The sequence below is a fragment of the Solanum verrucosum genome, unplaced genomic scaffold (assembly GCF_900185275.1).
Source record: "Solanum verrucosum unplaced genomic scaffold, falcon-dt-bn FXZP01000151.1, whole genome shotgun sequence".
NCBI lineage: Eukaryota > Viridiplantae > Streptophyta > Magnoliopsida > Solanales > Solanaceae > Solanum > Solanum verrucosum.
In genome coordinates this window covers 2775433-2847521 of record NW_026020202.1, presented here as the reverse complement: position 1 = coordinate 2847521, position 72089 = coordinate 2775433, and the positions used below count along the sequence as shown (strand labels likewise).

The following is a 72089-nucleotide window of genomic DNA, read 5'->3' as shown; positions in this document are numbered from 1 at the left end:
GGTACCTTGGTGACAGTGAGAAGGTGTCTGTTGTGTGTTAGTTGGTTGGTCTGTGTCATGATGTGATCCACATGAGTTGGCTTGTCGAGTCTAAGAGAACGAATGTGCACCCGAACAATGAGGAGGTAGAGAGCCATGTGATTGCTTGAGTTTAGAAATGCTTGCTTTTATACAAGTGTCGTTTAGAGTTGTAGTGCGTCGCTTGAGGACAAACAACGAATTTAAATTGAGGGTGTTGATATACCGTGAGTTTACCGTATTTCTAATACATTTCACTTACAAGTTGTGTGTGTCTAGGGCCTTTTTATGTGTTTTTATCATGTTTTGCAGGAAAGGTGTTCAAGTGCGGAAGTATAGAGACAGCTAAAAGAAATGCAGAAACAAGGCATTCACGGAGGTGATCTACGGACCGTAGGTCCATTCACGGTCCGTAGGTGATGACCGTAGATCAGCAGGCATGGTATTGAGGACAAATCAGGGAAATCTGACCAAGTGTGGAACCACGGTGCCCATTGACGGTCCGTAGATTGATCTACGGATCGTACTGTTGATCCGTAGAGTGATACTGCGAGGGTTCCAGTACCTGATTTTTGAAGATTCTAAGTATGGAGCTACGGAGGGGATTGACAGACCGTAGGTCGATCTATGGTCCGTACTGCTGGTCCGTCGTTTGCTTCAGAGAAGCTGATTTTTGGAAGTTGAAATATTTTCTAAGTCCCGATTGACGGAAGGGACTTACGGACCGTAGATCCATCGACGGTCCGTAAGTTGGTTTCGTGGATTGAAGACGCGTACCTGAACAAAACTTTCCTTAATTTGTTTTCTTTTTTATTTAGGATTTGTTTTCTATAAATAGGACATGTAAACCTCGTTTTTGGGGGTTAGACACTATTATTCTAGTTTTACTTTGTAACTTTGGAGATTAATTTGCAACTCTAGCAATTATTGATTTCCCAAGTTCATTTTGAAAAGTTTGGCTTTGCAATTCAAGTTAAATTTCTGGGTTTATTATTCTCTTTACGTAAGTTCATGATTTCTTCATCTACAATTATGAATTGTGTTCTTGCCAATATGAGAACTAAATCCACAACTAGGGTTGTGGGAACCATGATCGATTAACAAAGTATGAATAGTACATAAGCAATTCTTGAATAGTGTGTTGCATGTATTGATAATTCTTTCGTTTAGAAGTCTTTTTAACGGTGGCCAACGTTAGAACTCGCCTTGTTACTACTTGCCGGACCAAGGAGGTAATTAACAAGAAAAGAATTATCAACATAGATTTAGTGTGATACTATCTAATAGGCTAGTGTCGATTGGTGCGAAGTAATAACTAAGCCAAACATCGATTATGATGTCTAATATGAGGTAAAGGTAAGGGTTAGTAAATTATACACACGTAGCCGGACCAAGGTGCAGGGTGAAATTCTCTAGATGCCGGACCAAGGATTTAGAGATACCTAACTTATCATTTTGCATGTAATACACTAGAAAAGGATTGATATTACTAGGATTACTACGTTATGAGATTGTGGGAACACGTATACCCTAGTTATTTCTCTTATCTTGATAACAACCAAAGTTGAGTTTGATTATTGACTACTTATTAAGTTCTTACTATTTGTTTCACACAAGCACAACCCCCCTTTTATTACCTGTTTCTGGAGATAATTTGACTAATTGAATATAATTGTTAGTTAAAGTAAATTCTAAACCATTTTCCTCGTGGGATCGATCCCAACCTACAAGTTGGGTTCTTTACTTGATAACGATCGCTTATACTTCTGTAAGGAGGTGTAATTTGAGCGTATCAAATTGATCAACCACAGTAATCGCAGACAACTCTTCATAAATAAGAGGCAATTTTAGAGCGCGATAAACATCAAATGCCTCTACCTTATCATGTGCCCTCAAGGTTAATTGACCAGCTACTACATCAATCAATGCCCTACCCGTGGCTAAGAAAGGACGTCCCAAAATGAATGGAACTTCAGGATCGGGTTCAAAGTCTAAGACCACAAAATCTACTAAAAAAATCAATGAACTTACTTGCACTAACACATCTTCTACAAACCCCTCTGGCTTAGCAATGGATCTATCAACAAGTTGGAGAATAACAGTTGTTCGTTTGGACTTCCCAACCCAAGCTTTAGATACAAAGATAAGGGCATCAAATTTATACTTGCTCCCAAATCACACAACCCCCGGTCATGAACACTTTGCCCAATTGTAATTTGCACAGTAAAACTACCTGGATCTTTTAACTTTTTGGGCAGTCTGTTTTGAATCCTTGAGCTACACTCCTCATTAAGTGCTACGATTTCATATTCTGTGAACCTATTCTTGCTAGCCACAATGTCCTTTACGTTTTTGTCATACTTTGGGATACCCTGCAAAATGTCAACCAAAGGTAGATTAATGTGAACCTATTTAAGGAGAGAGAGAAACTTACCGAAGCATTCATTTTCATTCTGCTTTTTGAGCCTTTGTGGAAATTGAGGTGGTAATTTCTTTTGAGGAACGGGTACCTCAACATTGGAGTTTTTTACTACCTCTTCCACCTTCTTTTCTTTGTTACTTACCTCAGTGTCTCTCTTCTTTGGAGCTAGTTCCTCTAATTGCAGCCCACTTCTAGTACTTACCGCATGCAATTGCTTTGGGTTGGGCTCAGTATCACCGGGCAGCTCACCTTGGGGACGCAAGTTCAAATAATTAGCCACTTGTGCAACTTGTTTCTCTAAACTCATTTGGGACATCTGGATGTTTCTAACGTTCTCATCCTGCTTATCTATTCTAGCATTTAATTTGGTCCCTATTTTAGTCATGAACTTTTGGAGTAGCTCTTCATTGGTCATCCCCCCTTTTGGTGCACTAGAATTTGAGCCTTGGTTAGGATTGTAGTATTGTTGCCCAGCCCCTTGAGAACGGTATTGGTTAACCCCTTGCGCCTGATTTTTATTTTGGTTCCCACCCCATGAGAAGTTAGGATGGTTCTTCCAACTAGGGTTGTAAGTGTTACCATAATTTTGTTGCACATTACCCACATAGTTTATGGAATCTGGGTTTGCCTCACATTGCTCAGTTTCATGAGTTCCACTACCACATACCTCACACCAATTTGCTTTCTGTTGTACTACGTTTATCGGAGCCTGATTTAGAGCCATTTGTTTAAATTGCAATGTAATGTTATGTTGCATTGCATCTAATTTGGCATTTATGGCAGTAGATTGGTCTATATCTAAGATCCCTGCGGCCTTTTGAGTTGGGGTTCTAGACATTTCCCCCTCATACCCTTGGTTCCCTTCAAAAAGTTTATCGAGTAAAGCGAAGAACTCTTCACTTGTTATGGATAGAGCCTGTCCACCTGCTGCACTATTAAGAAGAGCACGAGCATTATAGTCTAAACCCTCAAAGAAAGTGTGAGCAAGTACCTCATTGGTTTGCATATGGTGTGGGCAAGCATTCGACATTTGTTTGAAACGTTCCCATGCTTGGTACATGTCCTCCCACCGGCGCCAAAAACTTGTTGCTCCCCTTGCTTTGGAACAAAGTTTATTATCTCACCCCTCAGCTTGGCGGTTTTCTTGGATGGGAAAAATCGACTCAAGAACTTCTTTGCTAGATCATCCCAAGTAGTGATGGAGTTTGGTGGCTCAGAGTCTAACCAACTCCTTGCAGCTCCTAACAATGAGTATGGGAACAAAGTCAACCTTACATAGTCTGATGAGACTCCAATTGGGATATATGTATTGTAATGTCTATGAAAGCCCTAAGATGGATTTGAGGATCCTCATGGGGGAGACCAGTGAATTGCCCATTAGAATGGAGGATCTGTACCATGCTCTGTTTTAGTTCAAATCTACCCCCCGGTGGAGGTTTCCTAATGCTAGATGCCAAATTGGCTGTGAGCGGAACTTCCACATCACGGACTGGTCTTACGGGTACGATAGGCGGTGGTCCTTGTTTATTCAGTTCCCTTTGGTTATTCACGTTTTCCAGGTTATTCAAGTTGTCTTGATTCTCATCCTCAATGTTTTCCAGAATACCTAAACCCAATTCTCCTCGTCCTAGATTCATTTTTCTGCATTGTCGTAGAACTCTTCCAGGTTCGTTGTAAGGTTCGACAAGATCTTCTTTCCGAGCCAGACCTAAAAATCAAGTGCCTGCAATACACAAGCTAAGATCAAGTAATTAATACCTGAATATTCTAATTGTAGACTTAAGAAGATTGAATATAAATCAATTTTTAAGTCTCCGGCAGCGGCGCCAAAAACTTGTTGCTCCCCAGTATAAACGCAAGTGTACGTGGTCGTGCAAGTAATATAGATTCTTTAAGAAATGAGTTATCGTTCCCAAGGTACTTGTGATCAATTTATATTCACTTAATTCTACAACTAAAAGTAAAAAGTAATATTTTCAAGAGTTGATGATTTATTGTTTTTCTACTAATAGTTATGCACTAATTGAAAATAACTAATTGTGAATGACTTTGATATAATGCTTCAAGCAAGTTAAAAGCAATTCCAGGGCTGCAGCATATCCTGAATATCATGTATCATATTATTGGCATAAAACTAACTTCAGTTGTCAAGTTACTGGTTTATAGGGTTAATTATATGAGTCGGGCTATACACCTCTCGTCGCCTACCCCAATTAGCTACCTAACTACATCGTTGAGCAAGGATAAATAGACTAATTGGCGAGCATTTATATTTCATCCTATTTCCTAACCAAGCGAGTTGTTCGTCCGGGCGTCACCCATGAACACAAATCACCTCGACTTAACGGGTCGATCAAGCTCTCTATAAACTCTGGTCTATCTAACCTTTCCTCTCCCGATTTTAATGTTAAACAATAGATTTATCTCTAGATGGCCAGTCAAGAAATACTAAAACAAGAATATAGAAGTAAATTATAATGACAACCAAGAATTAATTCATAAAGCCTTTAATAATAAACAATCTATTCGTAGCTATAGCCCCAGAACTAGGGCGTTTATCCACTCATGCTATTCGAAAACCACAAAATACAATTGTTCATGAGATTTTCGAAAAATAGAAAAGTTAGAAGATCAAAACCTATTACAAACGTAGTTACTTGCTCTTGCACACAAAATAAAATTCCAACACCTATAATAGAACCCAAGGGGTCTATTTATAAGTTTAGGAAAATTTGAGACAAAATCTACTTCAACTAGGAATCCCTTTTTAACACTTTTAAGCTGGAAAAGTCGGGATCCCACTAGCGTATCGCGCCTATCATCGCGCCCAAAACTCGCCTCTGAATTTTACACCCTGGCGCATCGCACCTCTCAGAGCGCCTGAGAAAGGCCTCTGAATTTTGGGCCTTGCAGAGCTCTTAAGAGGCCTCTCTGAATTTTGGCCGTTGGCGCCTCGCGCCTAGCAGTGCGCCGGCCCTGGGGCCTTCATCCTTAGCTACTTTTTATGCTCTTTTACATCTCTTTTCTTCAAGTTGACTCCAATTCCCTTGAGAATTCCTAAAACAACTAATCATGTGTATAAGTACACAATCATCACAAGTTACACCAAAAATTAAGCTAATGACTAGAGATCATCCTTCAATCTAATCGACTCATGGGAAAATATTGACAACTTAGGCATACAAATATGCCTAAGATCAGTAAGTATGTTTCTTTTTATCAAGTTCAAGCTTATGTTATGCTTGAGAATTTCCCTTACATGCTCGTACATTTCACGTACTGAGCCATTTGGCATGCATCATTTCATGATGCAGATACAGGTATTCAAGGTCATCAACAGGAGCTTCGTTGATACCACATGGAGTTTGAGTTAGCTATGGTGAGCCTTCTTGCTTCCGGAGGATTTCATTTACCTTTAAGTTATATCAGTTGTTAGGTTGTCGTGGGTCTTGTCCCGACTTCCATTTTTGTCATTTAGAGGCTTCATAGATAGACAATAGAGTTTGAGAAGTCTGTATCATTTTTTTTTAATGTTTTAAAGACTTAAGTTGCCTATTTTATGGTGAGTTGAATATATTATTTTATTCAGAGTTTTTCATTTGAGTTAAAGCTTTGTATTTTAGTTTCACGAATTTTATTAAATTTTTAAGCTTTGTATGCTTGAGTTAGTCTTCCTCTTGTAGTCAGCCAGGATGAGGGTTTGCTTGGGGACCAATAATGGTTCTTGAGTGTCGGCCACGTCTAGGGTGTAGGCTTGGGTCGTGACAAACTTGTTATCAGAGCCTAGAGTTCAAGTGTCCTAGTGTGTCTATGAAGCCGTGTCAGTAGGATCTTATTTATGGTTGTGAGGGCCCCACTTCTATAATTGAGGGACTACAGACAATTAAGAAAAGTGTCCCTTCTTTCATACTCTTAATCGTGCAATAGAGCTATGACATAGAGATTTATTCTAACTCGTGTGTTTCTCATATTCATTCATTCGACTGCCCATCATACTAGAGGTGGTTGAATAGAATCCTGAGGAAGTCATGAGACTCCAGAGGGGCTTGAGAGAAGCCCAAGAGTAAGTTAAGTGTTCAGTTTCAAAGGAATACACCCATAATTATATGAATCTTGTGTTTGAGCTAAAAAGCGAGTTGTAATATTTTCCTGAAGCCTTGTTTCACCTGAGATCCTTATGAGGAGGAATGTTTAGAGGTTGGGTAAGATTTTCACCTGAAAAGGAAGCATGAGTTACAAGATCATGAGCAGCAGTAGTGAAAGCGCCCAGAGTTAGAGGAAAGTATGTAGAGGTTTAGTTATCTAAGTAAGGGAGATGGTGTTTTGGCAAGCTATGTTATTATAGTCATGCACCTAGTAAGTTACTAATGAAGAGTTTTCCCTTATGGGTAGACTAAGAAGTGATGAGTAGTGAAGATTCCATCATAGGAGGTTGAGTGTGTTGTAGCTAGAAAGAAGTTAGTGATGAAGTGTCATTGTGTAGGAAATGACCAAGTGTAAGTGTTGAATAGAAGAGCATGAGTATTCATGAGGTGATAGATCTAAGCTAGGCTTATGATTTTGAAGGAGAGCCCATAATATTCAAAATGTTATAGAACTAATTAGGCATTGATGAATAGTGAATGAGTGAATGAGTGAATAGTACTCAAGTTGTGAAGGGAAATGTGATAGTAAATTGTAAGCATGAATACTAAGAGGTGAGGATTAACTACTTGTCATAAGGTCCTAGTGGACGAGTGTATCTAAACTTTGTGCATAGTAGTGGTGAGTTTGTATAGTAGACGAGCAATCATATTGATATTTGGGTTTAGTAATAAACATTAAGCTTGAATTTGAGATGAGTGTCATGATCAAAAATATGGAAACATAAGGGTGACGATGTTAGTCTAGATATTTGATCTAGAAGACTTGACATAGAGTAGGTGAGGAATTGAGGCGATAAGTTGCAATAAATATGAGTGGTACAAGTGAAAGACCCTAACGTTTAGATAAGGGAAGTGAAGTGTGGATAACTCACAAGAGTAACAAGAGCATTAAGAGGTGTGCTAAGATGGTATGTTACCAGATGAGGTTCCAATTAAGTTATAATTTTCCATGTGTGCCTGGATAGCATAATTGAGTTGTTAATGTGGAATAGGTCCATAGCTTTCAAGTGCTAGTTTTAGACCTAAGGGGGAGATGATAAGATGAGAAATCAAGTTAAGTGTTGATAATTTCTTAAGGAGTTGGTTATTAGGAGTCCATGGAGTTGTTAGAGTACTAAGCTTGAATGTAGTGTTGTTAAACATTAGGTGGTTCTTGATATGAGCCCAATGTGGTGGTAAAGAGAAATAGTTTTGGGATGAGATTCCTTATAGAGAGTTATAGAACATAAACCTAAGGATTTGGTTTAATCTTGAATAAGGTAAGAGCAGACCATTAGACTCAGACCCTAGTAAGAGTAACCCGTTCCATACCCATTCCAGTCGTCATTTGAGGATGAATTATCCCAAGGGGGAGATATTGTAACACCCCAGAAAATATTCGAACTCAGACTCGAACTGTTCTTTGTAGTGAGTGAGATTTTACCAAGCCATTAAAATTTCTTAAGTGTTGAGGTCACTATATGTAACCCCTTGAGTTCCAAAAAAGAACTAAATTGGAAATAGCAAAATCTGAAATTTTGCAAGTTTTGCTTAAGTTATGAATTTTGGATCAACTTCAAAAGACCATAACTTTTAACACAGGATGATTTAGATAGTCTACAAAATATAATGAAAGGTCTTTGAATTATCTTTCAAACGCCATCGAGTTTGCTAAATTTCGAGTTCGGATGAGTGAGATATCCCCTTTTGAAGTTGAGTTGTCCAGTTAAGGAAAGTTACCCGAAATTAGTAAGGGGTATTTTGGTCTTTTCCTTACCAAATCAGATTTAATTCATTTTTAGTAAGGTTTTAAGGGTCAAATCCTATTAGGTTCAGTTTTATAATCCTAATATACACCTAGGGTTTTAGTTGAGAGTTCAAGAAGAGAAAAAAAGAGAAAAAAGGAGAAAAAAGGAGAGGATCAAAGCGTTCGTCGAGATTCTTGCGTTTTGTTGCGGATTTTTGCCATGGGTTTAATCCCTAAGAGGTATGTAAGCTTCCATAGTGTTGGGTTACTTCACCCACATTCCAATCATGTTATTTTCAATGAAATGTCGTTCTTGAAGTAGAAAGATTATAGTTCTTGATGAGTTCTTGATAGGTGTTCTTGAAGTTCATTCTAAATCTTATTGTGTTGGGATTTTGATGATTTGTTGAGATGAAATTTAGTGATTTGAGTGTTATTTTGAGTAGATTAGAGTGTAATTATGTTAACTAATTGAATCCAAGTGATTGGGGAAGAAACCATTATATTTTAGGCGAGTTAGGGTGAGAGAAAGAGCAAAGAAAATCGTCGAAGTTTTCTGGGTTGGGGCCTGGCGTACGGCAGCCAGAGCGCCCCAACAACTTCTCTAAAGTTTAGGGGCTGGCTCCCCGCGCCACTCAGAGAGCCAAGGTCGCCTTCCCGTACCCGTTCTTCATCGTTTCTTCTGTTTGAGTTCTTTCAAAGGGTACCTTTACTCCCATTTCATTCTAAACATTCTAAACTACTTCTAAACACCTAAAAATCATTCATAACATGAATCATAACCTTGAATTCATAATTCAAATTCAAGGTAGAGTTAAGAGTTAGGTTTTGAGAATTCTTTCGAACATTCTAAGAAAGTCCCTTGAGTCCTTTTGTGGAGTCTTCTACAACTTCTAGTAACTTGTTTCAAGACTCGAGCAAGTGAGTATGAGAATGATGAGAATGTATTCACGAGTTTACTTTGTCATCATGAGATCCTTCATAACATAAACCGTAACTCTTGAATTCATATATCACATTCAGAAGAGAGTTAAGAGTAGAGTTCAAGGAAGCCTTTGAATTCAATTGTGAATTCTTTAAGATTCATAATCGATTTGAGTTTAGTTTTGAGTAAGTAAGTAAGAGAATGAGAAGAGTCGTATACATGATCTCCATAATGTTCTTTAGACCCTCGAGTTGAGTCGTCCATGCATATAAATTTCGCATGAACTCCATCAGTCGAGTACCTTTGAGAGGAGTAGTATCTTCAAGTTCTAAGTCTTGAGTATCGAGTTCCTAACCTTTTTGAGATTATATTCCTAATCATGGGACTATTACATGTTACCCATAAAGTCCTTGAGTTGACTAGTTCATGCCTATAATTTTGCATGAACCCTATAAGTTGAACAGTCTTGAGATGAGAAGTATCTTTGAGTCCTTGAGTTGAGTAGTTCATGCTCATCATTCCACATGAACCCTCTGAGTTGAGTATCCTTGAAATGAGTAGTATCATTAAAGTTCTTGAGTTCCAAGTATTGAGTTCTATCTATGGTTATTGAAAACCATGCATTGCGTTGTTCACGTACATAATTCGGCATGAACCATATTTTAAGAAGTCTTTTACAAACGTTTTAACTTTGTTTTAAGACTTATGTTTTGAGTAGAGTAAAGAGTAAGAGTAAAGTTCATTTTCTTTTAAATGATAAATGGGAATTAAGTATTTACAAGAGTAAATGTTTTCACATTTAAGATGAGAGGAAACTGAAATATCCAAAAGAGTTTTGAGCAATTTGAGTACCATCTCTTTTAAGAGAAAGATTTTTGAGTAATTATCTCAAATCAAAGAAAAAGTTATGTTTTTAAACATATGAGTTGAGTATTTTGTGAGTAATATTAAGCACCGTTATGGGGACGAGTTTGAGTTCAGATAACTCACGTCTCCATAAACCATGTAGCCATCATGGGTAGAAAGGATCATACTTTTTAGATGATTCATAAGTGCTTTTTAGCATAGACTAGTGGATCCACTTAGTTAAGGCGTTATATATGACGGCAAAGTATACGACAGTTCTGGCAGCGTAGGTAAGACATTACATCATCACTTAGGCTCATAGTGGTGGTTGTCAGTTAGAGAAACTCCCATAGAAATTATATTACTTTATTATATGAGTAAAGTTGAGTTTGTTATTACATATTCTTTAATGAACTAAGTTGTTTTCCACTGTTTTAAATGCTTTCATTATATTGCATGTGTATTGTTGCTTTATATTGAGTTGAGTATCCAAAGTTAAAAGTATCCAGTATTGATTACCCAGAGTTGAGTATCTAATCTTTGAGTTGAGTTAAGTTGAGTGAGTTGAGAAGAGGTAAGTATGTGTTGTATTTATCTAGTTCAAGGTTATGTTATCCTTAGAATTCTCCTTACATGCTCGTACATTCCACATACTGATCCATTTATCCTGCATCCTTTCATGATGCAGATATAGGTATTCAGGGTCATCAACAGGAGCTTTGTTGATACCACATGGAGTTCGAGTTAGCTATAGTGAGCCTTCTTGCTTTCTGAGGATTTCATTTACCTTTCAGTTATATCAGTTGTTAGGATGTCGTGGGTCTTGTCCCGACTTCCATCTTTGTCATTTAGAGGCTTCATAGATAGACAGTAGAGTTTGAGAAGTCTATATCATATATTTTGTTAAATTTTTTAAAGACTTAAGTTGTCTATTTTACGGTGAGTTGAATATTATTTTATTCAGAGTTTTTAATTTGAGTTAAAGATTTGTATTCAGTTTCATGAATTTTATTCAGTTTTTAAGCATTGTATGTTTGAGTTAGTATTCGGCTTGTACTCAGCCAGGATGAGGGTTCGCTTAGGGGCCAATAATGGTTCTTGAGTGCCGGCCACGTCCAGGGTGTAGGCTCGGGTCGTGACAACACTTGACTTTTAAAAGTGATGTCGAGGTATGTCATTTGAATATGATAAATTTCAAAGCATGACAATGAACTTCTAATGAAAGGAATAATTATGAAGCACGTATATATGTTTATGGTCAATTCGTTGAAGAGAATGTGACTTGTAGTAAGTATCATGAAAAGTGGGTCATTCTTGAAAATGAATGTGTCAAGAGATAATGAAAATTATAAATGACATACTCATGTATGATTTAATAAATACCACAACTCACCCCTATGGGGGTTAGAGAGAAATAAAGAAATATATTTTGGTATAAATGATCATTGGGTAAGTACTTTTAGTACATCACAACTATTATGGTATGTTTTAGTATGAATTATCGAAAGGGCAAAAGAATGAAATAATTTCTTGCCATAAAATTGTCATTGGTTATGTATCTTTGTTCATCAAAAAAAAAATCCAGCTATTAAATAAAAGGGAGGAGATACTAATGAGAAAAGCAAATCAAGAAACAAGTTTTGCGTGTAATGATTTTGACCATGACAATAATGATATAAATTTCTCTTTGAAAGAGATGTCAGCACACAAACAGTGATTTGAAATATGTGGTAGTATCCAATATTAAATGTGAGATTTGGTGAGCTAATGTGCTACTACCCAAAGATATAAAATTGCTCATGATATTGGAATTGTAGTAAGTCTCGAAAGCAACTTTTTAAGTTTCGAAGAAATAGTCAAAGAAATAAATATTGAGACTACAAAATATGGAAAGATTTAAGATCTTCATATTAATACAATCAAAGTGGGTTATAAATATTTACGTGAAAGATTACCCATATTTGCATCTTGTTTGTGGTGAATAAATATGGGCATGATGATGGAATCACATGCAAAATAAACTACAAGTTTATTGAAATAAGAGAAAAGACATAAAGTGACTCCTGAAGTTGTTCCGAATTTTTAAAAAGACAAATAAACTATGCAAGTGTCCTATTACCCCCTTAAACAATCCTAAACAGATATTATTACATCATTTTTTGTCCACTTGACATGGAGAGTGTATGCACTCTCTTAAAGAGCGTGAACAAACTAAAAAACGAATATAATCTTATTTTTACAAGTATTTTGCTATAAAATATATTTTCTTGTTTTTCTTATTATTTTAACTTTTTCTCCTTATTATTTTTTTCTTTTTATTTCTTCCTTCTTCTTCAAAAATTTATTGTCATCTTCATTGTAGATTCTCACTTCCAATGTCACTTTTTACCACAACTCCACCTCCCTTTTTTACTACTATTAGTTTAACTCTCTTCAATTTTAAAATTATATCTAAATATTTTATTACATTTCGAACAATTTGAAAAACCCATTAGATTTCAAGATAATTAGTAGGTATTATTTAGTTTTTTTATCCAAATTTCAATTAAACTTTATCAATTTCAGAGAATTCTGATTCTTTCAAAATTATTATTTCTAGTTTTGAAGTTATATGAAAATGACATACATTAATTGATGATACCTTCAAAATTTTGATTTTTCTTAGAAAAATAATTAGTTTTGTTATCAATGACTCAAAAAGTCTAGAAAATAGCATAATTTTGGAAAGAAAGGAATTTGACCAAAGAAGAAGAAGAAGAAAAAAGAAAAAAAATGGAGGGGCTCAACTTGACGTGGGGGTGGGGTGAGGTGAGGTGAGGTGAGGTGAGGGTGGGAGGTGAAGAAGAAAGAAAGAAAGAAAATAGAGGGAGGGGTAGCTTGAAAGTAGGGGTGAAGATGAAGTAGAATTTAAAATGGAATTAAAGCTAAAGTAATAAAATTAAAATAAGTCAAAAAATAAGAGAGAGAAATAAAGAAAAACTTAAAATGAAAAAAAAAACTATATTTCAAATTAAATTAACAGGTGTCACATAATGATTGGTGTGTGATTAACACTTGCCATTTAAAATCTGGAATTGATCGAAAAATGATGTAATAATATATGTTCGGAATTTTTTAGGGGGGTAATAGGACGCCCACATAGTTAAGGTGTCTTTTTAAAAATTCAGGACAACTTCAGGTGTCACTTATGTCTTTTCTCTTGAAATAAATATCAGTTGGCATGACCGGTTGATGACCATTCCAGTTCAAATATGATACGAAAATAAATGAGAATTCATGTGGTTATATATATTGAAGAAATATTTAATTCTTCAAGAATTCTCTTGTGTTGTTTGTTCTCATGATAAAATTAGTATTGTACCAGCTAAGGTTGAGATTGTACCTCCTGAAATTTTGAGATGTATTAAAAGGTGAATATGGGCCTGTTCACCCGCCATGTGGACCATTTACTATTATATAAATGCATCTATGTATGGTCACATGTGCTTCATTATAAACTTGCAATTTGATTTTTGCAAAGGTTGTTTGCTCGAATTGATAAATCAAGAGCACATTTCAAATTATAAAACTATATTGATAATGCTGGTATATATCCAAGTGGTTTAAGCAGAAATTATATGCCTCCAATTATAGCTAAACCATTGGTTATGAGAACAAAATCCCAAAAGAAATTTGGTATGAAATGTTTTATTTAAAAGTGTAGAAACACTTGTACGTATCAAGCCAACAAGGTTCCCCTATCACAATTGATTCAGGGCCAGGAACCAAATAATTCTCATCTAGAAATTTAAATGTGCGATATATTATTCCATTGCTCCACCGTTACGCAATGCACAAAGATGAGTCCCCAAATAAGGTTGGGTGAATGTTAGATTCTCTAACATTAGGGGGAAATAAGCAACTAGAAAATAGGTTATACATAATGAATTATATGATCCTCGTTGAACATATAATTTAAGTCAATTATCAGACGCATTCGCTGACCCTATGTTATAATCCAGTTATAAATGCTCCAATGAAAAGTCCATGAAGGACATAATTTATGGCACGCCTGCAGCGTGATAAATTAATTGATTCGAAAGATAAAGCTTCTTAAAGAAGAAAAGCAGCAAATGATCACGATGGTCATAATAATGAGGCAAGTGCTTTAGAAAGAGCACCATGACATAACACTATATAAAAACCTTGGCAACGGTTCAGGTACCTGGAAATGATGAAAAATAAAGTGAGCTTGATAAGTTATGTCACATCAGAATCGATATCAAATAATCGTCGTCGATATCTTGAATATAATGTAGCGCTCAAAATTATAAATGGTGATGAGGATCTTGATGTTAAATCTGTCAAGAATTGATAGATAAATGATTGGCAAAAAAAATACAATTCAAGTATATTTTATTTCACTTGTAAATTGATGTTCTGGACTTATCTTGTCCATATACCAATATATAGTCAGTGGGGTACAAATGAATTATTGTGCAATAAGTAAAATTGTAAAATGTAAAGTACGGGTTGTGCATTGAAAAATAAAGATTTTTCACAAAAGTTCTAACATTATTGTATAGAGATGTATACTCCTAAGGTGGATGCAACGAGGTTTCTATCAGTCTGACAATATATGAAAAACTTAAATACGCATAATGAATGATTATCATGTCTAGCTAGACAGTAAATATTATCTAAAAATCCTTGAAGGATTTAAAAGGTTATAAGGTGATTCCATTGAATAGTACCCCAATGGTTGTAAGATCGCATAACATAAAGATCGATTTTGATCTTATTAAAATAGTACCCCAGTATATAACATCACTCTTATCGGTGGAGATATTTGAGTGAATCAAATATCGATATAAATTATTTATTCTGATCAATTGTGTCAAGATTTATTGATCATGAAATTGCAGGAAATTCTGAAGTTTGAACTCATGAAAGTTATATATTTTCATTTGGAAATACTATCATTTCAAATCATTCCACAAGACAGTCAATTTTACTGAAAGTGTTTGTTAGTGCTTGATTGTTGCTACTAACAAATCGAACGAATAATTTGTCTAAGTCGACAAGATCACGAATTGAGTGATTGTCAAAAATATATTTGGTTGAGATCAATAAACATACCCAGATAATATGTGATCTTCCTTCGAAAAGAGATATTCCAACAACATTATATGAAGACAATGCCTTGTGTGCTTAACTAAGAGGAGGATACATCAAAGAAGACTGAGCAAAATATATTTCATCAAAGTTCTTCTTTTTATTCATGACCTTCAAAAAAGGATGTAGCAGATGTTCAACACTCATATTCTTATCAACTTCAACCTTTGAGAAGTCGATATATAATATTGAAATGTGTCATCTCTGAATTGTTAAGTGATGTCTTAATCAGGGGGAGTATAATACATGTTGCACTGTTTTTTCCTTAACCAAGGTTTTCTCCCATTGGGTTTTCCTGGTAAGGTTTTTAATGAGGCAGCTCTTAATGTGTATTATAAGATATGTGTACTCTTTTACCTTCACTAAGATTATTTCCATTGAGTTTTTCTTGGTAAGGTTTTAACGAGGCATACTATCTATTAAGACATGGACATCCAAGGGGGAGTGTTGTAAAATGGATGTCCACATATATATATTTTGTGGTAACATATATGTACACACTATACACTATCTATAAGATGAATATACACACAACAAACAAAGTGTTGTAACCTAACCATCCATATGATATACTTGATGCCAGGGGAAGATGTACAGTGTTTCCAGGGGTTCATCTGAACACCCTCGGTAAAAAAATTACATTATATATATAAGATCGATTTTTTTATGTACGTGTATATATATAAAATTGAACCACCTGAATATATATCAAAGGAGTAGCCCAACGGTTGATGGGGTTCAAGATTTTTGCATAAGTGAGCTTTGGGTCGCAATATCGATTCCAGGCAACAACATTTATTTTTTTTGTAATTTTTAGCGATTTTGCAGGCTTTAGGCTTCAGTTTTAAGTGTTTGTTTATTAAATATAGATAGACCAAACGACCCCGTTTTTAAAGTCATAACTAATTAAAAAAATTATATTTTAAATCTCTAATTGAAAAGTCAACAAATAAAAAAATCCCTCTTTTCTATGGATTGCAATATTATATTTTTCCTAGTCTTTCTCGTTCAACTTCACGTTTTGTTGTTGCTCGCTGGCCGCTGCTGCAGTCCCGACGTTGTTGCCGCATGATGCTGCTGCTGCTTGGTGTCGCTGGTGGAGGAGTGGTGGTCCTCCGTGGATTAATTTCATTCTCTCCTTCAGGCTCCATTTGTGAAGACAACCTCTAAAAGTTTTCTTTTTTGTTTTTTATATTTATTTTTATTTTCAGAATTCTATGCTTTGATTTTTGTATTTGTTGATGTGCTATTTTATTTAGCTGATTGAACTCGAATATTCACTTCTCTTAACAATTTTTTTATTTTTCATATGAAAATTTCAATTCTATTCACTGATTATGAAAGTTATAATTTTATTTGTTTGGGCTTATTTGTTGATTTTATATGTTTATTATGGACATTCAACATTTGTTCAGTGGATATTAACTTTTATTTATGACATTCAAACTTTTGTTCATTGTCTATAATTTTGTTTTGGTCCTTATTGAATATTTAATTTTTGTAAGTTCTGACTAAATTTTTATTTTACGATTCAGTCTCAATATTCAGTGAAGAAGTATTTTACACAAGTACCAAAATCAACTTTAGCCTCTCAAAGTCATAGTCAATCTAATCAAAAGAAAATACTAATCATTTAGAAGTGTCATTAGATTCTTCTCAAGAATTTGATTTGAGTTCTTTAAAGTTTGATCCTGGTGAAAGAACATCAATATTGAACTATCATTCAAACCACCGTGATGTTATTAGAAGAGCATACCTTTTGAATGGTCCTTGTCAACCTCATTTGGCGGTGCAAGAGTTTCCTCAAACAGATATTTTTGGATAAATGCGTCATTTTAATCATGATTAGTTTGATGATATATATCATGATTGGTTAGAGTGTAGTGTTAGTAAAGATGCAGTCGATTGTTTGTATTGCTATCTTTTTAAAGATCATAACACTAATCAAGGAGGAGGGGAGACATTTTCAACTATAGGATTTAACAGTTGGAACAAAAAGGGTGGTCTTGACAAACATATTGGTCTACCAAATAGCATACATAATCAGTCAAAAAAGAAATGTCAAGATTTACTACGACAACGGCGGTCTATTCAATTTACATTTGAGAGGCAATCTAATCAACTAAAGAATGGATATTATATGCACTTAAGTGCGTCGGTTGATGTAGTAAGATTTCTCATAAGTCAGGGATTTGCACTTCGAGGTCATGATGAATCTAAATCATCACTTAGTAGGGGTAACTTTCTTGAAATTCTCTCATGGTATGCAAAAAAAAGTGATAAAATTCGTGATTATGTTTTGAAACATGCTCCTTTAAATGATCAAATGACTTCTCCAATGATTCAAAAAGATATTGTGAGTGCATGTAAGATAGAGACCGTTAAAGCTATTCTTGAGGAATTAAATGGTGACTACTTTGCTTTACTAGTTGATGAATCTTTTGATGTGTCACGCAAGGAGAAAATGTCTATCGTATTTTGATATATTGATAGAATGGAATTTGTAATGGAGCGACTTATTGACATTGTTCATGTTGAAGATACTAGTGCTTCATATTTAAAGGGGACAATTTTTAATTTACTTGATCAACATTCTTTGAGTCCATCAAGTGTGCATGGACAATGTTACGATGGGGCAAGTAATATGCAAGGTGAGATCAATGGCCTTAAAATGTTGATTAGACAAGAAAGTAAATCAGCTCATTCAATCCATTGATTTGCTCATCAACTTCAACTAACTCTTGTTGGGGTCTCTAAAAAGTGTGTTGAAGTGGAAAAACTTGTAGTATTGATCTCAAATATTTTTAATGTATTGGAATATTATTTTAAGCGTATGGATAATTTACGAGATTCTCAAAAATGAACAATTCAAGTGGCATTATATATGGGTGAACTTACAACCGATAGGGGCTTGAATCAACAACTTGGTCTTTCAAGAACTTGTGATACTCGTTGGGGATCTCATTATAAATCCTTTAACAATTTTATTGTTATGTTTGGCTCTATTTTTGAGGTTCTTGAATCACTTGCTCTTGATGCAAGGAGTATGGATGAAAGAGCCAAGGCAATGGGACATCTTGAAGCTTGTCAAACATTTGAGATTGTGTTTATGCTGCATTTGATGAGAGATGTCTTAGCAATCACAAATGAGCTTAATAAATGCTTACAAAAAAAAGAGCAAGATATTGCAAATGTCATGCTACTTGTTGAAGTAGCAAAGAGAAGGTTGCAAGTCTTAAGAGATGATTAATGAGATTCTCTTATTGCCAAGGTATCTACATTTTGTATCAAACATGATGTTTTGATACCTCACTTTGAGGAGACATATGTTATCTCTTTAAGATCACGGCAGAAACTTTCTAACTATACAATCTTACATCATTATCGTGTTGAAGTGTTTTACAATATCATTGATTGGCAACTTCAAGAACTTAATGATCGTTTTGATGAGGTGACTACCGATTTGCTCCATGGAATTGCTTGCTTGAATCCAATTAACTCATTTTCAAGTTTTGACATAAGAAAAGTAATGAGAATGGTTGAATTATATCCAGATGACTTTGATGAATGCAATTTGAGTATTCTTGAGAATCAACTTGCAAGTTACATTGTTGATGAAAGGTTCTCCGATCTAAATGGGCTTTGTGATCTTTCCAAAAGATTAGTTCAGACAAAGAAACATTCAAATTATCCTCTAAAACTTGCTCTACTTTTACCAGTTGCCATTGCCTCCGTTGAAAGAGCTTTTTCGGCAATGAAGTTTATCAAGAATGACTTGCGGAGTCAAATGAGTGATGATTTTTTTAGTGGTTATTTGGTACCTTATTTATAAAAAGATGTATTTGATAAGATTTCTAATGATGTTATTATTAAGACATTTCAAGATATGAAACCTCGTAGAAAACAATTGTAAAAATGTATGTAGTTGTATTTTCAAATGTAAAACTCTGTTTTGATAGGTTTATCCGCATGTTTGGTTTCTTAACCTCCCTTCAAGGTTGTGTAGTTTTGTAATGTAATGAAATCATTTTATGCCAAAAAGAATTTTTGTGAAGAAATAGTATTTTCGCTTTGATTTGTGTTCTTTGTTAGTCTTTCTAATGTTAAATTTGTGCTTGCTCTCCATTTGCATTTTCAGGAGCCGAAGAGAATTCTAAAGGAATTGAAGAACTTATAGAACTTTTTGAATGAGTTGTGCTACTTTATTATCATTTTATAGATATGTACTTTAAATTTGTTTCTTAAGATAAGTTGTAATTGTAAGAAATTATTTGAATTAAGGATTTTTTTTTGTCAACCCGTTTGTTAATCAATCCGTTCATATATGACCCGACCCATTTATTTATGGATAATATTAGCGTGTTTAATTTTTTTTTTGAACCTCTTTGATAAAATTCCTGCCTCCACCACTGCTTGGTGCCCTAAGTGCATACATGGCAAGAAGATATCCATGTATCACACTTGGTGCCCAAGTATATACAACTATATATACCCCTCTTCTTGTAACAAAAGAAAAGAAAAAGGAGAAAAGACATAAAGACACCATCAAAGTTGTCCCGTATTTGCATAAAAACATCTTAACTTTCAAAGTGTCCTATCACCCCACAGAACTATTTAATATCATTGTAAATGGGTCATTTTGACCCATTCCCTCGTCTATGTAGTCGCACGTGTTTCTCACTCCCTATGATGGGATTCAACCCGACCCGACCCTATTCTTTAAAGAAAAGTCGTCTTCTCTTTTCCTTTTCTTCTCTGTTTGGCCTGTGCCTCCACTATTACTATCATCATTCTCTCCTGAAAAGGAAATTTCCATTAATTTTTCTTCATTCAGGATTTTTTATTCAGTTATGGAGTTAGGTGAGAACAAGATTTTGAATGTGGGGTTGCTTTTAGTTGCAACCCTTTTGGTAGCAAAGCTCATATCTGCACTAATTATGCCCAGATCTAAGAAGTGTTTGCCTCCAGTGATTAAGGCATGGCCTATTGTTGGTGGGTTAATTTGTTTTCTTAAAGGGCCAGTTGTGATGCTTAGACAGGAGTATCCAAAGCTTGGGAGTGTTTTTACTATGAATTTGTTGAACAAGAACATCACATTCTTCATTGATCTAGAAGTTTCTGCACATTTTTTCAAAGCTCCAGAAACAGATCTTAGATCTTAGCCAACAGTGGTATCTTATTTTCTTGGGGAAGATGATGAAGTCGTCAAACAGAGAGCACCAACGTTGATCTTGCTATGGAAAAAACCATGAAATCGAAAAATTAGGGCTACCAACGGCTATTTTGGGTTTAAATTTGGAGAAGATGACATAAATTAATTAAATAATTAATAATAAAGAAAGAAAATGACACGTGGCACTTTTAAACTGGTCCATTGCAGTGAAAACACTGCATGACACGCCTCATGTGCGTGGTAACAACCTAGACGAGGGAATGGGTCAAAATGACCCATTTACAAAGATATTAAATAGTTATGTGGAGTGATAGGACACTTTGAAAGTTAAGGTGTCTTTGATGGTGTCTTTATGTCTTTTCTCAAGAAAAAATAAGGAAAGAGTAAGTGAAAGAAAAACATTCAATAATAGAGAAAAGCTACTACCACTACCACTTTGTGCATCTCTCTTTCTCTCTTTTTCTTCTTTTCATTTTATGTTACTACACATGCTTTAATTTATAATATATATATATATATATATATTGTATTAGTTATTAAGTTAGAAGCCCAAAATTATTATTTTTTAAAGGAAAAGACCAAATAAGTGCAGCCCAAAAATACATTTGATCAGCCTAAATCCCACCAAAGGAGACCATAAAACTTACATAAATATACTATAATAACAAAAAGGCAAAATTTTCAAAATGTCAATATTTTGACATTTAATAGGACTCCTTAGCCACACTTTCAATATTTATTTAAAATGTCAATATTTTAGTTTGTTATGTATCTGATTTATGTATTTTTATTTGTTTGATTTAAAAGAATATAATTATTTAATAACAGAAAAGAGAAAATTTTAATTATGTTTTTTTCATAATTTTATGCCAATAACTTTTACATTTTATGTGCTCACTTTACCATCCAAATTAAAATTAGTATATTGCTTTCATAATGAAAACTAAAATTGTATTACATGATTGCAAAATATATATTTTTTCTTTTGTTTGTATTACAAAAATATTATTGATTGTATCCCAATATAATAAAATCATTACATATGAATATGATATATGAAAGGATACAAGAGTATCGAAAAAAATAGCATACATGGTGGAAATAATACAATCATTGAGGAAGGATGCAATATTTCAAAAAAAAACACAAATTAACTATGAAAGAACAGGATACAAGATTCTCGAAAAAAATAGCATACATAGCGAAAATAATACAATCTGTTGAGGAAGAATACAATATTCTAAAAAAATACAAATTAACTATGGAAAAAAAAGGATACATCTATGCTTAAGAAATACATATCTTGGAATGACTACAAACTAAAAAAGAAATACAATATTTTTAATAAAAATACAAATGATGAGTAAAAGAAAAATAATTGACAACAAAATTAATATGAATACAATTCTGATATGAATACAATTTTTGCAACCTTCTTCTCGGACTCTCTATTTCTTCTTCTTCTGTATTTTTGCAACCTTCTTCTCGGACTCTCTATTTCTTCTTCTTCTTCGTCTACTATCTTTCTTTTTTCTGATTTTTCATTCACCAAATCCTAATTCAAAAATCTGTATTCACTTGTGCATAAGTAACCCTATAAGCAAATTTCAAAATTATCATGTATAAAAAATCAAACAATAAATGATGTATGAATGCCAGTGTAAATTTCCACAATCTACTAAATATCAAATATGAAAACAAAAATACAAAAAAAAATGAACAATAGTACTTAAAAGATGAAAAATCTGTAATAGATAAAAGAGAAAAATCTCACAAAATACTTGGTGAATATGAAAACAAACTCACAAAAGAATCAAACAATATAATATTGCTTAAAAGACGGAAAATCCAAAATACAAAATACTTAGTGAATATGAAAACAAAATCACAAGAAACTTCACAAAATACTTTTTGAGTACGAATTTACTTTATCAATGGGGGAAGAATCTTTTGAATTAATTGTGAGATTTCTTAAACAAAGTATAGAAAATTCGAAGAGTTGATTTTGTTGAACAAAGAAAGGAGATAACAATGATGAAAAGGGGAAGAAAGAGAGAGGGAATGATTTTGGGTAAAACCTAAAAAGAGGCATAAGTGGGTAATGAGTTTTTTTTTTTATCGGATAGTGGAATAAATAATGGTCTAATATGGGCATGATTTGAGAAATAAAAGGAAAGAAGATTAATTATATTAGGATTCAATTTATTTTCTAAAACATTGACATATTGACATTTTTAATAATTATTTTAAGTACAGATATTTTTAATAATTATGTTAAGGATTGTGACTTGTTTGATAATTTTGCCATAAAAAAATATTTACCATTTATAGTAATAACATTTTTTTTCACTTGATCATTTTTAATACATTTATAATACATATTACAAAGAATAATTTATTATTCACATATAATACAAATTTTATTGATGGATAATACATTTATCACACATTTTAATACACTTATAATACAATGTGTCAAATTCTTACCAAAAAAACATAATATATTTTAAGAAACATTTATAATACATATATATTGCATACATAATTCACTTTTCATACATGTTGCAGATTTAACATAGTATTGTTATGTATTGCTAAAAATGGTAATAAATAAAAAGTATCGCTAAAATTCGTAATTATTTTTTAAAAGGCGGGTCCCATCCAAGTAATTTTTCCTAAAAATAAATCTTCAGCCCCGAACTAAAACTTAACCTATTTCAATCCTAAATCTATATTTTCGGTTTTCATTATTTCCCTTCTTATCTTTCAGAGAAGACGACATTTGAGCTTTAGTAATGGACAAAGCTCACCATATCCATTTTTGTGCAACCTCCACCTCATCTTATGAAAAATGCCAGACTCTCTCTTCTATAATTCAGTCAAGAAAATGCCAAAGAACTTTTGATATTTCCTATAACGACCGGGTTCCGTCGTTATAGAAAAGCCAATGAGAAAAAATTTTGGGTCGGAAAACTTTTTCGTAGTAACTTGAAATTTTCCAACCTAGTCCAAATTTGGACGAAATCAGAGTCATTAAGGTGTAGGGAAATCTAGTAACAATCAGGTCAATTATTTATGATATTGATTACATGAGTAGTTATATAACTTGTTAAGGAATCCGTACAACTTTACGGAATTGAATTCGGGTGAGTAGAACTCCTGGAATCGATCTTAGCGTGAAGGGTATTTTCTAAGCATCGTGGGTTAGAGGTGTGTTGTGAAATGGGGATTTTGAAATTATTAAAATAGTTCATTGTTTCATGCAAGCCTCTCTGGCGGGGCCACTACAGCGGGATGAGGGTCACTGTGGCGGGTTCAACGCGACTTAAAGTCGTAAATAAACCCCTAAACGACCTTATTTTACACTTTTCAATTTTTAGAGCTAAGGAACGAATCTGAGGAGACTCCTAACAGTTTTCCACCATTCTTGAGGCTAAAGGTAAGCTTTCCACTCCCCGAATCCGTTTTTCAATCCGTAGAACGTAATAGAATGGGTAATTATCTATGGGAAAGGGTTTTGATATAGATTTTATGGTGAAGACAACCCTAATTTGAATACTTGGGATCATGGGTTTGATCTACGGTTCATAATATTGTTAGTAATTCAGGTAATTAGTGATTGTTTATTGATTCCCGTATTGTATTGATTGTTTGTAGACCAAGAACAAGCAGAACAAATCCAGAAAGGGAAGGATCAAGTTTCTTAGGGTTTCAAGCTTGTTTCGAGGTAGGTGATGGTTGTGATTCTATGATTGTGTGATGTATGTTTGTTCTTGCTTCATTATAATACATGTATGTATATGAATGTTGCATTATTGATCACACTTGTTGTTAATGTGATAGATGAATGATGATTGCCATGAAATCATGACTTAAATGTATGATCTTGAGGATGTACTTGTGATTGTGATTATGGTGTGTTGAATGGATCGGATACCACGTTCCGGCATAACTAACTTGGATCGGTTGTCACGTTCTGGCATAATCATTGGATCGGGTACCACATTCCGGTATGCTAACTATTTGGGTTTGGGTTCCATGAGAGGATCAATGATTTGATATAATTGTGTATCTTGAGTAATGTGAAGTTGTTCATTGTTCGTTGTTCGTAAATGTGTTAATATTGTATATATATGCATGTGATTATATTGTTGTATTGACTTATGTATGTTACACTTAGTGGGATAGCCATGTGATCCTACCATTACACTGTGGTTGTGTACTGATACTGCATTTGCTCTTATTTTTGTTGAGTACAGGGCATCTTCAAACGGCTACTGACAGACCTCGCTTAGGAGATCAGTGATCGTTTGAATTCAAGGGTGAGCCAATTCTTCCGGGCTGCCATGGGTTCTCTTTCGTCTATGTCCATCATTTCCGAACCTAGACTATGTTCTAGCTAGTTGATTAGTTCATTAGATTGGGGTTGCATCCCTTCATGTTTAGACTTGTTGAACTTTAGATGTTTTGGTACATTGACTTTCAGGTTCTAGGTTGTTTTTTTCCGCATTGTTTAGTTCGTTGTTAGACTTTTGTTGGAGTTTATGGGAACTCCCTACTTATTTCCTTAGTACTTAACTGCTTTCATATACTTAAATGCTTTGGTTTTTAGATTAGTTGCTTGGTTTGGGTTGTAGTAGTGGTTCTCCCACCGGAGGGTTAGTATGGGTGTCAATCACGACGGTCTGGGTCTTGACATTTCCGAGGAAGAATCATCAAGCAGAGATTTCAAAATTCAAACGCTCATTTTTCATTAAAATCCCACCCAAACACGAACCCTAGCCCCACATCACCTATAAATACTCGCATTCAACCCCATTTTTGGAGGAGAACATTTAGCCACCACACCTTGCACTAAGCCACATTTTCTTTACTGTATTTTTGTTTGATACAGATTATATGTTGTTCCTAATTAAAATGTGAGGTGTTATGGTTGTAGCATATTGGCAGTAAACTCACATCATACATTTGTGTAAATAAATACAATTTTAAGCTTGTTTCTCATTCGGGTGGTAGATTTATGTGTATAAATTTTATTCAAACAATTTAAACAATGGCATGTGTAAAATCTCAAAAAATCTTGTTTGAATTCTTTCATATCTTGTTCTTTTCTTTGTTAGCTTTGTATTGTAAAAAAAAATAAAAATTGTTGACATATTGTTTGAAGCCTTTCCCTTGATTCAAGTTTTTAGTTTTAAGTCTCTGCCCTTTCTAGCTAGTTGAATTAAGTGTAGAATTTTCTTATTCCCATTTTGAGTGATCATATATATAATATCTTGCTTAAATATGAGGGTATTTACCTATTTTTTATGCTTTAAAGTTGTTGTAATAGTGACTTTGGGCTTTGTTCGGCATTTGCGTGTTTTCATACTTTGAATGGTATACTCATTGTACTATGTAAGGCAATCCAATCTAGAATAATAGGAGTCAAGTAGAAAAAAGAGGAATTTGCAACTATAATGAATATTCAGGAGCGAAGGCCAAGTCAGATGCACGCATACCATAGCCAATCACTTCAAAGCCCACATAGCCAAAAAATTTCACCTATTTCTTATCTTTTTATAACACCCAATCAACATACTACCAGAAACCGCCCACATATCAAAATCACCACATTACCAACAACCATCCCGTTACCAACCTCCAAACAATTCAGCAACTCCACCAATCGTCAAAATTTTGACAAAAGGAAGACTTACACACCTCTAGATGAGCCTTATGCCCAACTCTTTGAAAGGATGAAAACAGTAGGAGTGATCCAACCAATTTCTTGGAGAGCTATCAAACCTCATCCTAAGTGGTTTGATGAGTCTAAGCATTATGCATATCATTTAGGGGCTTCTGGACATGATGCAAAAAGTTGTTTGGCTCTCAAAGATATGTTTGAGATTTTGATCAAAGAAAATATAATTCAGCTTAAAGGAGCCTCTCTAAATGTGAACAATAACCATTTGCCTAACCATGGGAATGTGGGTGTGAATAGATTCTGGAGCTGAAAGGACAAAAAATTGAGTGAAATTTCCAAAAGGGCGACAAGAATAAGTTTGAAACCAAAAGGGTAATATTTAAACAGGAGGGAGATGGCGTTAATTGGGGTAGCAAAGCGCAGGTCCCTATGTGCCTTACAAGGCGCAAGGAGACAGAGACTTACAAGTCACAGTTTGTCTGCGCCTTGTAAGGCGCATTGGTTCCTATGCCTTTTTCTAAATAATAAAAGAAAAAAATTGGCCCCTAAAATTTTCCATGCAAATTTTTCTGTTTGCACCAATTTTGCAGTACAAAAAAGAAGTTTTTATGAGTTGATTTTGCCAGATTCAATTTTTCCAGCATAAACACATATACGTATTAGTTGATTGGCATGGTCTAATTGTTAGAACTTTAGAAGTGGGTATTCAAATATATAGTATGCTTATTGTTTTCTCAACTAAAATCGATATTTTGAAACTAACAAAACCATCAGAATTACATTCTGGGATAGTTTACCAAGTTTTGACCAAAGTCAAACATCTAACCTTCAAAAATTCCAAAACATAAAAATTGCATAAAAACCAAACGAACTTCCCAGTGACCATTTGGTCAGTCCTAGCAAGTGATAAATGACTTGGGGCAGCTACAAGAAAGCTCTAAAGGCTAAAAATACGGGAAAACAATGAAAATGACCTAGAGGATCATTACACAGTGTTTGCAAAAAAGCATAAATACATGATACTCCCTCCATCCCATTTTATGTGGCAACATTTGACCGGGCACGGAGTTTAAGAAATAAATGAAGACTTTGAAATGTTTACCAAATTGCTATTTAAAAAGTAGACTCTTTTTTCTCTCTCCTCATAAATGTATTGGAGTATTATTTTAAGATTAAGTGGGACCAATAAGGATAAAAGAGGAATTGTACTTTCATAAACTTACCATATAAGGAAATGTGACATTCTTTTTGGGACTGACCAAAAAGGAAATGTTGCCACATAAAATGGGACGGAGGGAGTATATGTTTATTGACTCTAAATGGGGATCCTCGATCCAGAGGTGGAAATCTCGAAGGACTTGCAACTATCTCACTAGACATATCACTAAGAAAATGGAATCTGCACATGATCATGTTAATACATTGCTTAAACAAGCTACAAATCCAAAATTAAAGACACGATATTTTTCGTGTTCAGAGAATTACAATGATGTCATTGATGATCTAAAGGATTGCCATCTATTTTGAAGTTTAAAGACTATACTGGTTAGAATATTCATGCCTCTGCTGCTTTTGATGATCCATCTATTGTGTGATGATAATTTTTCTAATCTACCCATCAGAGTGCCCCAATTGAAAGTTTCTAGTGACAAGCTTCAAGAGCTCATTGCTAATAATTTTGGTTATTAGCAATATATTGAAAGGGTAATGATACATAGAAATTTATAAATTTATATAGTGCATTGTAATGACTCGAAAGTTATGATATCAATTAGCTTTCCTTTTCGATTTTAGCTCAAGCGCTTAATCAAATATTTTTAAATTGTTTTCATGAGTAAATATATGTCTTGTTTTTCATTTCTTTTTCTATGGTGACTTTTTTTTACTATATGTAAATATAATGATGTAAATAAAATGTAAGAATACATCTATACATAATCTAAATTAATGATAACTAAAACAAAATACGCTTAATTAAAATAGAAAAGTAATATTGAAAAAGATGGATCCTTAACTTCACAATCTTAAGAATCAATTGTACTAGAGTAATTGTCACGATTCGAGCCTACACCCTAGACGTGGCCGGCACTCGAGAACCATTTCTGGTCCCCAAGAGAACCCTCATCATGGCTAACTACAAGCGAAAGACTAACTCAAGCATACAAAGCTTAAAACTAAATAAAATTCATTGAACCCAATTACAATATATTTAACTCAAAAGATTAACTCTAAATAAAATAGTATATTCAATTCGCAAGAAATAGGCAACTCAAGCCTTTAAAACATGTAATAAGATAAATGAAACAGACTTCTCAAACTCTACTGTCTATCTATGAAGCCTCTAAATGACAAAGATGGAAGTCGGGACAAGACCCACAATATCCTGATGAAACTGAAAAGTAAATGAAATCCTCCGAAACCAAGGAGGCTCACTAGAGCTATCTAGAACTGCAGGTGGTATCAACGAAGCGTCTGTTGATGATCCTGAATACATGTATCTGCATCATGAAATGATGCAGGCCAACTGGCTCAGTACATTGAATGTACGAGCATGTAAGGAGAATTCTAAAGCATAAATATAAGCTTGAAACTGGTGGAAAAGAAACATACTTACTTCTTCTTAACTCACTCAACTTAACCCAACTCAAAGAAACATAGTTCAACTCAAGGAAACATAGTTCAACTTAACTCAGAGAAACATAGTTCAACTCAACTCAGAGAAAATAGGACTCAACTCAATGATAAGATATTCAACTCAGTGAAATAAGACTCAACTCAATAATAAGATACTCGGCACTAGGTACTCGACTCTGGATATTCAACTCTGGATACTCAACTCAATATAAAGCAACAATAAAAGATGCAATATATGGAAAGCTTTTAAAATAGTAGATAGCAACTCAATGTATTAGAAAATGCAACGTAACTCTATTTGTATGCAAGAACACAAAATATCTCTGTGTATATAAGAATACAAAATATCTCTGTGTATATGAGAATACAAAATATCTCTGTGTATATGAGAATACAAAATATCTCTGTGGGAGTTTCTCTAATCGACAATCATCAATATGAGTTATGTGATGATGTAGCGTCTTGCCTCACACTGCCATGGCCGTCCTATACTTTGCCGGGGTATAGAACCTACTACTAAGTGGATCCAGTACTATTTTATGCTAAAAAGCATTAAGGAATCATCTAAAAAATATGACCCTTTCTACCCACATTGGCTACATGGTTTATGGGGGCTGTGAGTTATCTGAACTCTCCCCAATATCGGTGTTCAATACTACTCCCAAAATATACTTGCTCATATGTTTTTAAAAACATAAATCTTTATGTGGTTTGGGATTATTACTCAAAAAAAAATCTCTTAATTGAGATGGTACTCTAAACTGCTCATGAAAACTCTTTTGGAAATCGGTGTTTCATCTATGCTTAAATGTAAAAACATTTACTCTTGGGATTACTTAGTTCTCATATATCATTTTAAATAAAATGAACTCAGTTCTACTCTTCCTTAAACTCATGTGCTCAAGTCTTAAACAAAGTTAAAAAGATTTGTCATGCGGAATTATGGGCATGAACAACTCAACGCAAACACTTCATGGGTAACATGTAATAGTTCCATGATTAGGAATATAATCTCAAACGGGTTAGGAACTCAATACTTAAGACTTAGAACTTGAAAATACTACTCCTCTCAAAGATTCTCAAATTATGAAGTTCATGCAGAATTATGCGGATGAACGACTCGACTCGAGGGTCTACTTAATAATATGGAACTCGTGTATACGACTCTTCTCATTCTCATACTTACTTCATCAAAACTTAGCTTAAATCAATAGTTGATCTCAAAGGATTCACAATTGAACTCAAAGACTTTATTGAACTCTACTCTTAACTCTCTCTTGAATTTGAATTATGAACTCACGAGTTGGATCTCGTGATGATAAATTAGACTCATGAATACATTCTCCTCATTCTCATACTCATTTGTACGAGTCGTGAAACAAGTTATTAGAAGTGTAGAAGACTTGGATTCTATTGCTCAACATAATTACACTCTTATCTACTCAATACATCCCTCAAAACACTCACTTTCATCTCAAGAATTCATCAAAACCCCAACAAAACAAGATTTAGAATGAAACTTCAAGAACGCTTATAAAGAACTTAAATCTTGCAATCTTTATGGACGAATTCGAATATGAAAATCATGTTTGGTGTGTGGGTGAACGAACCCAACACTATGAAAACTTACATACCTCTTAGGGATCAAACCCATGGAGAAAATCCGCAACAAAACTCAAGAACCTCGACGAACGTCTTGATCCTTTCATCTTTTCTCTTCTTTTCTCTTCTTGAACTCTCAACTAAAACGCTAGGCGTATATTAGGATTATAAAACTGAACCTAATTAGATTAGACCCCTAAAACCTTACTAAAAACAAATTAAATTTGATTGGGTAAGGAAAAGATCAAAATATCCCTTACTATTTTTGGGTAACTTTCCTTATTTGGACAGCCCGACTTCAAACGGGCATATCTCCCTCATAGGAGCTCGAAATTTAGCAAACTCGGTGGCGTTGGAAGATAATTCAAAGACCTTTCATTTGATATCTTATGAGGCACCTAACTCATCTTGTACTGAAAATTAAGGTCGTTGAAGTTGACCCAAAACTGAAAGGAAGTTAGGAATGACTTGAATGAACTCTCTTTAGTTCTTCTTGGAACTCAAGGTGATACATCTAGTGACCTTAACACTCAAGAATTTTAAATTCCTCGGTAAAATCCTTCTTACAACGAAGGATGGTTCGAGTTTTAGTTCAAAAAAATTCTGGGTGTTACAGTAATTTCTTACGGATGTCATACAAACTCTTTCTTCCAAAATGAAAAGAAATGAACCAATTAACCTAAGTTTACATCATTAATAATGGGAACCTTATGATTCACACAAGTAATTTTAACAATTTAGTCTACAACAAAACAATATATAATTATCTTAATTAAGAACCTTCAGAGTTTAAACTAGTTAATTGTAATTAAAAATTTATCAAACATGAAATATAACTTATAGTCTGGTTGGTCAAATTTTTTATTTGTCAAAAATGCTTATTTAAAAAAAAAAATTGAGATGTTTGGTCAAACTTTTGAAAGAGAATAAATATTTTTGGAGAGTAGTAAAATTAAATTTGTTTTTTAAAGCTAAAAAGTACTCTTTTTGTTTGAAAAATGCTTTTGAAAACATATATTTAGAAGCAATTTGGAAAAGTTTGACCGAACACTAATTATTGTTCAAAGGTGTTTTTTTTTAATTTGACTAGTCAAACATGAATGATTCTCATCAAAAGTATTTTTGTTAAATACTTTTTTCTTTAAAAAAAAACATTTTTAAAAATTTGATCCAAACTGACTATTAATTTAGTTTTGGAAGGTATATAAAATCGACTAATTAATATATTATTCGTGAATTTTGCTCTATTAAAATAATATCTAATCAGCCAAACATCACTATAACAATATTGTTACATAAGTGACATTCCAAATTTATTATCCTCCCTACCCACCCAAAACCCCAAACCAGCGGCGGCTCTATGCTTTGTAAAATAAGGCTTATGCCTTAGGGCCCCAAATTTTGGGGGCCTAAATTTTTATCAAGAATAAATTATGTCTTAAATTTTTATAAAAATATTTGATTATTTATGATAAAAAGTATAATATTTTTAAGAAATATATTATTTCACCCACTTTAACATCTTTTGTACATTATTAAAAATAAGAATTAATAGTGAAAAGTGTTGAACAAAGTGAATTACAAATTATTTTTATTTGTTTTTAAATTTTTGTTTCAAGCATTACAACATAGCATATTAAAATGGGGTATACCAAGTCATCAACTCTTGAAATTCTATGATTCTACTCTTATCTTTATTTAATATTTGTCAACTTATTACTTATAGAATTATGTTGACAATTCATATAATAATTGTCTCACTGAAATGATGTTTTTCAATGTTGAGCTAATAAAATCTTAACTAAAACTAATAACTGAAAAAACAATATTAAATACTAATAATTTCCATCTAAATAGTGTAAGAAAAATAAAAATTAAATAAATATGTATACGAAGTTTGTTTATATTTTAGGCTTCGAATTGAAATTTCGCTTTAGGCCCCCAATTACGCTGAGCCGCTCCTGCCCCAAACCCGCACCCCTTGACCATCACACCCCGTACCATCCATGAACCCCCACCCCTACCTGCCTCCTTAACGATTTGCTAGATAACATATAAATGATCTTGGGATAATATTTTCTTGCTTACCTACCAAACACTAAAAAATAAGTAAGAGATTGCTTGCTTTTCAAGAAAACACTTTCTTTCATACTAAAAACACGTCAAGTATGAATGACAATGAATTAATCAGACTTGTAACAAAGTCTTGACACAATTTCCTTCTCCAACTATTTTTTTTCCCCACTTAAACCTATAGGATTCTAAAATCTTTAGAGAGTGTAACAAAATATTTGATTTACGTGAATTTGGTTGTCATAACGAGATTATAATCATGCTTTGACTTCAAGCAATCAATCATTCAAGGTTCGTTTTGTATCTAGTAAAGAAGCAAGTTATTCATATAGTATTAATTAATACATAAGTTATACGACGTTTGATAGCTAGGAAGATAGGTCTATGCTATCTATACTAATAATAATAATAAGCAGCCCAATACTGACTAGACAAGTAGAAAAGTATGCTATTGGTTGATGGTATCTGGCATGAATTTGAGAATAGCAAGATAGAAAGCAGGCTCATCTACAAATTTGACTACTTCAAATGAATGGTGTGCAGCAACATTTTGCAGCAGCATCTTCTCTGGTAAGTTTGAGACAACCACATCAGGATATTGTTTCTGTTGCTCTTCAACCATTTGTCTGCCTTGTGGATGACTAATCACAACTCTTGCACCTGAACATATAAAACCGACTTTCAGTCTTGACGAAAACATAAGATCAAATGAAGTAGTAATCTGACAGAATTTCACCTGGCGAACAACGTTTTCTTAGTGCATCCAGAATTTGATCAAGTTCAAACGGCAATGCAGGAAGGAAGTAGAGAAAAACAACATCAAAAGGTGTCCACTTATCTGGTATGTATATCAATTCCCCTTGCCAACACTTAACCTTGTCGTATTTTTCCTTGATGCATGCTAACATGAAAAGAGAGTCATGAACGACAAGTAGTTGCTTGCAATTCGATGAATCAACTACTCTATCAACAAATTCATCAGAACTAATTGCTATCACAACCTTGGAAGTCTCCGTGATCTCTCCTGCTGATATGATCTCATCAATTTTTTGCTTATGTTCTTCACTGGAATCTGGATACTCAAGAAATGACCAGTCCTTTTCCATTACATCTTCAAAATTAATCATAGATACTGTTCCGTCATTTGATGAAGCAATAGCACTACAACAGGATTTCAAATTACTGGACGGAAATGGATGAGGGGATGCTAATTGGACATGGATTGAAAGGGTAATGTTACCATGACTATTGAAAGCATATTGTTGGTAGCAACTATGAGCTTGCTGTAAACTAAGACGTTGTCTTGATACGTGAAGAGGTGATGTAAGTGCGAGGAAAGACAAGGATGATGACATAGAGCTCATTGGTCCAATACTCTCTACAAATGCCGACAATTGATATTTGGGGAGAGACGAGATAAAATTCCTGGTTATAAATATGTCTTTAGCCTACAATTTGCATATTCTTCTGTGTGTCACCCCTTCAGAATTGTGTTTTCATCTGCACTGAAGCAAATACTTCTGAGCTTTTGTGCACTGCCATTAGATTGAAAAAAATGTTTTATGGAGATGAAAGAGGCCAAACAATCTCCATATTTAAAAAGAAAGAAAAGCTTAAAGTAGTTCAATAAGACATGTAATAAAATCTAATGCGGTCTTCTCAATAAGCAAGTACTTAATGATTGTTGCTTGGACTCTTCAAAAATGTCAACGGGTGTGTATCAGATTCGCCAAAAGTAGTGTATTTTTGGAGAATCCGACACGGGTATGGCATCAAAAGTGAAGAGTCCGCGCAACTTAGCTTAATGATGGTGTCTAGCAGTGTGATCAATGTGCAAGAGCTCCATAACCCATTAAGAGAGGTATAGATTACTTCAAAGATAACAACAATGTTAATTAGCAGACAGAATCTTAGAATCGGTCAGTTGCCCTGGCTTTAAAAGATGTAGGGTGACATGTTAAGGTAATGGAGAAGGCTTGACAGGAAGAGGAGGAAATGCAGATCAATTGTGAAATCCACTAGTACCAATGAAACCCGAAAACACAACCTCTTTTCGACCTCGAGTCTTAACAACAAGTGAACTCTTGCTTTAGGGCCTATCTCTTGTACTAAAGAAAAAGTATGATGATTCTTTAACATACAAACGGAAAAGAATCTCTTATGATTGTTTGGTGTGAGGTATAAGGTATAATTGTTCCAGGATAAAATGTAGGATTATTTTATACCATGTTTGGTTGAAGGTATTAGATAGTCATTGGATTAGTTATCCCATCATATTTTCCATAGTGATGGGATAAGTTATCTTAGTTAACTTGTTCCCAACCAAACGACCCCTTAGTCTCTATCCTTAATTGAATGAAGAAACATTGCTTAAACACACAGGGAAAGGAGGAAAGATTAAATCTTGTCAATTACTAATTCATTCATCAGTAATGTACCACATACACTATATTAATTACATCTTGACTACCAAAAGCTTGTTAAACCAACTACCTCAATATTCTTTCCACTATAGGCCATAACCCAAATTGGGAAAATTATTCATAATCCAAAAAAAATACAGAAACCCTTCAAATCTCTACTGTATTCAAGAACATAGCCCAAAACAATATTAAACTTCATCTATACATAAGAAAGAAATGAACAAACTTCAAATATATTTATCTGAGTGAACAAACTTTCATAGCCCAAAACAATATTAAACTTCATCGAAAGAAATGAACAAACTTCAAATATATTTATATGAGTGAACAAACTTTCAAGTAACAAATAGATAGAAAAGAAAGAGCGGAGCTAACCTGGAAATGGTTTGAAAATGGGAGTTGCGAAGCTGAAATTCTATCCATTTGCATACGGAAGAAACAGGCAGAAAAGTTGAGAATGGAAAGGAATAATTGGGCATCGTTAGAAGTAACCAAAGCCCAGCTAAAAGGTCAGGCCCATATACGGATGGCACAACATGTGCATAAATACCCAAAATTGGTGTCCCATCTATGTTATACATAAATAACCAAGTTTATAAATTTTTATGACACATTTCGAATTTCAAAATTCAAATAAATCTATTTTTTTATTATATATTTTTTATATATTTTTTAGATTGTTAATTATTGTGACTTATAGTACTTTTGACGCATTTTATAAATATATAAATTTCATTTAAAAAATAATTGATATCATGTGCGAATTCCCAATCAAACTTAAATTGATTGACTCTTGAAAAAAGAAATGTGTTGCATAAATTGAGATAGAGGAAAAATATAAGTTTAGCTACTTTTCAAATAACTTTCACATGCGTAATCAAACTGCAACATTTCACTAAGGATGACAATAGGACGGGTGTAGGGCAAACTCACTTAAAGCTCAACCCTGCTCAAATAGCAGAATTTTTTATTTTTGCATCCCATACACCTCCTGCACTTTGAGAAGGAGACAGTAGTATTGTGTGTTACTTTGTTGATATGTAAAAAAAAAATTTGTTAATGTGAACATTTGAAAATTATTTTTATTATTATTAAAAACATTAGTGTGAATATTTTAATATTAACTTATTATTATAATTTGTGATTGAGTTGTTGTATTCACGAGCAGGTCAACAAGATTACTGCTGGACAGGTGAAAGATTTGTTGCAATAGGCTTAAATCTCTTTAACAAAAGCGAGATATTTGTGCCTCAGCCTGAAGATAATTTATGTTCTTCTCAACTATAATTTGTAATCTGTAATTTTACAAACAATTTTAAGGAGAATCAATGGCTACAATTGAAAAATTCGCGAATGTCAAGATGAGAGATCTTACCAAGTCATTTCGATTCAATGGTAATCACTTCAAGAAGTGGAATGGTAAAGTACTTCTCTACTTAATTTTTTTCAATGTTTCTATGCTTAACTGAGAAGAATCCTAATAAAGTTGACAACATCTCCATCCATGAATGATGATGAACTTATTTATCTTCAAGAAAAAGTAGAAAAGTCCGATTGTGAAAATGTCAGTATTATATTATTAATTGTTTATCTAATTTTATGATTATTATAATAAAACTTACTCTAGTACAAAGAAATTTTGAAAAGCATTGCAGTGTAAGTATGTTATTGAAGAATCAAGAGCGAAAAAATATTTTGCTAACCCATTTGTGTTTCAAATGATGGACAAAAAATTAATGGTAGATCAAGCTCAAGACTTTATAATGTATGTTGGAGAGCTCAAATCCGAAGAGATCAGAATTGGAGAGAATATTATTGTTTGTAGCATAGTAGATAAACTTCCACCTTCTTGGAGGGAATTTCAAAAAACTATGCGCCACAAACAAAAGGAAATTTCTCTTGAGACGTTGATAATGAAAATCTGCATGGAAGAAGAGGTTAGGGGCCAAGATGACTTTTACAATTAGAAGCGAGCAACATCACAGTAAAGATAAATTTAATTAATTCAAATAATGATACTCTTGATTCTCGCAAAAATATTTCTATGAAGCCTAAGAAGAAAATTTTAAAGAAAAATGATGGTAGACCTCACAAAAAAAAAAAATAGTAAAAATAACCAAACACAAAATCAACAAGTTTAAAATAAGGGAATGTGCTTTGGATGTGACAAAAATGGTCATATTGCTCAATTTTGCGAATTTTAGAATTATGGCCCTACACCTCATGCAAACGTTACTGAAAAGCATGATTGAAAATGTTAATGAATAGAGAGAGGACTAGCTCTGGTACAAATTGTCATGTTTGTTATGACAAAGATTGATTTGAAAAATATACTCCTTTTGAGAAGTCCAAAATCATCATGCTTGGTGATTTTTACACCACTTAAGTGCTTGGAAAGGGAGATGTCAAATTTTGTTTACCTATGGAAGGGTATTAAATGTGAAAGATGTACTTTATACTCCTTCCATGAGAAAAAAAAATCAATATCTAGTTTTCTTCTTACCAAAGCAGGCTTCAAACAAATTATAGAATCTGATCAATATGTAATTGTGAAAATGATATTTTTTGTGGGAAAGGAGTATGTTTGTGATGGGATGTTCAAGTTGAATATTGAAATGAATAAAGTTTCTACTTCTATTTACATGCTCTCTTCTACTAATTTTTTACATGCTCATTTTGTGTCATATTAATTATCATTATGTGAGAATCATGAGTAGTTTAAGATTAATCCCAGTGATTATTTATTTTTTTGAAAAGTGTGAGACTTGTCGTAAAGTCAAAATCACTAAAAGGTCTCATTTTCAAGTTAAAAGAAAAATAGCTTTACTATAATTGATTGACAATGATATTTGTGAACTTGGAGAAATTATAACTAGTAGAGAAAATAGATATTTTATCACTTTCATTAATGATTTTTCTAAATTTACATATGTTTACCGAATAAAAATAAAAGTGATGTTCTTGGAATTTTTGAATTTTTAAAGTTTATTTCCAAAGGTTGAAAATCGATTTAGAAGAAAAATAATAAGAACTAGATATGATATATGCCGTGAATAAAAATTAAAATGAGTTTAATTCCTTTGTTAGATCGTTGGAAATGATTCATGAAACTACTCCTCCTTATTCTCCTTCTTCTAATTGTGTAACGGAAAGGAAAAATAAAATTTTAATTAATTTGACTAATGTCATGCTTATTGAGTCAAATGCACTTTTAAATTTGTGAGGTAAAACTATTTTGACAGCTTATTGTGTGTTAAATTACATGCCTAAAAAAAAGACTAAATTGATACCTTTTGAGTTGTGGAAAGATCACTAGTCAAATTTGAAATATCTAAGAGTTTGGAGCTATGTAGCCTTTGTGGGGCTAATTGATCCCAAAATTACAAATGGAATAAAAAAATTACTTGTACTTTCCTTGATTATGTTTTAAATAATACAACCTATAGATTTTTTAATCTTGAAGATAATATTATAATAACATCACGTGATGCTATTTCTCATGAAAATAAATTCTCTTTTGATTCTAAAAATAGTGAGAGTCAACGGATTGAAAACAATATTTTATCACTACTTAATTCTTCTACTTCTATTTTGAAAAATAATGAAAATGATGATTTTGAGTTAATAAGAAGTAAAAGAGGTAGAAAAAGATTTTGGTCCACCTCCAAAGTTTTTTTTTTTTTTAAAAAAAAAAAGGAATATGATCACCAGGAAAATGGAGTATGATAATTACATCCATCTTACTAGTCCTCAGCATTTCAAAAACTAATTTCTGTAATACATGTTACAAGTCCCATCCAAAAAACTGAAGCTTATTATTAATGCCTGTTTTTACAAGTTACCCCCAGTATCTGGTTCTTACTGTGCTTGCATGAAGCCATAAAGCCATCTTTCAGAACTTTGACATTCAACAACAAACTGAATCATTGATCTTCAAGGGGGAACAAAGTGATCCAACTTCTTCATTTATGTCAAGGTGCCTCAAGCAGTAACCATTGTATTCATCTCGGCAAGTGATCCAACTTCTTCATTTATGTCAAGGTGCCTCAAGCAGTAACCATTGTATTCATCTCGGCAAGATAACGACTATAAGTTTGGTGATCAGTAGTGCTCTTGAACCTAGGAATGAAGTCTGAGAAAAATCTTAGAACTGCAGCCAGGTGTTGCGAGTCATTAGAAGCATAAGCTGCCTCAAGAAACAATGAAGGCTGAACAGTATTCACCTGAATAACATCCACTTAATGTCAGAATCCTCAGTCAAACAAGAAATTTTTTCTCAAGTTTGTCTTGAGTGCAATCAACAACAACTGAAGATAAAACCCAACTCCTCACATTCTCTCAGATAAAGGAATGCCAGACACCAAGTTATATGGCACATTATTGCAATACTGTAATCAAGAGATGTTAAAGTACAGTTGAAGCTATCAGGCAGGTTTAGGCCTAATCTCAACTCATGTCCAACAATGGAATCCAGTTAAAGCATGAAAATGAAACCTTCAGATTTTCACACATCTAAACTTAGCGCACTGATATAAAAGTGGTCAACTCAAGGTTTTTTCCTTTGCTTTTTTTCCTGACAGTAAGGTTTTCAAATATCGGATCCAGGGAAAGTTTAAGAATACCTTAGTTTTCCTGGCAAAACGTAAAGCTTCAAGATAATATCCATCTTGAACAAGTAGCAAGACATAGTCATGGTGCAATGCAAGTTCTCTGAGCATATCTAGGCCCAACTTCCTTGTTTGAAAATTATGCCTGCCTGATGCTAGTAATTGCATTGCAACTTCTTTTGAGGGCTCAATTATCTGAAACACAATGAACACAAGTTTAGGGCTCATATTAGGTGTTTGTCGAGGAAATAAACAGCACTCTTGTTGTTGTTGTAGCACTCTTGGTACTTATGCTATAATAATTAGCTAACCTTATTCATGATGAACAATCCAAGTTCTGCATAATTTTCGTTCCGTGCTAGCAGTTGTATCATCAATACATAAATATTCAGAGGCACTTTCAACCTTTCCAGGTTAGCACTGAAAGAATGGATACAGGATCTATAAGATACATAAAGGACAGTTCATGCATCAAAAGTAAAAAACATGTCAGAAAGAAGAGCAGGCAAAAAAAATTCCCTTTTACAAGATGTGTGAACATGGTAAAACTGAAGCAGTTCAGACTGATGAGGATTTAGTTATAGAAAAGGTGAGTCCTATATTTAAGGAGAGCTTTGGATGGGTTTGAACAGTTTGATGGAAATGTTTTCTGAATTAAGTTTTTAGGAACAAATAGAATTGGATCTTTTAATCAAACTAAAAACTAATTGGCAACTATTTAGTTTTAAAACTATCAATCAAACATGCACATTATTAGTTCATCCAGATCATGCTAACTGTTGATAACAATAGTCCTGAAGTAACAAGCATTAGACTAGTAAATTTGTAATATAAAACAGCATAAAAAAGAAAATAAGAAGAAAAAAAATTAGTAACTCCTCCTTTAAACAAACTCGTAAAATGGTATAAACTATTAAACGCATAATAATATGACACAAAGTAGGTAAAATTTAAAAAGGAAAAATAACTTACGGGAGGGGGGAATAACATGTAAAAACTTGTGACCTACTGTTGAGATAAGTTTGGTGTGGTTTGGTTTTGGTTAGACTCAAAACAAAAACAACCTTCCGTTGAGAAAATCTTGTATATTTCTTTTAGGGTCAAAAAATGGATATTTACAGACGAACTGCCTTGTATAATTAATAACAGCTGAAGTACTGCTCCTATATACGTTGATATAACATTCAATGTTTTTTTCTAAATGTGATTAGATAGTGATGGCACTACGGGAATTACCTATTTATGAGATAGCTCGGAGAGAAATTGTATACCTGCGTAGGAACTCAACAATGATTGCAACCAAGTAAGAAGAATCCCCAGCCATTTCCTCCTCTACAGGAGCAAACACAAAGCTGCACAGATCATCTGGAGATATTGCAGCAGAAGTTACGAGAGACTCCTGCTGTTCATCAGTCCTTAGGGAAGTGCTACCTGATCCAGGAGCTTGAGGTCGTACAACAGAAGGCTGAGCTTCATCACCAGATACATCTGTCCCAATCAAGTTACCTCCATTTTGTTCACTACTAGATAAATCGACATTTATAGATTTGCCTCTATTTTTTGCAAAACTAACATTGTCTTCAGACTCTGAAGTAACGGAAGACGATTTGACAATAGACTTGTCATGCGTGCCACTACCACTTTCTTGTTTTGGTGACTTCTCAGAGGTATCTGCTTGACTGATGGATTCATCAATAGCACTATTAACATTAGAACCACTGGTTGAACTTCTCTCCACTTTTGATCCCATATGATGTTTTCCAGTTTTTATTGAAAGAGAGAAACAGTTGACTAGGACATCTATCGCCCTTGCAACCATGGGCACAGGCCGTCGTTCGAGAATAATTGTCCGAGCCATTGCCAAACACAACTGTTTAGCCTGAAACAGACAATGTCAGATGGTGAAAATATTAACTCACTGCATAATATTCAACGAAGACATTTTTGGACAGGCATTGATTGGTAGTTTGGTACAACAGTACCCAATTAATGTCTCATTGGGGTCAATCAGTCAAGGTGAAACTGCTTCTATTCTAACAAATAAATTAGGGCAAACTGCCCAATATTTTTTGTAATAACTCAACATGTTCACGCACCAAACAGAGAAAATTACATTTCTACATGAGCAAGCAGCATCTGCATTAAAGAAAGCAGACCTTATTTGCTTCTAATTTCCTCCTCTGCAAAAATTCGAGGACTGTTTGCACTTCTGAGCTGCTAGAAGAAATGGCCTGCAAAAGATCAAGGTAATAGTAACTAAGACAGTAACTTCCAAATCATGATATTTACTAGCAATCAGAATCTTACCTCCAGATCTAAATGGATCTTCCACAAAACTCCATTGGCAATATCACATATAAGGTCTGGAACGAGGAATAGCCACTCATCTGCATAAATGACTGTTTCACCATGATTTGAGTCCTTTCCCTCCAGACCTTCAACATTTTGACCCATCAATTGAGAGGCTGCAGCATTTGCTCTAGAAAAACCTCTAACCAATAATGGAAGTGGAGCAGATACAGGCACTTGAGAATCTGCAAATATATCATATATGATAACCACCTTCGCATCCACTTGGTGAACAAGCAGTACATTGTCGACTACACTGACAGCTATCTTGGTGGAATAAACTGGCAAAGAACCCTGGAAGTACATTTTAGTAGTCATCAGAGAAGAAAAGTTATTTCAGACAAATATCAAATAAAAATTGGTATCTGCCAGTGCAAATGCAAGCAGAGTAGAGCCCGTTTGGATTGGCTTAAAAAAGTAGCTTTTAAGTCAAAAATAAAAAGTCAAACTTAAATGACTTTTAAGACTATAAATAAAAAGTAGGGGGAGGCCTACTTTTGGGTTAACTTATTTTAAGTCATTTTAAACTTATTTAAGCTATTTTTAACCTTGTCAAACACTTCTTAACTTATTTTAAGTTATTTTTTATATATTGTCAAACACTTCCAGAAGTCAAAAACTGAGTTAAAAGTAGGTTTGACCAACTTTTAAGTCCATCCAAACACCCTCTAAGTACCACATAAAATCCTCCAAAAGTATAACTTTAAGATTTCATTAAGTTGATGCATTTATTTTCCCACAAGTTGTAGGAGGAAACAACTTTTTTGTAATACAAACTCAAACAATCAAACGGCAGACCAATTTATGTTTTAAGGACAAGAAGATCCATTTAGAAGTAAGAGTAACCAAACACAAGGCAACATATCCATTAGACAAAACCCAAAAAACAAAAGAGGAAGAAAATAGAATGTCATATGAATATCCGATACACCATATTCCTCTCCGAAGTTTAACAAAAGATATCTCTTCTTTCACTTAGTCATAAAAGACATTCTGATGCCCTTGAACACCCGAATATCGTTCACTCCTAAGAACTAACTCAGCACTAGTAAAAAATCAATGCTACCAAACGCTACCAATCCTATTTTGAGATTGGTAAGAAACTGTGCTAGTTGACATGTTAAGGAATTGGATTTGGTTCTTCAGTAGTTCTTCATCAGAAACGCTACCAATCCTATTTTGAGACGATGTTTAATATCTGGTTCTTGCATATGTCAGTTATGTTTGTTAATCATCAAAACTTCATATTGTTAGCCTAACACATAACTCTCTTCTAATGGCTCTCCCTAGCTCATAGCTCTCTAGATCCTGGCTCAACAAAATACTTTATCATGTGTTCAAGTGTTCAATTGGAACAAACCATAGTTCATGTGTGTAAATGAAATTTGTTGGCAAGTGTAAGGCGATGTCAATGGATTAAGTCTTCATAAAATGATGTGAGGAGATTTGGACTTTTCTACTTGCCAATGTTGCGAGTTTTCTCTAGATATTAAATACCGTAGAATATGTCATCTCTTCCATAGTTCATAGAATACAAGATGTTTGCCCCACATTCCTTAACAACCACCTTCATGATGGCCCATTTTGTTTGGGTCTTTTATCCCCCTCCCATTACATGTAATGATCTTAATATCCATTAACTACTATTTTCCTTGATTCTTGTTCTATTGGATCGGATGAATGACTCTTGCGTTTGGAACAAATAGGGTTGTCCCCTGTCCTAACTCTCCCCCTTCTTTTCTCCCCTTCCCTTTGTCCCAAAACCTCTTCCTGTACACCACTGGTGAACCCACATTGTTTTGGGCCACTGGGACTTGGCAGGAACCATTAGTGATGCCTCCAATGTACTTAGGAGGTTGGTTTGCGAGACCATTTATGTGTTGGGAGGATCGTTTCTTATTTTGTGCGGTAGCAATTTATAAAGCACACGCTGAAACAGGTGAAATCAAAGGGCATTAGAAGCCTATGGAGAAAGCTCTTTGAATTTAGAGTCTTCCCGGAGCTTTCATCCACCTTTCTCTCCCCCAATTAAACTGATCTACCTCGTTTTCCAGAATGATCCAAGCTTTAGGATTGACTCTCACAGAAGTCTTCCATCTTAACCCCACCTCCCCACCCCGCTCTCCTTCCTTCCCCTCAATCCCTCCTTAACCTCCTCCCTTTTAATACCGATTCAATTTTGTTCCTTTAAACCATTTCATTTTTGGGTATTGAGTGAACTGATTCATACTACCAAACCCGATTTCCTTATCACAGGATGTTGTAGTCCTTTGTGGTTGAAAATTGACTCCACCTATTTAACTTTACTAACACCTTCCCTTCTGCAAGAAGCAGAAAACTGTTCTTTAGTTTTTCAAAACAAATGCCACCTAAATTATACTTTGCTGGAAAAATAATTCCAAGGAAAATTGCAGGAAATTTTTCAGAAAGTCTAAAAAATTTTGCAATTCACTGGTCTGAATCGACGCGAAAAATAGTTTTAAATTAGAATATAGCCACAAAAAATTTAGTTTCAAGTTTTTTTCTTACTTTTTTCTCTTTTTCCATTCACACTTCTTTCTTTTTATTTTTCTTATTTTTACTCTAAAGAATGAAAGAAAAAAATGAAATAAGAATTAGAAACTCAAATAATAGAAATAAAAGAAGTCGAAAAATAATTCATGTGTGAAAAAAACCAAATATATGCCTGAACTTTGCTAGAAGGATCCTATACCTACATAGATTTTTTGAAAATTAATAATCAAAAAACTAAATTTAAAATTAACTTTTTCACTTCCGTTAGATGAAAAGGGTATATGTGAGTCACTTTTGGAACGGTAGGGGTATATGTGAGTCACTTTTGGAATGGCAGGGGTATATGTAAGTCACTTTTGTAATAAGGGGTATATCAGTCTATGTTGCTCGGACTCTTAAAAAATGATGCCACACCTGTGTCGGATTCTTAGAAATGCACTACTTTTGGAGAATCTGGCACGCACCCGCCGACATTTTTGAAGAGTTTGAGCAACATAGATATCATCTCTAAATGGCAAAATTGAGGGGTATGTCAGGTCCTTTTCCCATCTATCTTTATAGCCACATCTACTTCAAATTAATTTCAAAATCTCAAGAGTTAGGAATGCTATAATGTCCTTGCGTACAACTTGGACTATTAAAAAAAAATATGCATGTACCCTTGGTGTTGGTAAGAGCTTACCTGTTGTATCACGGCATCCCGATAAAATCTGTAACAATAGAGTTGCATTGCTATTTTATCAAGTTGCAGGCAGTAAATTCTACCATAACTGTGAATTAACAGGGAAACATGTCACAATTAAGATGAAAAATCTACTTAACAGAAAGATTATGTGAAAGATCTCACTAACGAAAAGAGAACAGGATAAGCACTTACACTGTGACGATATAAATATCCTCTGCAGCAAGGACAGGCTTACTATTTGCCTCAGATTTTGCCATTGCCATGTCAAACCTTGGCAATCGGACTATTCCTACGGATGAAATCTATAAAACAGAATAAAAACTAATGTCAAGCTATCAAAATTGAAAGGATTTAGTGATGAATGCCTTGCATCAATCGAATTCTGAACATGAAGGATTGCAATTATTTTAGTCATGCAAGGCATAATAGGACAAAAAGATAAGCCGAATAAATGACAATCTCACTTCTAAAAACTTTTTCCAGCTACAGGGGCTTATCATAAAATCTGAATAACGAGAAATGATGATCCTTAAAGGTGAAGACAGACATGGATATTACTTCCTAGGAGAACAGATAAAGTTCCCTACCAGTGAAGATTTATATACTTCAGCTCCGAAGCTTTACCTTGAAACCCCCAATCATGAAAAAACTCAAAAACTAGGATGGTAAACTATTCAACCCCCAACAATATAGATCTTCCTAAAGATTATTAAGCCAACCAAAGGAATAAAATATCTGTTTAAGTTACTGTCTAGAGCCTTATTAGCCATTGCTGCATTGTATTTATCACATAACGGACCACAATCATGCTGATATACTGCAAAAGTGATGTTATGCATTTTTATACCAAGAAGGTAGAGATTCTAAAAAGAAAGACACGTAACACCAGAAATAAACCTGATATCCTGTAAGGTTCTTGCACTGCATTCCCGTGGCTAGAAGCACCAATCTACTTTCATGTGTATAGACATACCAGCTCACATTCAGTTTCTTAGTCTCTACCAATTGAAGTGATCTTATTCCAGAACTGCACGAGAATAACTCCAGTCCACTGCAGTTGAGGATCTAGATCAGATATGCATGCCAATCATTTTGAATGGGTTCAAAAATAAGCTTTACTAAATTAATGGCAATGCTTGTTTGGGATCGAAACGTAGTAATTATTGTTATATTATTGAATGACAATGCATACATGATATAAAGGCGTGATATATGATATAATGGCAATGCTCATACCAAGTAACCAAGAAAATTTGATATCCATAAGCACAAAGGAAAAGTTTCAAATTTTCCCCTTTACTATCCGAAATTGCTCAATCATTTGTTACACTTTGGTCCATTCATACCCTTGCCATTAGCAAATATCTCGTATTGGGTGGACCCTGCCTGTCCTAAATCTTCGAGAAAAAGGTGCAGATTTATCCCTCCACTTTTGACTTGACTTACAATTACCCGCAAGTAGGAGTAACATTAGTGGTCAATGTTGGGCCCCCAAAATTGAAATTGTCCACGCACTAGATGTTAAGCACGGGGCATGAGGTGGGGTGTTAAAGAATGACAAAGTCCCACATTGGTGGTTAATGAGATGAGTGGACTTCTTACAAGGCTTGAGCAATCCTCCTCCCTTTGGCTAGCTTTTGGGGTGTGAGTTAGGCCCAAGACCTAATTTAACAAAACTCATCCCCAAACCTCAATCAGAAGTTGGAAATTTGAATTGTATCGAAGAACATTGAAGAACTTGAGTTGAGTTTTGAAAATTCAAATCTGAATTTTGTTGATTGGAAGTATTTGGGTGTGATTGAAACTAGTTCTGCATGGATAAGGGAACTTGAATCTGAAGTTTAAGCATAATTGGAGTTGATTGGAGTACTTGGGGTTCGAAAATTATTTCACCATTAATGAACTTGAAGTTCTTGAGGTGGGTTTTGGATTTTAAAATGGAGCTAGAATTGAGTGGAAAACTCTTGATATTGATTGAGGATACCATAATCCAAAGTTTCAGAGTGTTTGAAGTTGATTTGAGCAAATTTGGATCAGATTTGAGGTGATTTGCAGACAAAAATATGAGCTGGAAACGTAGAATCGTGTACCAAATCATTTAGCCGGAAATTTTCATGGACGTGGACAGATCAGAACTCAGAACTTCAGCCCAATTTCGTCTAGACATTTTACTCAAGACCAAGGCATTTTCGTCTAGACATTTCAAAAAGGCATAATACATATATTGGACCTTAAACTTGGCTTCAAATTTTAACTTTGACCTCCAACTTTCATAGTGCACAAACAGGCACTTTAACTATCCAACCTTTTCATAAATAAACACGCGTGTCTTACCTGGCAAAACGCGTGATGTGCACGTATTTTGCGCGAGTTAGGAGTAATTTTTGAGGCCCACAACAGTAAAAAAATGCTGAAATGACAACTCTACCCTTAATTTATTTTATTTTATTTTTAGTTCTAAAATGGACGTGTAAAGTATTTAATTAGTTGGCAGCCATTGAGTGGCTCACTAATACACGTGGAAGCGTTTGCATTTCACGCTCTTTGGCTCCAAAAATCGCGTGTTTATTTATTAAAAGGTTGGATAGTTAAAGTGCCTGTTTGTGCACTATGAAAGTTGGAGGTCAAAGTTGAAATTTGAAACCAAGTTTAGGGTCCAATATATGTATTATGCCTTTCAAAAATGTCTCCACGTTTTTTGCCTGCACCAGAAAATTTTAGCATTGCATTTTTGATGTTTTAGGTGGATTTTTGGGTCCAAGCTGCTATTTTTCATTCCTTTTCAATTGTTTTGGATTTCCTAAGCTAGATTACGCTTAGTAATAGTCCTACTAAGTATTTTCTAGTTATTTGTGTCTGTATTTTTCTTTTCGTGCCAATTGTTTCGTGCTTTTCTCTTTTATTTTCATAGTATGCTTTTGGTTCCTAGTCCATTTGTTTTCTTGTCCGTTCATTTGAACATAACTTCCAGTCCGAACCGATAATTGAATGTCTACTTGGAGTTCTTTGCAAATCTTGGTTGTGTAAGAGAAATTTGGATAGCCTTGTGTAAAAAATGCTCGAGTGGTGAGTGCAATTGAGCGAGGTTGCAAAGGCCATTGACTTATTAGTGTGAATCCGAGGATTGAATGTCATTGTGAGGATAAACTAAAAATCGATTAGGAACTCTTATTGCTAAACGTTTGTTCATTTCACAGTAAAACTACGGAGGACGGTCAAGGTTCAACTTCTATGAGTGAACCTATTTGGAATGATATTGTGAATTGCATCAAGTCAATTAAAGATGAACAAGTATGATGGACGCTGAGATGCAATGACTAAAATAAAGTTGTGCCACTAGTACACCTAGAGTGTATGTTATGCCAAATTAAGGGAAGCCTAGTGCTACAAGCTACAATACACCTTACTACTACCATGGGTCACCTAGTGGTATGTAAGGTAACTTGACTACACCTCAATCTTGTACATATGCTAGTGGTGCTTCAAGTGTACCTAGTACCCCTAAGCCTTCATAGGTGGAAAGTGTACCGAAGAATGAAAATGTGACTCAAACAGCTACAAGAAGCTATACAAGTGTGTTTGACTCTCTAGCTATGCTTGAGAAGGAAATTGAAACCAGTGGAAGTGAAAAGAATAGCAAGTCTTTGGAGGTACCTTGCCTTGAATTCACTGGTGAAGTGCCATGTCTTGAAGAATGGTGATAAGAATGAAGAATCTTCTGTTGATGTCCATGATGATGTTTCTTGGGATAGTACTTCTTTGGTAGGAACCGTACATGATCAAGCGTTGGTTGAAAGAAAAGATATGTTGGTAAGAAGAGTTGTGATTGATTCCTTGGTGGAAGTGGATGATTCTCAAAGAGATAATCTCTTCTACACTAGATGTATGGTTTTCAATAGGATGTACACTACAGTAGTTAATGGAGCAAGTTGTGATAATTTTTTAATGAGTGCTACCTTGGTGAAGGAGTTAAAAGTTGAAGACCCAAACATCCTCGGCGATGTAGGTTATAATGGTTGCACGATTGTGGAGAATTGAAAGTGAACAAAGTGGTGAGGATTCCTTTCACTATTGAGCGTTATGAAGATGAAGTTGAATGTGGGGTTGTGCAACTACATGCTAGTCATATCATCCTTGGGAGATCTTGTTTGTTTGATAGGAAAGTAGTGCATAAAGAAAGGGAGAATCACCATTTGATTGGAAAGATAAGACGATTACTCTTGAATCGTGGAACCCAATGAAGTCTTGAATGAACAATTGAGTCTCAATTACAATGAAAAGTGTTAGAATAGAAATAAGTATTTCCTACTTAGAATAGGAATAGGAATAAGAATAGGAATCCTAGTTGGAAAAGAATTCCAATATAGTGTCTATAAATAGGGTCTCAATGTAACTATTTAGATACACAATTCAATAATATTTTTCTCATATATTTCTCACATGGTATCAGAGCATTGGTGAGAACAAACAAGTCACCATATGTCTATGTCAATTTTCGGTGACTGTTGGGTCTGATTTTGTTATTCTTTTTTCTGCGATATATAAAGTCAGCCCCCGGTAAAGGACTACTCTTTGAGGATCAAGGCCATGATCATATCATTGGATATACAGACGCTGATTGGGCAGGATCACCGTCTGACAGACGTTCGACATCCGGATATTGTGTTTTAGTAGGAGGTAATTTGGTGTCGTGGAAGAGTAAGAAACAGAATGTGGTTGCTCAATCTAGTGCAGAATCAGAATATCGAGCAATGGCGACAGCAACTTGTGAGCTAGTTTGGATCAAACAGTTGCTGGGAGAACTAAAATTTGGCAAAATTGATCAGATGGAACTTGTGTGTGATAATCAAGCGGCTCTTCATATCGCTTCAAATCCAGTGTTTCATTAAAGGACTAAGCACATTGAGATTGACTGTCACTTTGTCAAAGATACTCTCGGGAGATATTGTTATGAAATTTGTGAAGTCAAATGATCAGCTTGCAGATATCTTCACCAAGTCCCTCACATGTCCTCGTATTAATTACATCTGTAACAAGCTAGGTACATATGATTTGTATGCACCAACTTGAGGGGGAGTGTTAGAATAGAAATAAGTATTTCCTACTTAGAATAGGAATAGGAATAGGAATAAGAATAGGAATCGTAGTTGGAAAAGAATTCCAATGTAGTGTCTATAAATAGGGTCTCAATGTAACTATTTAGATACACAATTCAATAATATTTTTCTCATATATTTCTCACAAAAAGAATGCCTTGAGAAAGAGAAAAGGATGAGTGACAAAAGATTGAGAAAAGTGAGGGTGAGCAAGGTGACAACTATAGAGTGGAAAAAGGAAAGGAAGTGTGAAGTGAAGTGAGTTGTCACAATAAAAGAGTGAAGAGGTTGAAAAGAGAATGAGGGAAAAGAAAGAAGAATTTTTTTTTAAGTGAACTCTTGTGTAAATTTGTTTCTTGTGTAGTAACTCTTGGAAGGGAACACCAAAGGAAGCCGTCAAGTGAAGAGAACTACCATCTTTGAAGAAATCATTGAATAGACATCTTATGATATTAAGACTTTGTTACAAATCTAAATCATTCATAATTCAAACCTACTAAGTGGTTGTGAAGTTTAAAAAAAAAAAAGCAATCGCACTTAATGTTAAGAATTGAATAATATCAAGATTCAAACCTAAAAAAAAGAAGCAAACTTAGGCCTCATTTGTTTCCATTAAAATTAAGACGTCTGAATCTGAATTAGCATCTGAATATTAAGATGTGCATTAAGATCTAGATGCCTAGATCTAATTACACATCTGAATATTAAGATGTGGTCTTCGTATTTGAACAATGAATGATTAAGACTATTTGTTTTCAATATCTGAATATGCATATGAAATTAAACATTATATCAATAAAATATAATAAATTTTTCATTTCATAAAAAGATTTACTTTTTGATTAAAGAAATAATATTTTAAATGTTTATATTTGATTAAAAAATTAAATTATATGATATGCAAATAAAAATTATATATCCGTATAAAATTATTATAACATGATTTTTTTAAGAATTCAACATATATATCGTTTCATAAAAAAAATTATCCAACTAATTAAATAATAAAGAAGGTTTCAGATTATCAACGCCTAACATATATTCTAGCTAATTTTTTTTTTTTTTTTTTTTTTTTTTTGATAATCGAGAAATCCGTCTGTGACCCGCCCTTTGGACCAATCGCAGCCTTCTAAACTCGGTGGATAATGGGCCCGCCCCTCTACCCTTCTCCACTTAAATACCGGGCTTCGCTTTGCATGGTGTGGGGCTTGAACCTGTGACCTAAGCCACAAATCCTCCACCTTTTGCCACTTGAGCTAGGCCTTGGGGGCTATATTCTAGCTAATTATAAAAATTAAAGAATTCTTTTTTTTTTCAATGACCTTAATCCATAGCGTCATCCACGCTTTTTTGTACTGTCAATTTCACAAAATATACTAACAATTGTACTATATAATGGTTCTTCCCATCCAAGGTCATCTAATTTTTCCATTTATCCTTCAAATTCAGGTGCACTATTTTTGTTAATTAATAACTCTAAAGTAGTACTCATCTTCTCGTCAATTTCCAATTGAAACAAGAGATTTTTCTTTTCATCCCAAAACATTTCTTTTAGTCGAAATGCTTTCATCCTTCAAATTCAGGTGCACTATTTTTGTTAATTAATAACTCTAAAGAAATACTCATCTTCTCATCAATTTCAAATTGAGACAAAGAGATTTTTCTTTTCATCCCAAAACTTTTCTTTCAGTCGAAATTGAAGATTGGGATGTAGAATTATTAAGACCTCCATATTTTTTGTCACTTAACTTCATCAGGTGTATCTATATGTATAATGTATAATAGTAGATATATAAGAGACACCATGACAAGGATAAGTACAACTTGGACTCCGACCATGAACTCTTGTTGCACTAGAACTTTCAAACAGTTTTGTACACAAATCTTGAAAGGATAGAAGTGAAGTGTTCTTGATAAACATCACTACACCCCAAAAAATTGTTAATATAAGAAAAATACTTGTAAAGATTATGAAAACTAACCAATTCAAAGAGAAAAAATTGATGTTTGATTGAGAAAAGAGAGGAAGAAAATTTGTAGCGAGAGCGAACAAAGTCGCGCAAAGAGAGAAAAGCGAGAGTGATGATTTTAAACTGCATTAAATAAGTCTGAACGGTATTAAGACTCTCCTACAAATCTGATTCGTTCAAATCTTTTTAGATCCATTAAGAGGTTTCTTAAAAAAAAAAACAAATGCACTTAATAGGCTGAATCTGAATATTAAGATTCAGACCTTAAAACCAAACACACTTAATGGGCTGAATTTAAATGATTAAGTATCATACCTCCATTAAGTGCAAACAAATTAGGCCTTAATGATTGAAACCTGAATGATTAAGAATAAGTTTATTAAGTGCAAACAAATAAGGCCTAACGCTTCTTGCCTAAATGGTTTTAACTTGTTTCTCTCTGGAAATGCTAGAATATGGCCAAAATGGGTGCATGGAGGCTAGTAGAGAATTTTCATCTGAAGGCACCTTAAACAAATGTTTGAATTCTACTTTCATTGACTTAATACATAAGAAGACGGTAGCAGCTGAGGTGAAAATTTTCAGACCTATCAACCTACTGGGAAGTGTACATAAAATCATAGCAAAGCTATTATCGAAAGGCGTAAACAGATTATTAGTAAGCTGATTTCACCAAATCAGAATGTATACTAGGTAGACAGATTACTGATGCGGCCATGGTCGCCAATGAAGCTGTGGACATTATATTTGAAAACGTAGAAGAGAGGGGTAGCATGTAAACTAGATCTAGAAAAGGCATATGATCATGTCAACTGATCTTGTCTGCATGATACTTAAAACTGATGAAGTAAAATGTGGATCGGATGAATCAGAAACTGCATCTCTACAGACAGATCTTCAATTTTGATAAACTGTCACCCTCAAAGCTTTTTCAAGTCTCAAAGAGGACCGAGACTAGGTGATCCTTTATCAAACTACCTTTTTGTTCGGGTAATGGAGATTCTCAGCATGATATTGAGAAGGGCAGAAAATGTGGGCTGCTTAAGGACTTGAGATCAGCAGAAAGGTGGGGGGAATGGTTGTAAATCATATCTGAATGTTGAATTGTTGATGATATTCTTCTCTTCTGTGAGGCAGAAAATGATCAATTTCTTTATCTGAGAGGGTTCTGCTAAGTTGAAGATTAAACTATCTAAAAGTAGTAAATTTAGCATTAATTGTGATGACTGTATTGAGTAGTTGGCAAATATTTTAGGTGTAGAGTGGAAAAATTCCCTACAGTTTATTTAAGGTTGCCACTGAGGTGAAAAAGAAAGACAAAATTATTTCATAATTGATAGGGGTTCTAGATAGATATATAAATAAAGTAACTCCATCGAAGAAGCAATATCTTTCCTTTGGAGGTAAGACTCATCCTCATTAATAGTGTATTGAATGGATTGCCTCCTCGGCAAACTTGATCAATTTCCTGCGGTTCAAGCTGGTGAAGATCATATATGGTGGGAGGGCAACTCCAAAGGCATTTTTAAGGTCAATGCTGCCTGTAAAATTATGAGCCAGTCCAACCATCAGATAGCAAACTGGCCATGGAAACAGATTTGGAGGATAAAAGTTCCTCACAAGGTATCAATTTTTGTATGGTTACTAGCAAAGGAGGCCACTTTAACAGTGGCCAACTTGATGAGCAGCGGTATGACACTGTGCTCAAGATGCTTCCTGTGTAAAGAAACAGCTGAGATAGTCAACCATTTATTTCTGCATTGTCCATACACAGCTCATTTGTGGAGAATCATCCTAAACCTTAAGGGTATAACATGGACAATTCCAGGCAAGATAACAGAGGCTCTTAGTAGCTGCGAGGGAACATATTCACATGCTAAGGATAGGAGTAGATGGAGAATTGTCCTAGCTTGTATCTAGTGGACAATTTGGAAGGAGAGGAATCCCAGATGTTTTGAGATTACTCTAATGATACTGTGTCTATCATAGATGTTCTAGATTCTTTATAGCTAGAGAGGGAAGACACTAGAGCTCTATTGTAAATATGGTTTCAGTACTAGCCAAGTACTGTTTTGATCCCTGATATGATACAAAGTGACTGATTTTAAAAAAAAAATGTATGTCGTAGTGGAAAAGAGACTGAATTCCACAAGAAGTTAATTTCTCAGGGAAAGGAATGCCAGTAAGAGGAAGTTTCACTTGGTCAAATGGCAAGTGATTATAAATGATAAGAAGGATGGAAGATTGGGAGTGAGGACTTTAAAGTTGCATAATAAGAGCTTGTTATTTAAATGATTATAGATATATAGTAGGGGTGGTGATGAAATTCGGAAGAAGGTACTGGATGCTATCTATGATAACATGGATAGTTGGCGAATGGAGACATAATTCTTCATTATTAAAGTCCAGTAGGGGTCTGGAAAGGCATTAGTGTGTTGTGGGATGAATTTCTACTGAACACTAAATTAGAGGTCAGGGATGGGGCGAGATAAGGTTTTGGACTGATTCTTGGATTGGAGATGAAAGCTTAATGATCAAATATTCAGATATGTTCAGTTGTTCTATGAGGAAAGATGGTCAAATCGACTTCTATTCAAGTTCCAGGTAGTAGTTAACTTTGAGAAGATATCTGATGACGGGGAAATGGAAGACTTTTGTCAGTTACTTCAACAGTTGGAATCAATATCAATTGATCAAAATAAAGTGAATAGTTTGGTTCGAGTTAACAGCAGGGAAAAGAGGGTTTTAGCCTTTTAGGTAAGGAATTGCTACAGCTTATTACTGCAGCAGGGTGGCTCTGGTGTACTAAATTGTCCTTGGAAGGTGATTTGGAAGACAAAACCTTGCCCTAGGTTAAGGTAGCCTACTTTGGATTAGATTGCAACCAAGGAGACATGTTTAACTCAAAACAATCTGCAGTGAAGAGGTTTTTCAGTAAGCAACAGATGTCATTTTTTGTTTTTTTTTTTTAATTGATGCAAGAGAGGTCATCTCTGTAAGAAAAGATCAAAAAACTATGGAGTATTTACTACTTCATTGCAGGTTTCCTAGACAATGCTAGGAGTTCTTTCTAACAATGCTGGCATATCATGGGTTATGCCTCAGAAGATCCAATACTAATTGGAAAGCTGGCAAGGCAAAAAAGTCTCAAGAAGCATGAAGCAGCTATGGAAATTCCCATTTGTATATTCTGGACCAAATGGAAGAAATAATTCTTTCTATGAAGGGAAGAGAATTTGTGTCTGTAGAATCAAGAACAAATGTTTGCATAATTTTTGTATTTGGTGTAAAAGTAGTACATTAGAATGTATGGATCAATATCTGGACTTTTTGTATCTGTTGGGAGGGCACATGTAGCTTAGTCTGCTGTTTGGGAGGTACTTGAGTCCTGTTTTGTTTCTATACCAGTTTGGTACCTTATTAATAAACATTACCTTATAAAAAGAAAACAAAATTGTAGCCCTTACAGAAACCATGTGGATTAAATATATAACGGAACATATGAAAATGTTATTGAAGATATGGAAAACAGACATTCCGAATTTTCTTGTAAAAAAGAATTTTTGATGGAAATAATTTTTTGGTCACCATGAGTATAAAACAGAGCAACTTTTCCAGCATCATCTTTTGCAGGTTTTATTGTGTTTTTTTTTTTGATGACCGTGGTGTCCCGGCTAGCTTTCGCACACCTCGACTAATTCCATGGAATACCTGCCACCTCCGACCAGAAACAGGTACCAAGTAACTCTGTCCACCAAGGCTAGGACAGATGGGAAGAATCACCTAGTATTTTTTGTCTCCACCGAGTTTCGAACCTGCGACCTCAGGGTTCAGGTCTTATTGTTACTAATACAAAATTATCCTTTACTGACAAAAAAAAACACTATAAAGCAGAGTTCACAACAACAGGCAGTTTAGTTTGGATTCTGAAACTGAAATTAGATAGCTAATTGTTGCCTCATTAAACAATTGTTAGCTGTTTTCTGATGTAACCAAAAGCTAGTTCTGATTACAAAAATGACTAAAAATTCAGAAACAGTTACACAAATAAGGTAATATATCCAATCCAGACACGCCAATATATCAAATAGATTATAAAGATCTATCCTAGTGAGGGAATTAATTCTAAAGTCAGTTGTACAGATTTTAAAAAGACACAAAAAGTAGCTTTAAGTTACTGATGAAAAATCCACTTATTCTTTTGGTAGGTTAACATTTAAGAACCATGAAGTAATCAAATAGTTATGGAAGCCGATGCAGACAAGAAACTTAAGAGAGAACTATTTGTGCTATATACCTGGTCTTCACAAAGACAATATCGCACATCGGTGAATCTGTCCAAAAGAATCCAAGAATCCTTTCTGACTCAGACCTGCACTTGAAACTAAAAGTATCCCCACTCTCTCTGTTCTGGATTTGAACCTCATGATGGGATCGTTGTACAGCCAGAAGTTTTAAATCTAAAGAAAATCGAATGGACAAAACTGGACCTTCGCCTATTTGATCAGAGGATGGAGTCACATTTGGATTAAATGGAGTTGTTTTCCAACAGAAAACCTGCAAACGGAGTGACCACCATTTAGTTCACCGGTAATAGCAAGCAAAAATATCCTGCGGTATCATTTGTCAAAACATCAATGTAGACCATGTGTGACTGAGTTCATCTTTCTCGCCTAGCATTTTACCTGATCAGATGTGGGAACAATAAGCTGTTTCGTGCCATCATCATAGAAAATATTTCTTGCGCCTGAGATTTTGCATCTTAAAGGTGGATGCTGAATATACACATGTGATAGAGCCCCAGAACTACCAAAACCAGAAGGCTGAGAAGAAGATGCTTGTGCTGACATGTTTCACTTCCCCCTATGTAGAACTACTGACCTGAGGAACACCTAACCTATGCCAAACTGCAAATGATTAAATAAATATAACTGTCCAACGAGCTATATGCTAACACATTATAATTAAATGAACAATAATATTATCCTTCAAAAACGAAAAATGTCATACCTTTTCATGCTTGATTCAACTTTCAACAACAGCTGCTTATCACTCTAACTTGCATATATATACTATTCAAACCTTTCTTCTTATCTGTTAAATAAACAGGAAAATCAGGCAAGCAAAGGGATGACATGGCACATATTTAGGCAACTTTTCTAACTCAAACATGACGGTGAGTTTATCATACCACACTTTTCATGCAGTTGCTCAATTCAAGGAATTCTTTTAAACACATATCACGTTCTACTTCTGGAACCTTTGCTGCAACACAACTTCCATACACTTTCGCCTGTAAGAGAAGTAGAAATAAGCTGTTAAAAGATCCTCATGTTTTCAGTATTTCTCAATCTCTGACACAAGGGATATGGAAAAAAACAAACAAACAAACAAACAGGATCAGATAGGTGGCGGGTCTAATATTTCACCCCCACTCATTACAAAGCATATATATATGATGATATAAAACCTTTTGCCTAAAAGATCAATCAAACATTAAGGGACACATAAAGTTTACCTCTTTAGCTATATGTATCAATTTTTTGGGGAAAAGGACAACAAATGGAAAGAAAGGATATCAAACGAACCATCAAATCTTTACAACTTTTTACTTGAGTTATATGTGTGAAATTTAAGGGAAAAACAAACAATAAAAAGAATGAAGGGATACCCGTATAGGACAAACCTGAGCTGAACAATTCAACAATACTTTCTTGAAAATTGAAGTAGAAGCAGCAACAGTTGGGTTCTTCTCTTTCATTATCTCATGCCTGAAATGACACTTTCCGATCGTCAACGAAACAGTAACTCAAACTATTCAAAAAATGTCCAAATCACAAAGAAATTCACCTAAATCATCGAAAATTAGCTAAAGGCGCTGAGCATCTGAACCGAAACTAGCAATAATTTTTTCTGCAAATTTCCCAAGTGATTGAAGGTCTACCCAACAGTTTTCGCCCCGAAATCAAGTTGGACTACAATTTGGCCCAATAACTCATGTTTAGGTTATGGGAAATTTTCATAAATAGCACTATCTATGGCCTAAACAACCCCCTTTAAACATGATTTTAGTTTTCATTTTGGCACTCCATTTCAATTATGTTTTATTTTAACTCTCTAATGCTTTTTTTTAATGTATCATTTAAACACAAAAAATATCATTCAATATAAATTATTCATGTGTTAATAATATTTTAAAAAAGTATGAAACATCTAATTAAATAACATGTGTTTTATTTTTTCACATCATCTGGCCTTAACCAAAAATACTCGCTTACTAATTTTTTAACTCAACTTCAATATATGAAAAAAAAAATCATCTTCGATATAGCTAGAAGAACATCTAGCTCATTGTTGATAACACTATTAGAAAAAACATGGAAATCTTCTTACGAAACTAACAGTCCATCACTTTTCAAAGTGCAAAAGTGTCATTGAAGAATATACATAATATTTTGTTTACAATGGTATATAAAAATGGACTGAAGGGTTTAACTAGAACAAAATTGAGATGAAGTGTCAAAATGAAAAATGGCAAAAAGTTAGTGGGGGTGTTCATGTATTTCACCTTTCCAAAAACTAGCAACATAAAGAAAAGGTTTAAGTCATCTACGACCCCTTAAAGTTGTCCGCATAATTCACTTGGTCACTCCAACGAGGACATGTACCTATTGAACACCTCTACCTTCCCGAATTTGAACCATTTAAACATTTTTTTAGAATAAGCTAAAAGTAAAAAATGTGTAAAATACACTCGTGATGATATGTCAATTTGACTAATTAAATAATGACATGAGTTATTTTTTAATCCAAAATATTATTTAAAAATTATATTATAAAGTAAAGAAAAAGGAAATTATTTTAAAGTAAAAAAATGAGAAAAACTGTAACTTAAACCACCCCTCACTTCCCCTACTATCCATTGAAGCAGAAAACTCACCTTTCCTTCTACAGTGCCACCCCCTTCATGGCAACCCTCCCTCTCCCTTTACAATGTCATCTCCAACACGACAAATCTTCCTCTCCATCAGTCGATTTTTTAACTATAACTTTCTTCTTCGTCCCGTTTTAGGTAGAGAAAGATGAAAAAAACTCGCCGAAAAATTAATGAGTTCCGATTGCCATTGTCGGAATAAATGGAGTTATCTCAGAATTCTTTTATGTTTCATAACCGATTAACTTTTTTGGATGAAGAACGTCCTTACATTTTGTCAATATACATCAATTTAAAGTCAAAACAACAAATTCAGGAAAATAAAAAAGCTTCAATAAAAATTTGAGCAAAGCAAATAATGAATTGAAAAATCCTCAAATAAATTCACACAACTGGACATCAATTTAACACCAAATTACTATATTAACAGCAAAGAGAAAAACTTCAAACTAAAAGCCTTCTAAAAATTAACATGATGAAAATGATGGTGATAACGGTGGAATGGTGGTGATGTCAATCCTAATATGAATGACAATAACAATGGAGGCAAAAGAACTGAAGTATCCGAAGAAAATAAGATGAAGAAGAAGGGTGTGCAGCGACGGCGGCAATGGTGAACTAGTGGTGGTGTGGAGGAAGGAATGACAAAGAAGAAAGAATATTTTTTTCTGAGAAAATAGTCAATTGAGCCCCCAACCTATTTGTGAACTCTCAACTACACACTTATACTTCACAGGGATCTTATTACACTCTTAGACTATTTTGAAGTGGAATAAATAACCCCTTAAGTGTTGAGTAGGTACAAAGAGTGTATTTCACTCTCTTTGAGAGAGTGAGAAACAATAAACATGTAAAAAGTTTATTATATTTCTGTAATAATTAAATAGTTTATATATTTTTTCTATTTATTTATTTCTTAAAAAAAATTGTCTCCCCTTTAATGGAGACAATTACTTTTCTTTCACCCACTTCCATGGTGAAGAAGAAACAATAATCTTGACACTTCCATCTCCAACGGATTGATGATGCCGGCGACATGAAGAAGATAATCGAAAGAGAATAGGAAGCCAAAGAACAAAGAAGATGAATTTATTGGCAATTTTTTAATCTCTTCTTTTTTCCAATTTTCTTTATGATTTACCTCACTTTTCATATATATAAATCAATCTTCCGAGTTATCCAAAACAAACATTAGATCTGTAATTTTACTACACATAATTTACAATCAGAAAAAGAAATAAAATAAATTCAATTCTCTGTTCATCTTCGATAGAAATGTTGATTTTTTTCTTAACCCACTAGATCAATTTGTCTTTCCAACAATACTTATTAACGATTTCGTTCAAATTTATCATTAGAAAAAAATTCTTGATAAGAATTTTCAAAAAAATTATCCTCTTTTGCATTTTTAGCTATCACTAGAAGAAGTTTTGGATTGTCTTAATGGTGAAAAATAATGGAGGTAATGAAAAGAATAAGAATGAGAAAGAAAGTAAATAAAAAATAAATTTAAATAGAAAATACACATGTTAAACATGTGTTGGTGCGTGTGTTTCACTTCACACAATAAATCTGGGTGTAGCATTTTAGGGTGAAATTAATTCCATTTTGAAATAGTCCAAGGAGGTAATAGGACCCTCGTAAAATATAGGTGTGTAGTTGGAAATCTGATAATAGATTGAGGGGGCATTTGACTATCTTCTCTTTTTTTTTTCCACAAAAAACGCCCAATTTAATACATTCCACGCGCTTATAGGACATGAATCACAAACAATGTGCCACCTAGGAAGAATGTTCAAATGGTTCAAATTTTGAAGGGTAGAGGTGTTCAATAGGTACAAGTCCTAGTTAATGTGTCTGAATCAGCTATTTGATAACTAATTGAAGTACATAAAAGAAGATACTATGCACGAATTCTAAAGAGATTGCAACCCTAGAATTTCCCCAATCATATAGTAGGGTAATCTTAGTATTTAATTCTTGCATTCTTTTATTTATAAATCAAATTCCTTTGGCACCCTTGAATAGATAATCAGAATTAGTATAATTTAGTAAAAATAATTAATTGACAAGTGATAATGCTCAAATCACTCTTCAAAACCAATTAAAAGAGTGAGTGACCGTAGTCAGTAAAAACCCAACGAAGCTTTGGGGTCAAATCCCATAGGGAATGATGTATCGTAGAGAATTCCTTATCAAGAAATTTGAATTTTAATTTAGCTCATTTGTAATAGTAAGAACAATTGGGTGGATAATACCACCAACTTAATAATAAGCTTTGATAATCAACTACTGAAATTAAACTAAAAATTAGACGAAATCAAGAGTTAACAAGTAATCTAGGGGTGGATTTGAACTTGATATCACATAAGGGTAATTGTGTTGCTCTATATTATTGAACATTCAAGAATATGCTAAGTCATATTCATTGACGTCAATCATCTTTTGATCTCAAAGCATCTATGCATAGAATCTCATTTCGGTCTCATATATATGCCAATCCTAAACAACCCAATACCTTACTCTATTCTCTCTTTCAAGAACATGCCAAATAGATCCGACCCATAACCTCTCTTTCAAGAAAGTTACAGACATCAAACCTAAATTTCTAGTATTGAACTAATTACCCATTCCAATCAATCTTTTTCGAGCATCAACCGGAGATCACAAGTAGAAATTAAGTTTGCAACATTAACCCTTGAGTTAACCTATGGTAATTAGACCAAATTCATGTATGAACAACAACAAACTAGAGTATAGCACAATACTCACTACATTAATCAACACCCAACCCCATTTGAGCACCCCGAGATCTTGGGGTTTTAGCCACGCATCAAAAATTAAAGAAATTATACCTTCCATGAAATCAGCCATGGGTAGCACAAGATCAAGCAATTAAGAATAAACCCACTTTTGATTCAACTCCAATTTATCAAATTCAAACCCCAAAAGCTAAAAAATGTTCTTCGAAGGTAAGGTGTTCTTAGACTCTCTCAAAAGATCTTTCTAAACTCTCTAAAAATGGAACTCCCTTAGATTTGTATTCTTTGGGCTATTTAAGCTTTCCCAAAATTGGGCTAAAAAATCCACTCTGCGACTACTTCGGTAACATTTGTTGGGCTCGCCAAACCTATTCGGTGAATCACCCTTTTCTCCTCAACTCGCCTTGTGATGCTCTAGGTTTTAGGCGTTTGAACCTCAATTGGCAAACTTAATTGAGTCAGTCTTTAACGTTCTGAAAATCACCGAGTACCACCTTGGTTCACCTTTCGAGCATTAAATATTTGCACTACACACTATCTCCTTGGGTAATAGGCATGAGGATCGTTGTTCTCATTCTATGCATAGCCGTCTCTACTGAAGTCCGCTGACCTTCTGTGATAGACACAAGTGCTATGCACTGTCAAATTGGGTGAGGTCGTGTTCAGTTGGCGATTCGCCCTTAATGTTAGGCGATCAACAATGTTTACTTTGCACTTCTTTTTGTATTTTTGTCATTCTTTTAAACATCAGTCCTTGCCTTGTCCAATTGCATTCATAGCTACAAATCATCAAAATTCTATCAGAATAGGACAAAATTAGGCATTGAGGACACTAATTATTGAGCTAAATGGACCTTAAATGAGTGTGAATCTGCCACTCATCAACACCCCCAACTTAAACTTTTGCTTGTCCTCAAGTAAATCAAGAACACAAAGAGCTCAATAAGGGTGTCTACAACAGTATTCAATGAGAGCTAACATGCAAGCGTCCAAGAAAACATACTTTCAATAACATGTTACCCTCAATCATGATAAAAAAGCTTCGAATAACCAAGAGGTCTGGGATTCGAGCCCCCTTGGGTACGAAATCGCATTTGTTAGGGAGTGTTTTACCCCTAATGTGGACTTTCCGGCGTGAATCCGGATTTAGTCGGGCTCCAATATGGGTATCGAACACCAGGTGGAAACCAAAACAAAATGCTTCGAATGATGCCTGACTAGTCTTAAAACATGCTCAAACTCACTTTTGTCTAATGCAAGAACATATTTCAACAAATGCATTCAAGTGCCCTTACATCAAGAACAGTTCCATACTCTCATAAAACAAATCAACAAAGGTATAAGAAATCAATTCAATTCTCACTTTATCAAAAGAGAAAGACATGCTTTGTTCCATAAGTTTGCCCATATTTTCTAATCATCACACATTCTAGTTCATGCAAGATCTCTAGGTCTTTTAGGCTTGTAATGGGCTGAAGTTAAGGTATGGCCAATTTGGATTGGTAACTTATACCCTTTTCAAAGCATTGTTGCAATTATCATCACCTCTTCTCAAGTTCTTTTCCTTTTTTATCATTTGAGAACTCAACCCTTGAGCTTGTCATTCAATTTATTTGGAATCCCCTTTTATTTCATGCACTTCTCTTTTTCATTTTCATCCTAATGATTTTTTTTATAATGAGGGATCCCTTCATTTGGTAACACTTTTAAAGTTGAGTCTCATTTCATCTTTCTTTTCTCTGCGCTTAGCTTACATTCTTGTTTCCTTCAACACCCCAAACTTAGGCTTTCGGTCTAAGTTGACTATTCAAACATCACAATGCTTCAAAAAAGATTTTTGGTGAGAATCTAGGGATAATTTGATTCAAGAGACTTTCTTTTGGTTGCCAACAAATAGGTTAGGCTCAAATGGTGCAAAAATGGATTCACACCCTCGCAAGGTAGTCACAAAGGATTTATGGGCAATTTGGTTCTCTCTTTCAATTGTTGCCCAATATCATGTATTACATTCACCAAGATTCAAATAATTGGACTAACAAGGCAAATTCTAGGACTCAACATGCATGCTTTCAAGTAAGACCTCACCGCATATCACACTTCAAAATATACTCATTTAGCACATCCCCAAAAGATCAAAAGCGTACGCGCAATGTTCATTGCAAGGCTCACATAAAAAAATGCGACTAGTCAACAAAAAATTCAAAGAGATCGCTCAAAGGTGCAACCACATCAATTTCATTCTCGCACCACCAACACTACGCATCATGCTCATCATAAGTACTATTAAAGACATCGATATTGAACACCATCGATCCTCAAATTGTTATCAATGAAAACTTCAAGCATTTTAAAATTTTAAACTCATGAGGGGTTGCAACATCAAGAGAGAATGAAATAAAACTAAAGGAACAAGCTTTAACCCAAAATAGCACTTTAATATAAACAAAAAGTACTACTACAACTGTTCAAAACTCAAAATAATAAAATACAATCAAAAGGGGAATATTGGCACGAAGACCCTCACCCCACCAAAAATAAAACTGTAGTGTCCTAATGCAAGATAAACAAAAAAACGGGGAGGCTGAGATAAAGGATCCCCATTACAAGCTATGCATGTGGAGCACTCTCGTCTGGAGTCTGGGTGGTAAAGCCTCAAGAGGGGCATCGATGCGGATCACTAGAGGCGACATGGAAGGCTCAACTAGGGCATCAATGTCCATCTCAACGGTGGGAGGTAAGGTAGGGTCTGTGGTGACTCTACTAGAACCAACCTTGGAAGTCTCTCGAAGAGATCTCTCAAGGGCTACCTGAAGAATGACCTACTCGGTCTCCTGTAGCTCCGTCAGTGTCTTAGCAATCCCCTACTCTTTAGCCCGCAACTCTTTCTTAACTGTCTCATCAACCAAGTCATCATCGGCCCTCTCACTCTCATCAACATTAATAGAATAAACATGCATAGCAACCTCAGGCAGCTCACTAGAGGGAGGCACAAGACTCAACATCTCAGGCATGGGAACATGTGTATATGGAAGGGGAACTTCACCCCAAAGCATAGAGATTTATGTCGACTGTAACTGGACAGCCTCAACCCTTAAAGTAGCAACCTCATCTCGCATGGTGTCTAGTGTGCCAGAGCTACCCTCAGTCATCTCCTAAGCCTCTAACCTAGTTGTGAGATAATCAAGTATCACACTATGACTCTCAATGGTCCCTTCACACTTGACCACCTGTTCAATCAAAAGAGCCAAGGCCTTTTTGATGGCCTGGTCAATGTGCATGGGATATCTGTCTCAACCTGGGCAACTCTAACATTTGCTAACCGGGCAAGGCTGCCCATCTGGTAGATCATCGTTTGGGTCAAGGAGGGGACGAGCAATAGGATAGGGGGAAGGCCTCACAACAGTAAAAAGACACACAAATGCAGAAACATAAGGGCAAGAAGTGGAGAAAGATGTAGAAATACATGTTTGCTGCACAAAAAGATCAGGTATGCTAGCTTCAGCTGCCAAAGTGGTAGGGTCAACCACAATCGTAACATCTGGTTGTAGTGGCTTTCTCTGAGCCGCATAGTCCCGCAAGTACTTTGTCTCAATCCGTTAGATGTCCCTGGATGAAGAAGGTGTGACCCTCAAATCAGTTTTCCCCTGAAAAGGAACTTCTATTTGACTCTATCAGTCTCACATACAAGACAGAGTAAGAAAAAAAAGACAAGACACATCCTATCACGTCCTCGCAGAATCACGATTATAGAAATGGCCGGCAACATAACCATAATTGACATTCTACTACTAACGTGTGCTCCATAAGTCACAAGAATAACCTAGTGCTCTGATACCAACTTTGTCACGACCCAATTTAGAACCGTGACCGGCGCTAAGGGGAAGAATCCCAAAGCAAGCCTTAACCAGAAATCTACAGAAAATCGGACAGAGTTTCCTCTATTTTTAGGTTTATCCTGACTTTTCCTGTTTGAGAAATTCACAACACAACCAATAGCAACTATAAGCCACAACATAATATCCTTCAATGATCTAATTGTCACTTAACAAACCTAATTCATTTCCAAATTATGAAAACAAGTTCCAACTAGTCACTTGACTATAATATGAAGGACTAATCATGACTCAAATCAAAGGAATGAAAAATGGAGTGACTTTAAGAGTTTTTAAAGGAACTGAATAAACCAATAACAAATAAATAGTTCTCTTGCCACGCGAAACAATGCGGGGCTCACCAGATGCTACCGAATCACACTCTCTAGTTAATGAAATCCTCTTCAATACCACCTTAGTTTTCTGTAAAAACAATTAGCGAGGAGTGAGATGCTAGCTCAGTGAGTAATAATACTTAACCACAAACGTTTTAGTGAGGGACAAGTCAGAAAACATGCCAGCATAATAGTCAAAACGATAAAACTGTCTTTTTCAGAAACGATAACAATATTCAATCTTATTTTCCTCATATAAGCAAAATCAATAGGAATACTCAATAGTAAACTCAGAAAAATATTTTCATATCAAATCTTATAGCTGGGAGGTTTCCAATGATGAATCATGTAATTAGTGTGGCCTTCTCTTTAAGAAGTACCAATAACAGTGAACTCCTCATAAATGAGTTAAGTATGCATATCAGTAGATCCCTACTCGAGGGATATCAGTAACAGACTAGCAAGGTCTTTATTAGTAGTTAGTAACTACAAGGTGCACCAGGTTTAATGAACCCGCAGTTAGCTACGAGATTCATCAAGGTCTACTCCCTTTTTAAACTTTTCCTGTAATCAGTAGAAGCATTTCAAAATTGAACAGAGCATTTAAATCTTATTAAATCATATCATTTCAAAGTTTAACAATCACCTGTCAAAATACTATTTCTCAAATAAGTGTAAAACCTTTTCAATACCAGTAATCATATCTTGTAAGAATGCGATCATCTCAAATAATCTTTTCAGTATCATATCAAGTAAAAGACTTGTCCCACATGCAAGTTCAAAACATTCAGTAACACATTTACTTTATAAACCATGTAAAAATCATGAAATTTGTGAAATACAAATTGTGGTAAGATTACTACTCACAGTACTAGTGCTGAAATACCAACCTTGTAACTCGAGTAATCCGTATGAATCCCTTTGGTCAATCTATAATCACATTCATACAAATTTCCAGTTAGATTCTATGTTTAAGCTAATTCTATAACTATTTAAATTATTCAACCCTCAAGTTTCAGGTTTGATTCTCAATATGTTAAAGTATCTTATTCTGTAACGATATATTCCTTCAATTTCAGCAGCAACAAGTCAAAGCTCTAAGTATTCATATCTTGGGGTTGCTCAAACAATTTTCTTGGCTATTACTACAATTAACAACTCAAGCCCAGCATTACAATGTAATTCCAACTAATGCTACTGGGAGCATATCTGGCAGTAGGAGTAGTATAAAATATACTTTTATCTATTGGTATTCTCATGCCCAAATCCATTGATCAATCATGTATCTTGATACTCATAAAATAGATAGAAATATATATGATTTATCCATCTGTACAACCCTTGCTGCCCAATTACTAGCCTTTAGTAATTAGATATCAACGCCTACTTTGAATGACCTAACTAATAATCTTGGAGAGGCTGTAGGAGAAGTAGAGCAACAATGATTTACCACGAACTTGGAAGCAAAACCTTCGAATAAGTCTCTTTCTCCTTTTTCTCCCTCACCCTTCCATTCTTTTTTCTCTTTCGTGGTCCTTCGCTGGAAATAGAAACGCAACAACTAGCGTTTGTTTCTTCTTATTTCTTTTTTTCGCTGAAAATTACAGCAGCTGTTGCTGCCTAGGGCTTTTAGCCCATTCTCTCTCTTTTTTTTCTTTTAAAAAAATAACCAATGACTTATTTGCCCTTAATTTAAATTATAGGGTATTACATATGTTCTTCTCTGGCCCGTAACAACATCTCTTCCACAATTATATCACCTACATTGATCTTTTATTTCTCAATAATAAAGCCCACTAGCATTGCATTTGGATGTCGAAGTATTGATTCATTTTGGGATGACATCAAATTGCTGCTGATAAACCCAAACCAATATCTTGCCAGATGTTCAGGTCCTTCTTCTCAATCTTAGCACTTTCATCCATCCAAAATGGAGAAGACTCATCGGATATCAGAGGGGCCAACCACCCCTATGGTGCATCTAGAGTCTTAGTCATTTGGGTCTTGTATTCATCAACACTATTATCCTCGGTGCACAATGTTGTGTTAATCTCATTGGCATGGCACTGAACCATCTTACTCCTCACTTCGACTTCATCTATTGTCTTCCAAATAGTGCCCTTTCTCTTCTTTGGCAATGTCTTGGCATAGGCATCATAGAATTCACGTACCCACTTTGGCACATAAGGTTGTCTGCTTTAGTAAATTGCTCTAACTTGGGAAATTTGATGGCTAACCATATGGCTAAGCATATGGCTGGGTAATCCTTCATGACTCCGTCAGTCAAGACTCGATGTTCCTCTAAAATAGTATGTTTTCCTTCTTCCTTGAGCCTATTCAATGATCTTGGAGCTATTATTGGGAGAACATGAGAAGCAGGATTAGGATCTTGTAGGGGCGAGACCTATTTTGAAAGGATATTTACTTGCTTTGTGGCAATGTGTTTCCTCAGTTTCTTACCCCTGGTGGTAGTTGTTTGAGGGTTGGTATATTGGCCACGAGAGGCCTCCGAAGGCTCATTTATAGATATGCCATTTTTCTTCTTTAAGCGGAGGAGGAAGAGGAGGAGAAGGTTCCTTATCCGACTCAGTATCGGAGGAAACCACTTGATTACCCTTAGTTCTTTCCATTACCTGCAAAGAACACATTCAAAATAGGTTTTGTGAAGGTTAGTTGAAATTGAAAGCACATGGAATCACATTTTAGAAATATTCTAAGGCTCGTCTAACGGGAAGGTGAATCGCCAAAAAGGATCACCGAGCTCCAGTGAGCCTGCCAAAATGGACAGAATCAATTAACTCAGAGATCAGGCATAAAAGGCGAAGTCAATGCCAATTCGGCAGTTCACCAAGTTTGTTTCGGTGGGCAAAGACAAGTCCTCCAAAACTAACAGTGCAAAAGGGAAAGACACATGCATCAAAGGCGATGTCCTCTCCCACTCGGCGATTCGCCAAATGGGTTTGGCGGATTAATAAAAGCTCGTCGAATGGGACAGTACCTAAGGCCATGCATATGCTCAAGAAGGCGATCTAGGGCATACTCGACGATTCGTCTAACCTTCTTAGCGAGCTAAGACAAGCCCGCTGAACAGGAAGTGTTCAGCCTAGTGCCTAATTTTAACATCTAATCCAACACGCATAACAAATATTAGTTTCCCCCAACATTACAATCCACCTATATATTTTTCTACCCATGGGTACTCAGACTTCTCTAGATATTACTAAGTATTGCACTAATTGATGATTTGCCCTTAAGAAAGTAGTCACTCTGTCTATCATTGGGAAAAATCATTCATTTGGGTCAACATTGGGCTTCTCAGACTTCACCTACATAAAATCAGGCCAAGACCTAACATATTTTTCAATTCAATTATGCAATTTAACCAACAAAATCACGATCCATAGTTTTACAAGCATTTACAATTAAAATCTCATGGCACAGTTCAAATCAGACAATGCGATGCTACCCATCGAAATTAAACATAAAAAAGAAGTTACAAGGATTAAGCATATTGTAACAACCCTAAAAATGAATTTGGAAGAACTAGAGCTTCACATGTGTTTTAGGAGATGGTAACTTGTTAAAACTATGAGAAATGACTTTTAAAGTTTAGTTTGATGAGTTTTGAGGTTGAACGTCAAGGGACGACCATGACGTTCGAAAACTAGTATTTTGAGCTTGTGTTTGATGTAGTATGGTTGTTTCGAGTCTTGTTTGAAAGAGGTTAGTGAGTCAACGTCAAGGCACGTGCTAGAATCTATGTTAAAAGGTGTTTTTGAATGATGGTTAAGGGTGAAGGCTTGTGCCAAGCCAAGGAGAGCAATGCCTAAACCAAGAGGGCAAGGCTTGCCCAACCTTGGCCAAGCTACTTCCCCATGACCACAGACCACTTCAAGGCCAGTGGTCATGACCACAACTCGTGAAAGTGGCCGTGAAGGTCACTTGGTGGCAAAGCTTGCAAGGCCACTTAGCTAAGCCACTGCCTCCAAGTCCACGAGCATCACCACGACTCGTGGTGTTGACCACGGATCGTGGGAGCTTCCGTGAACTTACCTTGTCCTCGGAGGGTTTGGAAAGTGAGGGATGCACACTGTCTAGGGGACCACGGGCACCACCACGAGCTATGGTGCCCTTTACGACCCGTCCAAGTGGACGTGGTCCCTGACTGGGCTGCCCAAGTGAAGTGTTTTTAAGTAAACTCGTTTTAAGTTTTTAACATGTGGGGTTGATTTTAAATGGTTTATATCATTCATATAAATATTTTTAAGTCTTAAAACCTTCCTTTAACTCATTATTCTCAAATACCCAAATCAAAACCTCCAAAGTTCTTCTCTCTCAATATTTCTCTCTCAACTCAAGGAAGAAGAAGAAGTGGGAACTAGGCATCAAATTTCTTTGGGAATTCATCAACTAAGGTATGGTGGCTCTTTATCTAGGGCTAGTTTTCGCCCTAGATCCAAATCTCAATGGTTTTCAAGGATTTCAAAAGTTATGAAAAACCCCAATTCTTCCTCAAACTCATGGGTTCTTGCATTAAATGGTTTCAAATGATTTATTATGATTATATTATGGTTTAATTGATGTTATTAGGTGAAAAACTCCATGGACCCATGATCTCCCTAAATTCCTAAATTTGGCTTATGAAGTGGGTTTGATAATTATGATTGTATATTGATGGAATTATGTTTAGATTGATTTGTATTATTGATTCCTATTATTATCTATATCTATTTTTGGTGGATTGTTGCTGTATGGATGAGTTGAGAATTATGGCCTTGTAGGCAAGTCATGGGTAAATTCTCTTGTGATGTTAGAATTGTTGGGAATCAGATAATGGTGATTATGGCTTTGGAGAATGGTAAGTTGACCTACTTTCACGCTATATTTAAATTGTTCTTGGTTGGATTGATCCACTTATGGTGGAGGTGTTTACTTATTAAATGTGTATTGATTATGGCATTTAAGGCATTATATAGTGAATTGAAGTATTGTCTTAAGGTGTGTCTACATATGTGTGCAATATGAGGGTTATGTACGTGGTGTTCAAGAATAACATGATGGTATATTATACAATGTGTATATATTGTGATTGAAAGTATGTTCTCTCTTAATGTTTATATGTGATGATGATGGACTATGAAAGGTCTCTATATGGTAACGTTGTCTCTCGAATTGGTAGACCTAGATTGGTAACCTCTCTTTAAATAAATGAATGAATGTCTAGGATCGGTAGACCTAAAGTTGTGCCCTTCTATAAATGACTAATGAGGTATTCTAGGCTATGACTTGAATCAATTAGACCTAAGTATGGTGCCCTTTCATTGTGAGTCTAGACCCCTAAGTGAATGTAAATCTTGAAGCGGTAGACCTTATGATGGTGCCTCATTCTTGTGTGAAATGATAGACTTGGAGTTGGTGGGCCGGAACGGTAGAAACCCTCTCTAAGAAAGTCAATGAGCTATCATTTATGAACCTTGATCAGTAGATCCTTGTGGTACCTTTCTTGGTAGAGTATTATGGGTCGATAGGCCTAATCATGACGCCCTCTCTAGTACTCATATGTGAATGAAATTACTCTATGGGAACTAAGGTTAAGAACCGAGTGGATATGGTTAAGATAGTAGCTCTTCCCGAGTATGAGGCAAGAGTACAATGAACGTCTTTGGATATCCCCTAAACCATGTGCCTACATGGGATGTGTATTAGTTCTACCCTTGGCAAGTAGAACACCTTCCACGGTGTGGGGTCTTATGACACCAGATACCATGCCTACTATGTCAGTTAATGTCTATTCCCTTCATGTGGGATGTGCACTCTAGTTTCTTGATAGGTTCTATAACGTGTAGGTAGTAGTATGTGATGCTATCTACACATGTCATGAGTAGGCCTTGAAGGTACTAAAGTGAGTTCCCTAAGTTTTTAATGACTATTATGTGAAGTCCCCTATATGCATGAATGTCTCCTTAAATGTCTCTACTAATGAATGTTGACTTATTAGTTTATGTTGAAAGGGAAAGGTCCTTATCTATGGTTGCCTTGAGGAACACTTAGGTGTGGCATGTAGAGGTAGTATGGGATGCCCCTCCATGTCTTACTTAGGTGGGTCTTAGGGTAACTTTAGGTGGAGGGTCTAAGATA

At 34.8% G+C, this 72089-nt stretch overlaps 3 protein-coding genes across 3 annotated transcripts; 1 reads left to right on the top strand and 2 right to left on the bottom strand.

The window, feature by feature from the left end:
- Positions 1-18120: 18120 nt before the first annotated feature.
- Positions 18121-19413, top strand: LOC125830117 (uncharacterized). The gene is made up of 3 exons (XM_049509323.1): positions 18121-18461; positions 18579-19053; positions 19375-19413. Exons 1-3 carry the CDS (start codon positions 18121-18123, stop codon positions 19411-19413), a joined length of 855 nt encoding a protein of 284 aa, XP_049365280.1.
- Positions 19414-32828: 13415 nt separating this feature from the next.
- Positions 32829-33907, bottom strand: LOC125830074 (uncharacterized). The gene is made up of 2 exons (XM_049509296.1): positions 33141-33907; positions 32829-33064 (listed from the first exon to the last, which is right to left on the bottom strand). Exons 1-2 carry the CDS (start codon positions 33766-33768, stop codon positions 32853-32855), a joined length of 840 nt encoding a protein of 279 aa, XP_049365253.1. The 5' UTR covers positions 33769-33907; the 3' UTR covers positions 32829-32852.
- A 4609-nt stretch (positions 33908-38516) lies between these two features.
- LOC125830073 (uncharacterized) lies at positions 38517-58000 on the bottom strand. Its single transcript, XM_049509295.1, has 16 exons — positions 57899-58000; positions 57735-57819; positions 57240-57341; positions 57059-57142; positions 56734-56955; positions 56346-56605; positions 45880-46033; positions 45175-45284; positions 44980-45067; positions 41742-42077; positions 41591-41665; positions 40706-41313; positions 39746-39854; positions 39450-39629; positions 38869-39050; positions 38517-38803 (listed from the first exon to the last, which is right to left on the bottom strand). The coding sequence occupies exons 5-15, from the start codon at positions 56896-56898 to the stop codon at positions 38874-38876; spliced, it is 2262 nt and encodes a 753-aa protein (XP_049365252.1). The 5' UTR covers positions 56899-56955; positions 57059-57142; positions 57240-57341; positions 57735-57819; positions 57899-58000; the 3' UTR covers positions 38517-38803; positions 38869-38873.
- Positions 58001-72089: the final 14089 nt, after the last annotated feature.

What these genes read in the sequence shown, in the direction of transcription:
- LOC125830117 (XM_049509323.1), top strand. Translation starts at nt 18,121, where the DNA reads ATGGGTGAACTTACAACCGATAGGGGCTTGAATCAACAACTTGGTCTT. An exon ending in GTTGAAGTAGCAAAGAGAAG is followed by an intron (nt 18,462 to 18,578) that starts GTTGCAAGTCTT and finishes TATCTCTTTAAG; the next exon opens with ATCACGGCAGAAACTTTCTA. An exon ending in ATTTTTTTAGTGGTTATTTG is followed by an intron (nt 19,054 to 19,374) that starts GTACCTTATTTA and finishes TTGCATTTTCAG; the next exon opens with GAGCCGAAGAGAATTCTAAA.
- LOC125830074 (XM_049509296.1), bottom strand. Translation starts at nt 33,768, where the DNA reads ATGAGCTCTATGTCATCATCCTTGTCTTTCCTCGCACTTACATCACCT. An exon ending in AAGAAAACGTTGTTCGCCAG is followed by an intron (nt 33,065 to 33,140) that starts GTGAAATTCTGT and finishes TTATATGTTCAG; the next exon opens with GTGCAAGAGTTGTGATTAGT.
- LOC125830073 (XM_049509295.1), bottom strand. Translation starts at nt 56,898, where the DNA reads ATGTCAGCACAAGCATCTTCTTCTCAGCCTTCTGGTTTTGGTAGTTCT. An exon ending in ATTGTCTTTGTGAAGACCAG is followed by an intron (nt 46,034 to 56,345) that starts GTATATAGCACA and finishes CCTCAACTGCAG; the next exon opens with TGGACTGGAGTTATTCTCGT. An exon ending in ATTGTTGAGTTCCTACGCAG is followed by an intron (nt 39,855 to 40,705) that starts GTATACAATTTC and finishes CCATTCTTTCAG; the next exon opens with TGCTAACCTGGAAAGGTTGA.